The sequence below is a fragment of the Pinus tabuliformis genome, chromosome 3_2 (genome assembly GCF_031772625.1).
Source record: "Pinus tabuliformis cultivar Carrire ecotype Pingquan chromosome 3_2, CPIR1, whole genome shotgun sequence".
NCBI classification, from domain to species: Eukaryota; Viridiplantae; Streptophyta; class Pinopsida; order Pinales; family Pinaceae; genus Pinus; species Pinus tabuliformis.
In genome coordinates, this window is record NC_142302.1 from 661,672,735 (window position 1) to 661,744,823 (window position 72,089).

The window sequence follows — 72,089 nt, forward strand, 5'->3', positions numbered from 1 at the left end:
TCATGTTTGCATGAATGCTCACTTGCCTTACTTGATGACTTCACGCTCACTTGAAGGAATAGCCACGCTCGCTTGATGTCGATCTCAACTTGATTGATTGGTGTTAGAGTTGAACTTGTTTGGTTGCTTTGATGGTTGCTGCAATGAACTTCACGCTGGCTCGCTTGAAGGTTTGAACTTTGTACTATTTTGATGCAAATTGCTTGAATGAATACTCATGCTCGCTTGCAGGAGATGTGAACTTGTTGCTTGTTTGCTTTAGAGTTAAAATTCGTGGACTCACTTGAGTGTCGAACACTATCGAAAATGCACCCAAAAAGCTTACAATGATTTTAATGACTCACATAAAACAAGGAATTCACTTGGCTTAATTTGACTAAGTTGAAGAGAATTGATGCACTTGACTTCTGATCAAATCAAAACGTGGGTGTCAGTTTCAACTGAGAATGCACCCTTACAATTCAATGCAATTGGAATTTGATTTACAAGTTCTTAAATTTGTTTGCAAGAATGTTGATGTAGACTTTGCTTTGAAATGTTGAAGTTTATAGATTCATTAACTTGAATGTAGTGATGTAGACTTTTCTTTGAAATGTTGGAGTTTGCAGATTCATGAACTTGATTGTATTGAGTGAATTTGTTTGTTGAGGTAGAATGCCGATGTTGTGGTGACGCAAATGCATGTGTTGAGCTTAATTATCCTTCCTTGCAGCTATTTTGTTACATGTGTTGTGCTTGCTTGTATTGAACTTTATCAGTGGTTAGAAGATTAAATTCAGTAATGTAATTTAGTTTGCTACATTCACTGTTTTGCTAGTTTAAATTCTTAATTAGACTGATCAGTGCCATTTACTGTCTTTGCGATTTTTAAGTTTGCTAACTCATGGTGTTAATGAATGTTTCGGAAAAACCCTTCAAGTTGATAATTCATCCTAAACTAAGTGGTCGAGCATTTCATTTATGCAATGAGTCTTTGCTACATCTCTGTATTTTCTTTCTTTTAGATTAATGAAGTACGAAATTCCTCAAATGTCATCCCAAGGAGACTTTCTCCCAAAATTGAGAGGTAGAGTAACAAAGTATTTCATTTAGTTTTATTTCTGTAATTAGTCAGACATCAGTTGCAAATTTTACTTTTAGTTCTTAATTCATGATTTGGGAATAATGGAAAAAACAGGAATAGAAACTCTGTTTTCATTTCTTGCTTGAGCCTTGCTTCTAAGTCTTTCTCAGCTTTGTTTCCATTTCTTTCTTAAAAAAAATTTTTCCATTTTTTTTAGAGATTGAGCCCTTACAAAAGTTAGATTTAAGTCTTTGGATAATTACATTGTGAATCATTAGATATTAAAAGACCAAACCCCCCCCCAAAAAAACAACATAAAACACAAAAACAACGAAGTAAGAAGGGTTATCTAGCACAAACAGTGCACTACAATTCATCAGTTTACAATACCCGAATTGATAATTTATGTAGAGCAATTTAGGACACTAAATTAACCAGACATTTTGGTGTTGTTGCCGGGGAAGTGTAACTAGGTAGCCTTAACTTTTACATTCAAAAAGAAAAAAAATGTGACGTGCATAGAGAAAGAGACTCTAGGGGTAGATTTATAGCTAGGGGCAGAAGTTCAATTCCTACAACACCACATACTCCATCAAGAAAAAGAAAAGATATACCTCCATCCCAAACTCATACTCCCAGCCATAGGACTCCTGAAATTTCAGGGGCAAAAATCTAGTCAAAAGAATCTCCTACTACATCTACCAAGTTAGTCCTAGGGGAGAAAAATCTTGAATCTCCAACAATAGGGATAACCTTTTTCACCTCGATAGGAGAACACATTCTAGTTGAATAATTAGGAATACCTGGTGAGAAAGAAGAATTATAACCTCTCTCCCATATTCCATTAATAGAAGAACCAGAGGAGGAGGAAGTAACCTTGCAAGTTGAACCCTATATTGACTCTAAAGAAACTATAATTGCAGAGGAAGAACAAGATGGAGAATTCTCACTGTTTGGAGGAGGGGGTGGAGGGAGAGGTAGATGAAATAATGGAGGAGGTAGAGGAAATGGGGAAATAGGTAATTATTTTGGATTCCCTATAGTGGATGAAGAAACAAATGCCACAATGAAAAATATTTAACCTTTTGTCCTCCAAAACTTCTATGGGTTGAAGAGTGAGGATCCTGAAACATTTTTGTTTGAGTTTGAAGTCTTGTGTAGAACTTATGACTATCTAGAAGACTCTCAAAAACTTAAACTGTTTCCTTCAACACTGAAAGGAGCTGCTTTGAAATGGTTCATGGGGTTAGTTACTCAGTCCATTAGAACATGGAATGACATGAAAAAAACGTTTTTGGGTAGGTACTTGGATTGTTGTATGCCTACCAATCACAAAGATGAAGTGTTCAAAATGATGCAAAGGGAGGATGAAAACTTAGAAGATTTGATTGAGAGATTCAATTATAATTTGAAAAGAGTAAAGATGAACAATTTATATGAAGAAACCTTGAAATCTCTTTTATTAAAGGCCATCAGAGATGAGTGGATAGATATCCTTAACATGATGGGGAAGAGAAATATCTATCAACTTACATTAAATGATATAGGAGAATTGTGTGTTCATCTCTCAAGAGGGAAATCTAAAACAGGGAAAGGGCCAAGAGATTCTTCTCTTGTTAGAGTAAACAAATCTGCAACAGGATCTGTAAGTAGGCCAGAAATTGGTAATATGCTTGATGAATTTAAAATTTATATTTTAGGGAGCCTTAGTGAGAAATTAGACACCCTTAAAATACAAAACAAGTAGAAAACTGAGGTTGATGCTTTAGCCATTTTTGTCCAAAATGTAAAAAAAAACATGCTCTAAGGGAATGCCCTTTAAATGCAAAAATTGTAGGAACTTGTATGATTTGCTCAGAAAGCCATGAGACCAAGGGTTGTCCTTCAATCCTAGGTCTTAAGGCTGTCTTTTAAGAGGAAACATTCCCAAATTCTGTAGAATCTCTTTGTTTTCTTGCTAGAAGACCTTGGCAGGGGCCACAAAATCAGGGACTTAACAATCAAATGTACCTTTAGCCCCCACCAAACTGGAATTCTTGGAAGCAACCTTGGCCTCAACCTTAATCTCAATCTCAACCGTGGGCACAAGGAGTACAAAATCCTTATGGGAGATTTTCTTAATATTACCAATATCCTCCATCATATCAGAATTATCCTCCCCCACACATTCAACAACAAAATCAGCAGCCACAACTTCAAAATCAAAACCCTCAACTTTCATTTCCATTTCCACAACAACCTCCACAACAAAACTAAAATCTTCAACTCTTACTACCATTTCAGCAGAAACCAAATCAGTTACCTGCGCAACCATTACCAAACCCCAACAATAAAAACCCTCATAATTCTTACATGGTAGAAGGACAACAATTTCCAACTTACATGATTACTCCTCCAGATCTTAATGATGTTCAATTAAGGTATGGAAGGATATTAGAAAAGGAAAGACCTTCTGTAATTATTTAGGAACAAGACAGTTATGAGGAAGATTCTCTAAAGGTCAATAAAATTTTTGAGGGAACATCTCTCCAAAACCAAAACACTGAAAAAGAAAAACAAAAAGAATCAGTGAACACAACTCCTATCATTGAGCAACCAAAATCTACTTCTACACCTCCTTTTCCTGAAAGACTACAAATTGATAAAAGGGTAGAAAAACAGATCTTGCTACCCAACTATGATTATCTAGATTATTTGAAGAATGTTTGTATCAAAATTCGTTTACTACAAGCCATTAGAGAAATTTCAATTCTAGCTAAAACAATAAATGAGTTGAGCATAAAAAAACTAGGAAGAAAGGAAAAAGAAACAAAAATAATTCACCTAGTAGGAAAAATAGCAGACATAATGATGGGAAAAATGGCCATACAAAAATATGTAGATCCAGGAAGTCCAATTGTGAAAAAACATATCAATGGAATTGAAATTCCAAATACATTGATTGACTTAGGGGAAGCAATAAACATCATGAGAAAACAAACAATGGAGCAGCTCAAACTTTCTAATCTTCTTTACACACCTACCTTACTGCAACTAGCAAATAGATCAGTAATCAAACCAGATGGAGTGTTAGAAGATATTTTAGTATCCTTAGATTCTTGGGAATATCTTGTTGATTTCATGATCTTAACTCCCAAGAATAATCTAGGAGGACATCCACTCATATTAGGAAGACCTTGGCTGGCCACAGCTGATGCTTTTATTAGCTGTAGATCTAGTGACATGTATATTTTTTATGGTAATTCAACAAAGAAATTTACTCTATATCCTCCAACAAAAGCAATCACAGAAATAGATGACAAAGAATGGATTGATGATGAAGATGATATTCAACCTCTCTTTACTATTTCAGAAATTAATGAAGATAGTCAAATTTTAAAATACATTGGAAAATTTTGAATCATCTTCAGAATATGACCATGAGCAATTTCAAGAAAAATCAAATGGTGAATATTTGTCATCTAGGCAGATGTCTCTCTATTCCGTGGAAGAGTTTGGTAGCTCTACAACTGAAATATTTCTAGGTAGGACATTGAACATAAACAAAAACTTGGAGAAACTACAACAAAAAGAGCTAATCAAAACATTACAAAAACATTCTACTGCATTCGTATGGGAATACACCAACATGAAAGTCATTGATCCTAAGACTTGTATCCATCACATCTACATTGAGGAAAATAGTAGACCTATTAGACAACCTTAGAGAAGGATGAATCCAAATCTCAGGGAGATTGTGAATGAAGAGCTACAAAAATTACTAAATGTAAACTTCACTTACCCAATTTCAAATAGCCAATGGGTTTCTCCTTTGGTAATTGTGCCTAAAAAGAATGGTAACTGGAGGGTGTGCATTGACTATCGAGAATTGAGTAAAGCAAACCTTAAAGATCATTTTCCTTTGCCTTTTATAGATCATGTGTTAGATACATTAGCAGGTAAGAAGTATTTCTTATTCTTGGATGGTTTTAGTGGTTATAATCAAATTCAGGTAGCACCTAAAGATCAGGATAAGACCACATGTACTTTTCCATGGGGACTACTGAGTACTTCCTTTTGGGTTATATAATGCACCTACAACATTCCAAAGAGAAATACTAGGAATTTTTTTTGATCTAATAGATGATTGTGTAGAGGTATATATGGATGATTTTACAGTCTATGGAAATACATTTGAAGAAGCTTTGGAAAATTTGGAAAAAGTTCTTAAAAGATGTAAGGAAACAAACCTTTCACTAAGCCATGAAAAATGTTTTATGATGTTTACAGAAGGTATTGTTTTAGGACATCACATTTTAGGAGATGGGATTAAAGTTGACAAATCTAAAGTTGAAGTCATCTCTAAATTATCAATTCCAAATTGCCAAAAGGATGTTAGAATTTTTCTGGGATTTACAGGGTACTATAGAAGATTTATAGAAAACTTCACTAAAATAGCATCCCCACTCTTCAAATTGCTTACCAAAGATTGTGAATTCAATTGGAATTCTGATTGCCAGTTGGCATTTGAAACCTTGAAAACAAAAATTTCTGAAGCACCTATTTTAAGAGGTCCAAATTGGAAACTCCCTTTCCATATTTCAACATATGCTTCAGATACAACTTTGGGAGCTGTATTGGGACAAAAAGATTTAATTCCTTATGCCATTTACTATACAAGTAAGAATTTGACTCCAACTGAGTTGAATTATATTGTGACTGAAAAGGAATTTTTAGTTGTTGTTCATGCAATTAACAAGTTTATACACTATATAATAGGCTATGAAACCTTTGTTCATACAGATCACTCTGCAATTAGATATTTGATGAAAAAACCTATTACTAATGGCAGAGTTACAAGATGGATTTTACTTTCGCAGGAATTCAACATTACTGTGCTAGATAGACCTGGAAAACAAAACACAATTGTTGACTTCTTGTCCAGGATTCAGAATATCAAAGAAGATTATCTGGTTAAAGATAAGTTTCCTGATGAATACCTTTTTGCAGTAATTATTCAAACTCCTTGGTTTGCAGATATTGTTAACTACTTGGCCACAGGAAAGTTACCTTCACATTTGTTTCCTAGAGAGAAAAGAAAAATTATTCAAGAAAGTGAAATATATTCATGGATCACTAACGAATTGTACAAAACAGGGCCAGATCTTATGATCAGAATATGTGTCAGGGAAGATGAAATGCCTGAGATTCTTAAGGCATGTCATGATGAGCCATGTGGTGGACACTTTGTTGACAAGAGGGCATCCTATAAAATCCTTTCTTTAGGATATTATTGGCCATCCATCTTCAAAGATGCTAAAGAATATGTCAGGAGATGTGACAGCTGTCAAAGTAGGGAAACTTGCCCCCTCAAATGAAATGCCATTACAAACTTAGGTACTCATTGAACCTTTTGAAAACTGGGCCTCAGATTTTTTTGGACCAATTAATCCTCCATCTAAGAATAAAAAGTATATATTGGTATGAACTGATTATGTCACTAAATGGGTATAATCCAAAGCATCACCTTTTGCTAATGAAAAATCTGTAGTTAATTTTATTTTTGAGGACATATTCACTCTTTTTGGTGTTCCAAGAGAAATTGTGATAGATTAGGGATCTCAATTCACATCTAACCTAGTGGAAGGGCTTATGGAAGAATACGAGATCAAGCATAGGAAATCTACTCCCTATCATCCACGAGCAAATGGTCAAGTGGAATCTACAAATAAAGTGATTGAAGGAATCCTCACTAAGACTATGCATCTACATAGAAGAGATTGGACAGAAAGGCTTCCTAAAGCCTTATGGGTCTATAGAACTACATGGAGGAACACAACGGGACATACACCCTATGAACTTGTTTATGGGAAACAAGTCTTGTTCCTTATAGAGTTCCAAATCAGAACTTTCAAGATGGCAGTCCAACTAGGACTAGACTTATCAGAGGCACAAAAGCATAGGCTGGAGTAATTAAATGAACTTGATGAAATTAGGCAAGATGCAGTTCAAAGGACTAGTATAGTCCAACAATAGAGGGCTAAATGGCATGAAAAATATATCAAGGATAAGAAATTTCAAAAGAGAGATTGGGTGCTATTATTTGATTCGAAGTTTAAAGATTTTCAAGGGAAATTTCAAACCCATTGGCTTGGGCCATATGAGATTGAAAAAGTCTTTAGTAATGGAGTAGTGAGGATCAGAAAAATAGATGAACGTAAAACTACTCTTATTGTGAATGGTCGTAGATTAAAAATATATCAGAAACCCATTTTAAAAGAGGAGTTTATCAAGATTTTCCAAGAAAAATCTAAATTGAAGCTAGTGAAGTAGAATTCTTCTCCTCCGCTAACATAGTCTTTAATTTTCCTTAAAAAAAAAAAAATTGTATAAGGTTGAAAACCATCATTGATTGGCATACTTATACAAAAAATATAGAGTGAAAATCAGAGGTTTCTGACACTCTATATTTTCCATTTTCTTTCTAAATAAGTAGCAACAAAAAGCCACAATCACTTTGTAGTTTAGATTCTACAAAATTCATCATCTCACCGCACCTCAATCCATTTTATTTTACAGTCTCACTTCATCCCATTGTCATATTTCATCAACAAAGTTTTCCTTTTTTTTTTAGTATTCATTCCATCTCCATTTCATTTATCATCTTGTCTGACATCTCATTTCATTTCACTTACATAGTCATTTCCATTTCATTCATAATCCATAAGCCATATTTTACCTTTTGTTTCATGTTCTATAGTTGATTCTGTTTTGCAGCTACAATTTGTTTATCAGTTCAAGCACAAGTGTATAGTTCATAATAAAATCATGTATGTAGGGAATTGAAGAGAAATCAATTTTGAAGACCAATAATGCCCAAGATACCTGTGGATCAACATAAAAATTACCAAGCGAAAGATAAAGGTTCCAAAGGTAAATGAAAAAATTTATTTCAAAAAGAAATTTGAAAACATAAGTTTGTATAGTATGTATAATCACATGTCTCCTTAACCAACCATCATTTGATTTCACCACCACGATGTCTCTGCCATATCTTCCAGCTTTAATGACAAATGGTATTAATGACTCTTTCATAACAAATCTCCGCTTCAAACTCCATAACCTGTACTCAAACGGTCCTCCACAACTACACCTATTAACGGTCAAGATGACGATATGACCTACCTATCTACGACTCTCTAAACTCTTACTGTCTATTTATTACATGCCAACTCTTAAGTTTTTCTCTCATATCTACGCAACCATTTCATATATACACAGTCATTCCATTTCCATACACACAACACTCATTTCATAGACAGTGAGAGTAATTTTGAAGTATAACCAAAAACAAGGGATATGGGGCTTATTATCAAAATAGAGCCCATAGGGGTAAATTATATGGAGGGGTATCCATAGCTTAAATGATGCTACAGAAGGCCGAATGGTTAAATTTTATTGAAAATTTTGACAGCTACCACAAAGAAATTATGAAGTCTTTTGCAAGGTCATTTGATGGCACAGAAGTGGAGATAGGAGATATCGAATTTGCAGTCACAGAATCTTTCATAGCAGAAGCAACAGAGCTGCCAAGACAAGGATAAAGATGGTTTAAAAACAAGGAATTTCATGGTGAATCTTGGAAGGTGATCCTTAGAAACCTAGGTATGGATGTTACAATATTTAGAAAGGGAATTCGTATTTCACTCAAGAACAAATGTAGTAATATGTTGTTAATATTGCAAAAATTCATTACATGTGAAGGTAGATTTGGGTCTATGTATGTTTACCATATACTCTTATTAATGAATTTTTTAGAAAATGGAACCATCAACCTTCCCTTCTTCCTTCTAAACAGTCTGAGAAGGATGGCTACAAATGTTCAAAAGAAAATTGAATCCATAGAAACAACTATGTATCATCATGGATTAGTGAAAATACTATTTGAATTTCATTTGGAAAGTATAGGGGATACATGGGAAGATTTCTTGGTAAGAAATTTTTTCCAGGATGCTCCAGAGGAACCTGAGAAGAGTCATGGAAAGAAAAGTAGGATGTGAAAGATTAGAATTCAAACATCCTCACAAAAGAATGATGCAGAGACAACTTCTAAACTAGGGGATAGGAAGTAGAAAGGAAAAATGAAAGAGAGAGTTGAAGAAATAAATGAAGACATTCCTGAACCTTCATCACCACAAGAGGATGAACAATTACTCTCCAAAAGATTGACCAAGATTAAGGAGCAAATCAAGAAAAAATAAGGGGATAGGAAAGAGGAATAAGGACACAAAATAAGAAACCATAAGCTTCCAAAACCTGAGAAGGAGCTCTAGACTCCAAGGAAAGGTTAGGAAGGTAACATCAAAAGAAGCCCAGTTTATAATCTTAGAGGAAGAAACCCCAGTTCAGTCTCCTCACACTATTCCATCTGAACACAGTCCATACGACTCCCCTCCACAGAATTTTGAAGGTGGTCCAAGCAGAGCTTCTCTTGGCATAGATCCAGTACAAAAACACATCTATGACTACATAGAGTCATTAGAGAAAAGGAATACTTCAATGGATCCAAGTTCCTCAGCCAATCCAAAACAACCTGTCAATCCACAAGAACCTCTGACTAACTCACTCAAATAAGAAATCTACGAGTTGGAGATATTGAATAGGCATATTAAGAAAGAAAATGAAGCCCTAAAGGAACAAAGCAAATTGGATAAAGCCATTCATGACAATACCATACTACACTTGGGCTTATGGTACAAGAAAAATAGGAATTTAAAGAGGAAGAACATAAACTTGAATAAAACAGTGATCAACCTCAAGTATAGACTTATCATGAAAAAATCAAGGATGGCTATTACTTCAAAGAAAAGCAAGAGAAGAAAGTTAGATGCATTGGCAGAGGTATCTGAGCAGATGCAATAGGGAAAATTATTCACAGTTTTGGAAAAATTGCATGAGGATATGCAATGATTTTGCAGTGGGGGTATGTTGAGCCTTAAAGTTACTCTTTCCATAGCAACCTTTTCCATTCTTTTTCCTTGTTTTTCCATGAGAAAGATGCATTCTCATCACTAATGACCGGTATATATTGTCTTAAGGAGGACATTTAGTGATTTACATATTATGCTTTTATGTTTTGCTGTTTGAATAAGTTTTTGTATATTAGCTATGGAGCGTAGCCTATTCTGCAGCTAATCAACTATTTTGTAGCTACCTTCATGCTTTAACAGGTTCCAGGCGTCAGAAGGAGAAACTAGCTACATGGGCAGCTTGGAAATCATAGTGACATGGACCCTCTCCTATTCACTTAGTCCAGGTTGACAAAGAAGATGGCATAAGGCTATGGTCAATGGATAAGTCAAACATAGAGACCGAAGGTAACAGGACTCTGTTTCATGGTAATTAACACATTTCACAGTGATGGGAAGCGTTATTCGAAACAACTACCTGTATCTACAGACTCCAGTAGCCACCTATATAACAGAATCCAACAGCCACCATGTCTTGGATTTATGTCTCTAGTAGCCGAGGAAGAAATTCTGCATACCTGTTTTCTACGTGTTTGACTATAGCATGTTTTTCTCCACAAACAGTTATATGGTTTTTCTTATAAATACCTGTGTAAAGGACCGTAGAAGTTAGTAGCAATAGTGATAGTTTTACTGTGAAATCAAGTTCTAAACTTTGTAAATTTTGGGCATTTTGTGTCCTTGTTTTTAATATGAAGTCACCACATGTTTTATGAGAATTTGAAGGAGTTTTCTTGGAGTTAATTGAGAAAGCGTAGCCTGATTAGTTGCAGAGGGCCCCTGCACTAAAGAAGGTTTCATTTCATTTTATTTTCTTCTTCATGTTAATTGTACATTTATCATTTTCCTTCACAGTGTTTATAGTCATTTTCTTATTCACAATGTGTATAATGCCATTTCCATCATTTTCTTATTAGCAGTGTTAATAATTTAGAGTAGCTTCCATTTGCTTGATGTCTTTCTAGTTTTTATCAGTAGTTAGAAGATGAAATTCAGTAATGTAATTTAGTTTACTTCATTCACTGTTTTCCTAGTTTAAATTCTCAATTAGACTGATCAGTGCCATTTACTGTCTTTTCCATTTTTAAGTTTGCTAACTCATGGTGTTAATGAATGTTTCTAAAAAACCCTTCAAGTTGATAATTCATCCTAAACTAAGTGGTCGAGAATTTCATTTATGCAATGAGTCTTTGCTGCATCTTTGTATTTACTTCGTTTGAGATTAATGAAGTACATAATTCCTCAAATGTCATCCCAAGGAGACTTTTTCCCAAAATTGAGAGGTAGAGTAACTAAGTATTTCATTTATTTTTATTTTTGTAATTAGTCAGACATCAGTTGCAAATTTTACTTTCAGTTCTTAATTCATGATTTGGAAATAATGGTAAAACAGGAATAGAAACTCTGTTTTCATTTCCTGCTTGAGCCTTGCTTCTAAGTCTTTCTTAGCTCTATTTCCATTTCTTTCTTAAAAGCTTTATTTTCATTTTTTAAGATTTTGAGCCCTTACAAAAGTTAGATTTAAGTCTTTTGATAATTACATTGTAAATTATTAGGTATTAAAAGACCAAAACCCCCCAAAAACAACATAAAACAGAAAAACGATGAAGTAAGAAGGGTTATCTAGCACAAACAATGTACAACACTTCATCAGTTTACAATACCCGGATTGATAATTTATGTAGAGCAATTTAGGACACTAAATTGACCAGACACAAACATCGTGCAACACTTGCATGACAGACATGTTGGATTAGTGCAATCGCGGTCATAGTGTCCTGGTCCTCCGTAATTGTAGCAAATCAACTGTCCTCAACCTCTACCAGGTCCTCCTCTGCCTCGGCCTCATTCGTGCCCCTGAAATCCTGTCCACGCCATCCCTGTATTCTAGTCAAGGGGTCGCGTTTCGAACTGAACCTTGTAGGCATGAATTCTATCCATCATCATTTCATAGCTCCGCAAGTACTCTCATCATGTCCTACCGACCTACAAAAGTTACAGAACAACTGTTGCGGTGTGTGTACATACTTCTGTAGCAAGTGACAGTTATCTGTGGCATGTTTTCCAGCTACCTGACAGATAGCACACCATAAGGCAGGCCCCACGCTAGGTCCTCCTTGAGCTTCTGGCCTTAAAGGCATCAGTCCTCCTCCTATAAGGTAATTTTCAAAGACTGGGAAATGGTCTTTTTCATGACCCTGACTCTTGCATTTCAAACACCATACCTTCTCGCGTACCTCTGGCCAAACTGTCTTGTCCTACTTCAAACTTTGCATCTCAAGGCACAGGTTTTTGAACTGTGCATGGATCTACTAAACTCCTAGATTAGGATCTTGCATCAGAGTCTCATGTAGTCTCATGGCAATCTCCAAGGCCTCTGCTTGAGTTGTTATCTTCTGCTATGACAACAAACTCCTTAAGTGTGGTAGTAGCGAAGCCACAAACCACTCGCAATGTTGTCCATCTTTCAAATTCATGTTGGCTTCACAAATTGTACATTTCAGCCTCTAATCTAGTTCCCAAAGCATCTCATCTAGTTGCATTGAGATCTCTTTGAATCCCACAATCGACTGTGCCTCAAATTTAGGCCTACTAAAGTCCCTATTTAGTGCTATCTGGATGTATACTACTCCAGCATTCGGGTTATCGTTAGAGTACGTAATATACTAGGTTAGCGTGCGATATTATAGAGCACTAACCAATGTTGCCTTATTTATGTGATCATCTGTAACACCTTGAGCTTTCCATACAACGCTCACAATGAACCAGAATTGGTCCACGTCCTCATTTCCCAAGCCTTTGAACAAAGGCAGCTTCTCCGTATTTGCCATACTGAACCACAGTGGAGGTGGAGGTGGTATGGGTGAAGCTGGAGGTGATGGCAGTGAAGTCAGAGGTGGTGTGGGCAGAGGTGGTATTTGTGGGAATCCTTGTCTTATTAACTGAATAGTGCTTCATGGAGAAACCTTCATTATCGCTTATTTATCCCTTCGCAGAGGTGAAATCAAGGGGATATACTCTGGACCCTTATTTCCTTCATTTTTGTAAATTTTTCCGCTTCGCATAGTCCCGAATATCAAGCTAGCTACATAACCCATTTTTCGCACAACAACATTTTAATCCAAGTATTCAAAGATTTTACGTACTTACCTCGTGGTCCTTTGCAAAGGCGTTGCTTTGCCTCGCTATAGCTGACTGAGGTGTCGACCTCGAATCTAGTAACAAATCCTCCTATGACACGATCGAGCCAATGATCAACAGCGTAGGTGATCTTATCCTCTGATGCTTCCAACCTTCGCACTAGCTCTATGGTCCAAACAATAGGACCATCAAGTTTCCACCGTCCTTGGCTATCTGCTAGCTTCGCGATCCACTTGTATAGCTCAATAGGGAAAGAGCAGAAAAATATCTCGTCGACCTTTGTATACAGGTACTGGTCCAACCATTGGTCCTCTATCAGTCACCGGTTTTTGTTCTCCTGTGACGGGCATTTGTGGATTTTTCTATCCAACCACTCTCCAATCTCCTTCTTAGTTAGATTCCAGTGATGCAACATCACACATCTATTATGTAGATGTCCCAGAAACGAAACTACTTTTGGGCTTGAGGGGGCCTGACCTAGGTTCAACATTAATTAGCCAAACAAATCCCTACACTACTGCCCCGTTCGGCATCAGCCCATGGAACGTGGACTGAAGTCTCACCCAAAGCAGTATGGGGGGATGCTGGAACCAAGCTTTTTCACCCAAATATGGTTGTGATGTTGATTTGTTCCAGCTATACCTGCCTTTAGGTAGGTTTCTTAGCCCTCTATTCCACCCTTCAGTACCTTCACAAAAGGGTACAATTGGATTTCAAGCAGCCCTAACCTGCAGCTCAGGGACTTTCATGCTACTATGGCAGCTAACTGTGATATCTCCCAAACTAGGCTAAGTTTCTTACTTATCTTACTAACTGATCTTAGTTAGCTTTGTGTAAACATATGTTCTTACTTGCATTCACTTAACCAACACATTTACATACATTCATGCATCATATAAGAATTATAAGTGAAATTCATAACCAACATAAAAGGATGCATAAACAAGAAATAAAGACGCAGAAATTGTAGAATACTTCTCTTTATTGATAATTCTGGATGATTACAGACTTAACCCGCCCTGTGCACTCAGCTGCAAAGGTCTGTGCACTCAGCTGTGGACTTCTACCCTAGGACTCTGCGCACTTAGCTGCAAAGCCTCTACCTACGCTACGACCCAAACTTAGACTTCTACCTCAGAGCTATCTCTCATACATTATATCTTCGTGTGTCTATCTTCTATTTTTTTCTATAAAACTACTTAGAGCTTAGCTCTATTTATATAATCCCATGGTACGTGGACCATGGGTAGATCTTTTACAGCCAACATTACATTTCCAAAATAAGGGCGGAAAACCCTATGAATCTTTAACACCTATTCACCCCGTGACCACAAAATGTGGAGCCTTTATACTTGGATTACAAAATTTGACCAAAATATAGGCTTTTAGCCCCAAAACTACCCTTGGGGGATCCCGTGCCCAATAATGATCCTGTAGGAATTACAGTGAACCTACAGGATATAGCTAAGAGAAAAATGTCAGGTGTTGGAGGTGATGGGAGACCTAGGAAAGGTGTGTGATGGGTGGAATGGAGTGGGAAAATTCCTAGGATCACTCAGAACTCAAAACCAAAGTTGGGAGATGGATGGATTTGCTCAAAAATATTGGAGAAGTTTCCTTGTGAAATGATAAAATTGGTGAGGTTTTAATGACGAATAAAATCAAATATAAATTGGATGGGACAAATTTTGGTATTAACTAGGATGTCTTAGGTCCCCATTTCAAGTGGAATCACTCAAAAGGACCTCTATTAACCCATGCAAAAAAAAATAAAAAACATTACTAGTCGAAAATCTAGAAATTCGAGAACTATTGAGCTAGTAAATATAAAAAATGGCTAACCAAATCAAGTGAAAATGAAATGGGATTATTTTTTTTATGAACTAGAATGTCTTTTTGAACTATTGCAAGTGGAATCAATTCGATTGAAGCTCGTTAGCATGCTCTAAAAATAGCATAAAATTTACTGTAATTTGCTAAAAAGGAGGTCCAACAATCTATATTTGAGAATAAGAAGACTAATCCAAGCAACTCAATGATTATTATGAACATCCAAAGCTTTTACAAGGATAAAATAATTCTTGTGATCCTGTAAAAGAACCTACATCAACCATTTAACTCAATCCTACAATAAGAAATCATTAATACTAAATACAGAAATAGAAAGAAATAAAAACTAGAGATGCATGTGAATAAGCAATGAAAAGAAGGAAATAAAATGATACAAAAGGGCTCTGAGGTTCCTAGGATGTCCAAGCCAAAGGAATATCAAAGACCTATGGAAGAGAACAAGATTTAGAAGCTGGACATGACACCAATCTTCATTATTTTCATCAATAGAATTACATCCTTGCAAGAAAATACAATGGAGTTGCAAAAATACAAGCTCTCTCCACAATAACACTAATGAATATCTCCCCTCTAGAGAAAATTCGACTTGGTACTTATCCAAAATTATTAGGAATCATTCCCCATGAATGTAGGAAGCTTCCCCCAGCAAAATCCCTTGATTAGTGGATCTATTCCCCAATACTAGGAATTTGCATTAAATGGCAGGGAACACATTCTTAGGTTTTCTCAATCATTCCATAGAGGAAAATTCGACTTGGTACTCACAAAAATTGACTAAGAATCATTCCCCATGGATGGAGGAAGCTTTCCCCACTGAAATCCCTTGATTAGTGGATCTTCTCCCTTGATTGGTCGATCTGCTCCCTTGATTAGTGGAACACATTCCTAGATTTGCTCAATCATTGGAGTTCCACAATTTGTGCCATAATTCCATAATATAGTGTTGACTTATTATTTATTATTGATCCTCAAGTAGTAGAGAACAAGTCCCCAAAATTATCTCCTCCTCCAACGCTTCATAATCTGCCCAATATTCTCATAATATTCCACAAAAATAAATAATATTAGGCACAAATATCCAATTATTCATAAACATTCCTAATGAATATATTAAAGTTAAAAATAAATTATCTAATGCAAAAAGAGAGGTTTAATGTGTTGAAAGATGGTCATAGGCCTTAATTTATGTTTTAAATTAGAGGCACGAGCCTTAATTTATGTCTAATTTAGGGGCCCATCATATTATATGCTCGTTGCATATGCATAGTGTTGGTCATGGTTGTAGTTATGTGGCCATGTGAAAGAGGATGTTGTTATTGTGAAGTGTGTCATCGTGAGTGTATGATTGGTTACATGTTGTTTATGCTTGCGTATTGCCAATGTACAGTTGTATGGTTGTTTTTGTCATGCATGAGGTCATGATATGTGTGGTTGATATGGTCATGCATTGATGAATGGACTCTAGCTAGAATGATGGCTTGCGTATTGTCAATGTACATTGGTATTGTTGTTGTTTTCATGCATGAGGTCATGATATGTGTGGTTGATATGGTCATGCATTGATGAATGGACTCTAGCTAGAATGATAGTTATATGTTGTTATGATTATGCTTGTACATGTATTATGGTTATTTGGTTGATCACGCAGATGAGGTATCCTCCTTGAATTATGCTAAGGTAGATTGGTTTATTGTGATTTGGTTTCACTGGCATAGTATGTCTTGCAGGAAAGAGATCAAAATGACTAGTAGGATAGAAGGCTACCAATATTCTCCTTATGAATTAGATGAGCAAAGTGATGTTGGGGACTCTTCTGATTTAGCAGACACATTGAGAAGCTTGAAGGAAGAAATAAGGAGTTGTAAGGTGGACAATGAAAGAATCATGCAGGCATAAGAGAAACAAGCAGAGGTTAATGCAATAATCCTTTAGAGTTTGTCAGAATTGCAGTGACAGGGGCCACCTCAGATCAACCATGGAAAGGAGGATAGAACTAATGGGGCATATGAAAGTAGGTCTCATGATGGTCATAAGTTAGATAGAGACGACATGGTTAGAGATGGAAGATTGTTGGATACTCTAGATAGGGGAGTTGATGGATACATGTATTATTATAGTTCTGGTTCTGAAAGGCATCATGATTATCATCGTTATGATCCTTACAGGAGGAGTAATAGGGGATACTTGCCATATTAATATAAAAAAGTAAATCCACCTACTTTTGAATGAGACTTGATGAAACCAGAAGATGAAGAGGCTTGGATAGTTGGGATGAACAAGTTCTTTGAGTTGCATGAGTACACAGAAAACATGAAGGCCAAAATTTCTATCTTCAACCTAAAAGGTAAAGCAGATATTTGGTGGGAAGATGTGAAGTAGGTCAGAGACATTAGGATGGAGGACTTGAGTTGGCATGAGTTTGAGAGGCTTTTCAGGAAGCAGTACTTGTCAGAAAGTTACTACGACAATAAGGTCAAAGAATTGTATGAGCTAAAGATGGGATTGATGACAGATGAGGAGTATATGACCAAGTTCTTGGAGCTATTGAGGTATGTACCATATCTTAATGATGAGAAGGCTAAAGCTCAGTGATTTGACAATGGTTTTTTGTTAGCATTTAGAGAATAGATTGAATATGATGAGTCTCAGTCACCTGAGGAGGTCATTGGAAAATTGAAACATTTCTATGAACAGTCAAAGCGTAAGAACCAATATCATTAATGATGGAAAGGGAAAGATAAATGTAAATGGAAGCCCAAAAAAACAAGGCCTCAGAATGCAAAAGAGAAATAAAATGTGGCACCACCAAAGAATTTCAATGTAGCTAGATATGGAAATGAATTTTAGATTTAAGATTTTCAGGATTCTTAGCTTGTGCTAATATATTTTCTAGATTCATCCCATCCATATTGGTTTGAAGATCGATTTTTAGAACCTTCAACTGAGGCTCATAGAGGTGATGGTACTGGAAGGTTGGTGTGTTGGACATGTGGTGAGGAGCACCTTAAGAGAGTTTTTCCATAGAATCATGGTGGTAGGCCTCAGATCTATAGTGCACATGAGGCGCAGACTGTTGGGGATGTTGGACAGAGAAGTCCTCGTATCTATGCAACACTAGACAACAGATAGGTAGACCATGAGGAATCTATCATTGAGATGGACACTAAGCTTTGTGATCAAGTTGTTTCTATTTCGATTGACCCTGGATCTGATTATATTCATGTTAGTCCTGACTTGGTGGATAAGTGTGGTTTGAATAAAGAAGTGCATGCATAATCTTGGTTAGTGCAGTTGGATATAGGTATAAAGAAAAGAGTTCATCATTGGGTAAGAGCTTGTGCATTTGAGTTGAATGGCATGTCTACAACAGCGCACTTGAACATATTGTCATTGGGATCATATAATATGCTATTGGGTATGGACTAGATATACCTTCATAGGACCAAGGTGGATTGTTATGAAAAATCCATTAAGTGCATGGATGACAGTGGGGAACCAAGAGTCTTATAGGGATAGAAGAAATCCACACCAATTAGGATGGTGGCAACTATGCAGGCTAAGCATAGTCACAAGAAAGGGTGTGTATTATTTGTAGTACATATCACTAGTGACAAAGATAAGCATGCTGAGGATGCAGATGTTTTCAAAAGGGACCTAGTTCTACAACAACTTCAGAATGTATTTCCTGCAGATATTTCAGAGTTTCCACCTCACAGGGAAGTAAATGTTTCTGTTGAGTTGGTCCCAGGGCCAGCTCAAGCATTAAAAGCACCTTATAGGATGAGAAATCCAGAGTTGGTAGAGTTAAAGTTACAGTTGAAGGAAATGTTGGACAACAAATACATTAGGCCAAGTGTATCACCTTGGGGCTCACTGTTATTGTTTGTAAAGAAGAATGACAGTACTCTTAGATTGTGAATTGACTACAGGCGTTGAACAAAGTGACCATCAAGAACAAGAATCCATTGTCGAGGATTGATGACTTGTTTGATCAACTGAAGGGAGAAACAATGCTCTTGAAGATTGATATGAGATTTGGATATTATCAGGTACACATTAAAGAGGAGGACATTTACAAGACAAATTTCCAAACCAGGTATGGGCATTATGAGTTTGTTGTAGTTCCATTCAGTTTGACTAATGATCCAGCTACATTTATGTGTTTGATGAATAGTGTGTTGTGTCTGTATTTGGACAAGTTTGTTATTGTCACATAGTTACCGATCAAACGTGAATTATTACCTCAAAATGGGTACTCGAGGCCAAAAACCCCAAAAAAACATGAAAAAACAACCCAAAAATAAAAAGTGTTGATTTTGCACCATCATTTCTTTTCAGAGTAAATGTTCAATATTTTTTTTAAAATAATTGTAAAAAACAATAAAATTCATTTTCTTTGGTGCAAAAAACACCTTGAAATCAAAAAGTGTTGACGTCGGAATAACGTCTTTTTTTTCATGGTACATTTTCAACATTATTTAATAATGACGTTAAAAATAAAATATCATGACTTTGAAAAACTTTAAATTTCCAACAATTTTCAAGCATGGCATTAAAGATAAAATATCACGTCTTTGAAAAGCCTTAAAATTCCAACGATTTTTAAACATGACATTAAATTTAAAATATCACTTCTTTGAAAAACCTTAAAATTCCAACAATTTTCAGGCATGGTGCTAAGAAAAAATACTTATAATTGTGTTCAGCCATAGCATTAAAGATAAAGTATCACAACTTAGAAAAACATAAACCTTAAAATTCCAACAATTTTCAGGCATGGTGCTAAGAAAAAATACTTATAATTGTTTTCAACCATAGCATTAAAGATAAAATGTCACAACTTAGAAAAACATTAAAATCTTTGACAATCTTTCAACCATGGAATTAAAACCAAAGATTATGACTAAAACACAATCTTAAGATTTCAAAATATTTCAAGCATGACATTATGGAAAAAATTTATGACTAAAAAACCTTTAAAAATGAACACCTCAATGAACGAGTTATTATACCAAGAGTAATTTTTTTTAAATGTATAGCGATTTTAAAATCTTAGTCTAAGACAACTTGATACATTGCAATTTTTTTTTTTTTTTAATCAACTATCAAATTGACACACAGTGTAAGTGAGCTCAACCCATTGTAATGAAAACTTAAAGACCAACCATGAAATTAACACATTGTGGGGATGCTAAATGTATAGCGATTTTAAAATCTTAGCCTAAGACAACTTGATACATTGCAAAAGAAAAAAAAATCAACTATCAAATTGACACATAGTGTAGGTGAGCTCCATCCACTGTAAAGAAAACTTAAAGACCAACCATGAAATTAACACATTGTAGGGCAGAGTCTATTCATTATAATGAAAATTTTAAAATCAACTATCAAATTGCACATAATGGGATCGGGTTGCTAGACAATCATCGACACAAGCGCTACAAAATATGTATATAAGAAAGATACATAAGAAAACGAAAATTCAAATATTGAATAAAACAAAAATAATTAAGAAATAATAACAAGTAATAAAAAAAAAAATGACAAAAAAAATCAAACATACAAAATATATAGAAATGACATAAAAAAAAACTATAAAATATAAAAAAAATAACCATACCATGTAAAATTTAATAAAAAAAGAAAAAAAAAAGAGTAGAATAAAATAAAAACCAAATAAAAAAATAAAATAAAATAAAGTTAAAAAAATAAAAATAAATAAATAAATAAATTTCCCTGGTCACCCCAAGGCCCAATCATCCAGGGGTGGCAAGGGGTCGATTCATGACAAAAAATAAATAAAATATAAAAATATATATATAAGAAATTAAAAAAACAATAAAAACAATAAAAATGTAAATAAAAATCAAAATTAAGATGTAAAAATGAAGAATTTAAATAATAAATAAATAAAACAAACAAAAAATAAAGATTTAGAGAAAGATTCTTCGGCGAAAATCACATGGAATCTCATTTGTCGACGCGTTTCGAACCAACTAGTGTGGTTCATCGTCAGGACAAGTTGAAGAAACAGATCTAGCTCATCATGCTTAAATAGTCTGAGCGGAGCCTCCAACAGCTATCTTCCCTAACGGCTAGTTTGACTCTAAGACAGGGGTCAAAATTATTATAATAGTTTAATTCGAAAAAATAACTTATTATTGATGGTATATGGTACGAGACCTAATAATTAACAATTATAAGTTAATTTAAAAAAGAAAATTAGTTAAATAAATGACCTTGAAATGCCTAAAAAATATAAAAATCATTTTATTTAAAAATATTATTAAAAATTGTATAAAAAATAAAGAAAATCAAAGTTAATAACTAAAAATTATAATTTAATTAATAATTTTTTTTTAAATAATGACCTTATGAAAAATGCCTAGATATATAGAGTAATAAATTAAATATTATTATTGAGGGTATTTGGTAATAATAAAAATTATAAGTTCAATAAAAAAGAAAAATGGTTAAATAAATGACCTTAAAATAAGTTAAATGCCTAAGAAATATAAAAATAATTTCATTTAAAAGTATTATTAAAATTGAATGTTAATTAAAGAAAATCAAAGTAATAAAAATTATAAGTTAGTTAATAATTAAAAAGGCAAATTAGTTAATTAGAAGACCTTATCATAAAGGATCTAGATCTAGGCTTTGAACTTATCCTTTATGATAAGGTCTTCTAATTAACTAATTTGCCTTTTTAATTATTAACTAACTTATAATTTTTATTACTTTGATTTTCTTTAATTAACATTCAATTTTGATAATACTTTTAAATGAAATTATTTTTATATTTCTTAGGCATTTAACTTATTTTAAGGTCATTTATTTAACCATTTTTCTTTTTTATTGAACTTATAATTTTTGTTATTACCAAATACCCTCAATAATAATATTTAATTTATTACTCTATATATCTAGGCATTTTTCATAAGGTCATTATTTTTTTTAAAAAATTATTAATTAAATTATAATTTTTATCGTTCGTCTCTCAGATCGGTGAAGGATCCCATCGACCCTAAAGATATGAAAGGTGTTTATTTGATCCCTTGTTCTTGTGGGACCCCCTATATTGGGGAGGCTGGTCGTTCCATTAATCAGAGGATTAGTGAGCACGCAGCGGATCTGAAGCATAGGAGATTTAAGTCTTCTGCTTTGGCTGAGCATGCGGAGAAAACCAAGCATCATGTTTGTATCGAAGAAGCCAGTGTTATTGCTAAGGTTCCGCATTTCCATCATCGAAAATTCAGGGAAGCTCTGGAGATTGAAAAGAGACCTAGCAATCTCAATAGAGATGATGGTTGGAAAATCAGTAGATGCTGGGTCCCTGCCCTCTCCTCCTAGTCATTTTTCCGTCCTCTTTGGTTTTTATTGTTTTTTCACGTATTTATTTATGTCATTGTCATTTTTCTAATCGCCTTTCCTATATGTTTTTGATTATTTAAGGGCCTCAGGGTAACTTATTTCCTTATATTGTTACTATTTAACTCGCAATTTAGCTGTATTCATGACTCTATTCATCTATTTTCCCTTTTTTAGTTATCTTATTCATTATTATTAATTTATTTTATTTATTTTGTTATTTTTTGATTTTTATTATTTTTATTTATTTTATTCATTTATTTATTTATTATTATTATTATTATTATTGTTATTCTTTCAGTTATGTTTTAGTCCCTTTTAGTTATTCAATTCTATTTGTTCATTATTATTTTATTTCATTTTTATTTTTACTAATATTTCGTGTTTTGTTTAGTTAGATATTTTATTATTATTATTATTATTAGTTTTTATTAATTAATTAATTTAATTAATTTATTATTTTTTAAGCTTATTATTTTATTTTATTCCCTCTTAGTTATTCAATTTTATTTATTTATTATTATTTTATTTTTTCGTGTTTTATTAGTATTTTTCGTTTATTTAGTTAGTTATTTTTATTATTAATTTTTAATTTTATTAATTAATTAATTTAATTAATTTATTATCGCTTGATTTATTATTTTATTTTATTTTTACTTTTGTTTTGCTTTTTATTTTATTTATTTATTTTTATTTTTATTCACGTTTAACACCTAGTCATATCTAGTGGTTTTTTTTTATTTGATTTCTCTTTTTTTTTTCTTTTTTTTTTTTGTGTTTGTGTATTTGTTTTATTTTTACTATTTTATTTCGGGTTTTTATATCTATTTATTTATTTAATTTGTTATTTTAGTGTTTTATTTAGCTATTCTCACTTAATTTTTTCTTAGAAGCGGTCCTTTGCAACTAATTTTCTTTTATTAGTAATTTGACCTTTGATTTTTGATTATTTATTGATTATCTTTTATTTTGATCCTGGTCCTTTGGTCAATATTAGCGGTTGGGTCAAACTAGCCGTTGGAGGCTCTGCTCGGTCTATATAGCATGCTAAGCTAGATCTGTTTTCTTCATCTTGTCCTGACGATGAACGACACTGGTTGGTTCGAAACGCGTCGACAAATGACTTTCCATGTGATTTACGCCGAAATCTTTCTCTAATTTTATACATTTTTTAATAATATTTTTAAATAAAATGATTTTTATATTTTTTAGGCATTTCAAGGTCATTTATTTAACTAATTTTATTTTTTAAATTAACTTATAATTGTTAATTATTAGGTCTCGTACCATATACCATCAATAATAAGTTATTTTTTCGAATTAAACTATTATAATAATTTTGACCCCTGTCTTAGAGTCAAACTAGCCGTTAGGGAAGATAGCTGTTGGAGGCTCCGCTCAGACTATTTAAGCATGATGAGCTAGATCTGTTTCTTCAACTTGTCCTGACGATGAACCACACTAGTTGGTTCGAAACGCGTCGACAAATGAGATTCCATGTGATTTTCGCCGAAGAATCTTTCTCTAAATTGATATGGATCACAGAAGCCTTAACTCTATTAAAAAATAAAGATATATATATATATATATATATATATATATATATATATATATATATATATATATATATATATATATATATATATATATATATATATATATATATATATATATATAATTAATTTAAGAAAAAGATAAAAAAAAATTAAAACAAAAAAAAAAAACCATTTTTTTAAGTTAAAAAAAAAAAACATCATTTAAATTTTTTTTATATAATTACCAAAAAAAAATTAAATAAAAAAAGTTCAGAAAAATAAAAATTTAAAAAGTTAAAATTTAAAAATAAAAAAAATTTAAAAATTTAAATTAGAATGTTAAAAAAATTAAATTAAACTATATATATATATATATATATATATATATATATATATATATATCTATATATATATATATATATATATATATATATATATATATTAAAAAAAATTTCCCTCCTCACTCGGCCCCACCCCACCGCCGCTTTCCCTCCCCCCATCTCATCGGCACTCTCCCCTACCCGGCCGACCCCACTCCGTAGCCTCCCCTTCCCACCCCACCCCTCATGCTCCCCTTCCCACCCCACCCCTCCTCCTCTCCCCCACCAGCCCCTCCCTCCCCTCCCCTCGCCTCCCCACTGCTGCTTATCCCTTCCCTCCCACTCCTCCCCACCTTACACGGCCCTCCCTGCCTGCCCGGGCCCCCATCCAGCAGCCAAAGGGCCACAGGCCATTTTTGGGAATCGACCTAGGAGGGGAGGGCCACGTGGGGAGGGGGGGAGGACTAGGGAGGGCCGCGTGGGGAGGGGAGGCGGGAGGGAAGGGGTGGACATGGGTGGGAATGGGAGGGGGGGCGAGGGAAGGGGTGGGTGGGGGGCGAGGGAGAGGAGCGAGGAGAGAGGGGTGGCACTGGGGTCAGCCATCTAGAGGAGGGGCGAGGGAGGCGTGAGGGGAGAGATAGGGGAGTGAGGAGGGGTGGTGAGGGGGATTGAGGGAGGGTGGCAGTGGGGTGGGGCCGAGAGAGGGAGCGAGAAGGGAAATTTTTTTTTTTTTTATTTAATCTAATTTTTTGTTTTAATTTTAGTTTTTTTTTATATTTTTTAAATATTTTTTTTTTTTTTTATAATTTTCTTTTCATTTAATTTAATTTAATTTAATTTTTAAATTATTATAATTTTAATTTAAAAAAAAAATCCTTAATTTTAATTAAAAAAAAAATTCTAAAATTTTATTTTATTTTATTTTTCTTTTATTTTTATTTTTTTCCTAAACTTTTATTTTATTTTATTTTTTTTATAATTATTTTAATTTTTTTTAAATGATTTTTTTTTTATTTTCTTTTTTAACTTAAAAAAATGGTTTTTTTTTTTTTTTTTCAATTTGTTTTTCTTTAAATTATTATATATATATATATATATATATATTTTGAAAAATATATTTTTTTGTTTATTCTTTTTATTATTATTTTTTTTTTCCGTTAATTCTTTATTCAAAATTTTTTATTTTAAAAAGTTAGTTTTGGTTTTTTTTTTTTTTTTAGGTTTTGTTTTTGTGTTTTTATATATATATATAATTTTTTTATTTGATTTTTTTGTCATGTTTTTTTTTTTTTTTTAATTATTATTATTATTTTTATGTTTTATTACGAGTATGAAAATCACCAACATTTAAAAAAAGTTATCCACACTTAATACATTATATAATTTAAAGTGTAAGAAAAAAGCCCTCTAAATAAAAAGGGTTGATGCTCATCAACACTTTTCAAAATCAAGATGAAATTGCTAACAAATAAAAATGTTCACACTTGATACATAAAAAATTTTAAAGTGTCAAAAATAAGCCCTCTAAAAAAGTGTGTTGATGTTGCGTCAACACTTTTCAAAATCAACATGAAAATCACTAACATTTAAAAAAAAATGTTCATACTTGATACATAAAAAAATTTAAAGTACCAAAAATATGCTCCAAAAAAAAGGTGTATTCTGAATTGCTATTTTTCAAAATCGAGTGACTTTCTGCTACTTCAAAAAAAAGGTACTAGGTAATTTTCTCATTTGAGCGGTAACTATTTTTTGTGTTCATTGATGACATATTGGTATATTCTAAAAATGAGGAAGATCATGTTGAGCATTTAGCAACAGTGTTGAGGTTGTTGAGAGAACATCGGTTGTATGTTAAGCTCACAAGTGTAGTTTATTTCAGACTAGGGTACATTACTTGGGGCATGTTGTCTCCAAGGAGAGCATAACAGTGGATCTAGAAAAGGTAAGAGCTATTATGGAGTGGGCAACTCCCAGGAATGTGGATGGGGTGAGATCCTCCATGGGTTGGCAGGTTATTACAAGAGGTTCATCAGGAACTTCTCACAGATTTCTTATCCTATTACATCATTATAGAGGAAAGGTGAGTAGTTTGAACGGATGGAGGAGTGTGAGGCCAGTTTTGAGCAACTCAAGCAGTTGTTGACACATGCACTAGTGTTAAAGATTGCAGATCTAGACAAAGAGTTTGTAGTATGTATAGATGCTTGCAAGAGAGGACTTGGAGGAGTCCTTATGCAAGATGGATAGGTGGTATGCTATGAGTCACGGAAGCTATAAGAGCACGAGTATAACTATTCTACGAGTGATCTTAAGCTAGCAACCATAATACATGCATTGAAGATATCGAGGCACTATCTTCTTGGAAGGAGGTTTGTATTGATGAGTGATCACAGTGGATTGAGGTATCTATTTGACTAGTTGAATCTTAATGCTAGGAAAGCTAGATGATTGGCCACGATCAGTGAGTTTGATTTTGATATCAGATACATCAAAGGAAAGGAGAACAAGGTCATAGATGCTCTTAGCAGGCGGATACAAGTAAATCATATAGCAACTATGAGTTCCTATGGGATAGATCTACGAGATAGGATTTTCCAAGAAGGTCAGTGGGATGACAGGTATATGGAGATTGGGCACAAGTTACAACAAAGTACAGGTACGGGTACAAGTAGTGGTAGTGGTACAGGTATAGGTACAGATGCAAGTGCACAGGATGTGGACTATCATCTCATGTCAAATGGATTGGTTAGATTTAGGGATAGAATATATGTGTCAGACAACAGTGAGCTTAAGAAGGTGATCTTGAAGGAGTTTCACACGAAACCATATTTAGGTCACCTAGGCTATCAAAAGGCATTGACCATAGTGAAGAGTTTTTATTATTGGTTAAATATAAAGAAGGACGTAGTAGATTTTGTGGCTAGGTTCTTGGATTGTTAATAGGCAGAGTGTAAGCATACAGGTGGATTTCTACAGTCGATTGTGATTCTAGAATGGAAATGGTAGGTCATTTCCATAGATTTCATCACAGGTTTTCCCAAGACATCTAGACAACACGACTCCATCATGGTTGTTGTGGTCAGGTTGATAAAGGTTACACACTTCATTCCAATGAAGACTACGTATTCAACGAGTGATGTAGCACGGGTCTTCATCAGGGGACGTGGTCAGATTGCATGGAGTTCTAAAGAATATTGTGTCAGACAAGGATGCAAATTTCACTTCCAATTTTTGGAAGGAGTTGTTTGTACAATTAGGTATAGAGTTAGCCTTTAGTACAACTAATCATCCACAGACATATGTATAGACTGAGAGGGTTAGTAGGATATTAGAAGACATGTTGAGGAGTGATGCATCAACAATGGAAGTGGAAGTGTACTTTCCACCGGTAGAGCTCGCTTACAATAACGAGTATCATGAATCTTTGAATATGAGTCTGTTTGAGGAATTGTATGGGTGGAGTTGTAATACTCCCATCAGTTGAGTGATCTAGTTAACAGGGTGTTGATTGGACATGACATGTTGGAAGACATGGAGTGGAAAATACAGGTAATCAAGAACAATTTGAAAGCAACACAGGATAGGTAGAAGAGACATGCATATCGGAATAGGTTGTCTAAGGAGTTCCAAGTTAGGGAACATGTGTACTTGTGCATCAATCTGAAGAAGAGCTCCTTGCATATTGGATCATGTGCCAAGTTGGCACCCCAGTTTTGTGGACCTTTCAGGATTATTGAGAGGATTGGATCAGTAGCCTATCGACTAGCACTGCTTCTGACAGTGAAAGTCCATGATGTTTTCCATGTGTCATTGCTTAAGAAGTATTTTAAGGATCTTGATCATGTGATTGACTGGTCTATATTGCAGGTGGATCCAAATGGAGAATTCCAACTAAAACCTTAGTGTATATTGCAGAGAAAGGTGCTCATGCTCTGGAATCGAGAAATCGAGCAGGTTAGAATGTAGTGGAAGCACTTTGGGCCCGATGAAGCTACACAAGAGATGACAGATTAGATGCAGACTATGTATCATTCATTGTTTTCAAGTCGAGGCAAATCAAATTTGGTATGATGTTTGGGATATGTTTTGGCATATGTTTTGGTGTGATGTTTCATATATTTACATATGTATATGGATGTAAATACTGCCATGAGATATGTTATAAACCTCCAATAAGCGGTATGGGTGTCATGTCATTGTAGTTTTCATGTTGTTATGTTGTTATGTTGGTTTTGTTTTTAGCAGGGTAATCATTGTAAATACTACATTGAGCTATGTTATAAAGATTCATGGGAAGTGAAATGCCTAGTGAAGTTCATGATTTGAAAATCAAGGATCGTAAAGGACTTTCTGGTCAATCGAAAACAATGTATCCAAACACACCGCACATTTTCATGAATGATTGGTGTTTGGTGGTTCCAAACTAACTGAGTTCCGGTGAGATGTCCGATGTAGGAGGAGAGTATGTATTATTTTCAATGTTTTTGGTGAGGTATAGGTGTGGTTGAACACCCAGTATGATGTCGCCCAAGGGGAGGGTTCTGTAACAACCCTCGTGAAAATTCCATGTAATAAAACTTAATAAAGGAAAAAATAATAACCATGGTTGATGGGACACTTATTCCAAGCTAATTGTTGGGTAAGAGATCCTAGTGTGGGTGTTCATTTGGTTTATTATGCCTAAGGAAATTGGCAAAGGCAATGGCTAAGGCTTTGGAAAGGGAAAATTGAATTTTTGGCACATTTATTTATGAAAATAATTGAAATTAGGAGGAAAGGAAGGTGAAAGGTCACAGTTTGCAGGTGAGGAGGAAAATGAAGGAAAATAATGGAAAATGAAGAAAATAGAGGCCTAATTGATAAAAAGGCTTCTTAGGATCAGTTGGTACCTTTTTTATCAGTTGATTTTTAGAGCTCTCTCATTATTATTTCCCTCTCTCTCACTCTTGGACACTTAGATTTTTCTTGGATCACTTTGGCATTGGATCAAGAAAGGAAAAGAAGGTAAGAGGAAGGAAGGATCAAACAAGGAAGAGTAGGATTAAGCAACTACAACAAGATTCTTGGCATGTATCGATTTGTATGTGTGTTTTACTTGCTATATTTGGCATGAATGGTATTGCATCTAGTTCTCTGCTTTCATGGAATGGGTTGTGCCAGGTGCGACAATGTTTTCAACCTATCCTTGCCATTTCTGGATAGCCATGGTGTGATGGGGTTCTCATGTTCTGGTTGAGATGGATTGCCAGATGTATTTGAAGATGAGTGAGGTGGACCTTCGAAAGAAATAATAGATGGCCTAGTGATCCCTGAACCAAACTGTGGATTGCGGTAAAGCCCCTAGAATAGTGACCACTGAATCAGACTATCGGTTGCAGTAAATCTAGGTATTGTGTGCCTTGGTGGGCCTAGGAATCCTTGACTAGTTAATGGTGGGATATAGTATAAAGACTAGAGGTTATTTCCCTTGATTAGGCCTAGGAATTATTTCTAGTGAATGACACGATACACGGTAATTCCTAGAGGGAGGAGTCTCGATTTAGGGCCTAGTGATCCCTGGATCAGACTATGGATTATGGTAAATCCTGAGGGACTAAGAGACAGGAAAATTCCTCATGGTGTAGGTGGATAAATATGGTGGCATCCATGCTTGTTTTGGCCTAGTGATCTGGTGGATATCATGGTAAAGCCTGATATTACATGTTTATTGTGTTGGCCTAGTGATCTAGTGTGGATTGCAGTAAAGCCTGGTTTCTATTGATGAGGGTGAGTTGGTTTAGCTTCAGAATGCCCTGGTTAGTTCTTTTGGTTTTAGTCCCACATTCATGCTTGGAATATGGCATGGGTGTGATTGGATGAAGAGAGATTTGGCTCAACCAATCTATGGTCAGGAGGAACGTGGAAGTCCCATCCCAGGTTGGCTTTTGCATTCATTAATAAGAGGTTCTTTCCTTGGAATATTATGTGTAAATATTTTGGTTTATATGTGGATTCTATGGCTGATGTATCCTTAGTATTTCTATTGTTATTATGTTGGTTATGAATATGTATTATGACAGTGATGATGTATGTCTCTCCTCATGTTTTGGTTTGTGAATGAATGAACAATGTAACTATGACCTAATAGACGATAATGCAGCTAATGATATAAGGGAAAAATGCTTCTTAGAGACTCTCAAATATGTATGAGACCCCTATGCTCAAATTTGTTGTTTAAACTTGTAGATTACATATTTGTGACATGTTTGACGAAATTCGTGTCGTGGCTAGTACGGGTCCAATCTAGACCTTGTCAATGTTTTTGCAAATGCATCATTGTTCTATTGAGTAAATCATTATTGAACCTTTCATTGAGTTATGGAAGTGACTTGGGCTCCGGGCCTAAAAAAGTGGTACAAATCCTGGATTCACAGGCACAAGTTTGAGGAGAAAAGTCCCTAGATGCATGCATACCCATGTTGTGTGAGCATCTAGATCCTCCCAAATGGACCCTTATCCATATCAAGGGAGCGTCCTAGGGTTTGATGGTCTAAAAACTGAGTGGGACCCAAGGGCTGGTTACCTGAGTGGTTGGAATGGCTCCTCAAAGTTTTGTTTCTAATGTGGAAGGTCTGTATGGTGTGTTTTCGTCGATTTCACTTCCTTAAGGTGACTTAGGAGGTTTAATCGCATTATAGTAGCCTCTCATCGCATATTTACGATGGTTGGCCGATTACTTGGGTAGATGTGGGATGAGGGTGTTACAACGAGTATGATTGGGCTCCCACATTATGAGGAACTTAGAAAGATGTGACCCTTTTGTAGCATCCTCTATATCTACTACTTGATTTCCTTATTTTCCAGAAGAGAGTGGTGGTAGATTGGTCCATTAGGCAGAGGTGTATTAGGGGTTGGGTTGATTGAATGCTTGATCTGACAATGCAATGGTTCTCATATGCGTGAGAGGAAGATGTCCATATACTCTTCCACGACCTTCTCCACTTTCCTCTACTACACAGAGGATCCCTTTCTAGAGGCTATGGATGTGGCCATGATCTTCCCCTTTGAAGAAGAATCAATAAGAAAACAAATTTCCATGTCAAGGAGATGATCTTACTCTGTTTAGTAGAGATGAAATAAATGGAATTAGGCAGGGTTACCTTGGTATCCTTTATAATTTTCTACCCAAATTAATAATAATAATATGATATATGGACTTATACACAACATGATTCTTCAACAAGTATGGGAACAACATCACAAAATTCATGGGGAGAAACATCACATAATATCTCATCTATAAAAGGCTTGATGTTGTAGGGTAGGAAAAATTGTCTGTTAATGCGGAGATCTCACCCTTAGTGGAGCCACCTGATGGTGTATGGTTGCATGTTTGGTGTTGTTGTTATTACTAACTTCTTAACAACCTCTACTAAGATAAGGTTCATTTGACTCCCACTATCGACAATGAAGCACAATAGTGCACCCTTCACCCACATTTGGCAGTGGAATATACATTTTCCTTCCTTTCGATCTCCAGGCTCACTTTGCAACACCTTGGTGGTGGCAATAGTGGCATTGAGTTCTACATCAATTATAGTTTTTTTGCCAAGTTCTAATTCAAAGTTGGAACCTAAATTTTACTCTAAAACTTTTAGCTCGGCCACTAGTGACCGCTTTGCATGACATTCATTTGTGTTATGAGTGGGACTATGCGCCTTTGGGAACCTGATTCATTAGAGAAGGCATTCAGGTTAGCAAGAAAAATGGAAAGCAAAATTATGGCAACTAGGAAGCATACCCTTCACAACTATAAAGACGGAAGTGTTGTTGCCCATAGTCTTCCACAACCTACAAGGTTGACACCACAACAATTGGAAGAAAAAGAGCAAAAGGGCTTTGTTACAATTGTGATAGCAAATACACAAAAGGTCATAAGTGTGCTGAGAAGAAATTATTCTACATATATTGTGAAGAGGAAGAAGAAAAGGAGCAAGAAAGGTCAAAAGAAGAGGATATATTCCAGGAACAAAGCCTAGATGAAGAACAAATAAATCCGACCATATCTTGTAATGCATTGGCGGGAATTACCACTCCTCAAACCATCAAGATAGAAAGACAAATCAAGAAGAAAAAGGTAATAGTGTTGATTGATTCAGGAAGCACCCACAATTTTATTCATTGTAGGGTAGCAAAATAATTGAATTGCTTCCTATATCCAGCACCAGAGTGTCAAGTGATGATTGCAAATGGAGGAACAATAAATTGTTCCGGAAAGTGCCATAATATCAAGCTATCCATGGGAGAATATGTATTGACTAGCCCAATGCTTTCCATTCCAATGGGAGGTGCTGATGTTGTACTAGGATTCCAATGGCTACAATCCTTGGGTATAATAGCTTTTAATTTTCAAGAACTTTTCATGAAATTTTCTGTGGAAGGAAAGGAAGTTGAATTAAGGGGTATTGCAGGGAAACCAGGAAAGATAATCAGCTCTAATGGCATGACAAAGCTTCTAAAAAAGGAGCAAAGAGGTGTAATTGCACAATTATGTTCGCTAGATGTTTCCACATTGGAATCATCTATTTCTCCAGATCTCCAAAAAGTCCTGGACAATCATTCCAAGGTATTTGAGACTCCCAAAGGTCTCCCACCTATGCGTGATCATGATCATGCTATTCATCTGATTCCAGGAAGTGTTCCTCCAAACATCAGGCCGTACAAATATCCATATGTCCAAAAAAGTGAAATTGAACGTATGGTTGTAGAAATGCTAGAGGCTGGTATAATTCAACCGAGTCAAAGTTCTTTCTCAGCTCCAGTAGTATTGGTGCACAAGAAGGATGGATCATGGCGCATGTGTCCAGATTATAGGGAGCTCAACAAGCTCACTACTAAAGATAAGTTCCCCATTCCTGTCATTGATGAATTACTGGATGAATTGCATGGATAAATTTACTTCACCAAGTTGGATCTTCGTTCGGGATATCATCAAATCAGAATGAAGATTGAAGACATTCCAAAAACGGTATTTAGAACTCATGAGGGTCATTATGAATTTTTGGTCATGCCTTTTGGCCTTACCAATGCACCTTCAACATTTCAAGGTTTGATGAATTCAATTTTCAAACCATTCCTTAGAAAATTTGTGTTGGTATTTTTTGATGATATACTAATCTACAACAAGTCTTGGAAGGATCATGTTGAACATGTTGACAAGGTGCTACAACTATTGGAGGAGAAACAATTATATGCAAAAAGATCCAAATGTTTCTTTGGAGTCCAGGAGGTGGAATATTTGGGTCATATTGTATCTCATGAAGGAGTTAAGGTAGACCCTAGCAAAATTAAAGCCATTAAGGAATGGAAAATCCCCACATCCATAAAGCATCTGCGAGAATTTCTTGGGTTGACAGGGTATTATCACAAGTTCGTTAAGAATTATGGGAGAATAGCAGCACCTCTAACAACATTATTGAAGAAAGATTCATTTTCTTGGACTCCGGAAGCAACAAAGGCCTTTAAACATCTTAAAGAGGCAATGTGCCAAGCACCGGTCTTAGCTACACCGGACTTCACAAAAACCTTTATTGTGGAATGTGATGCTTCAGGAAATGGAATTGGTGTTGTTCTAATGCAAGATGAAAGACCCATTGCTTTTGAAATTCGTCCAATCAAGGGAAAGTTTTTAAGCAAAGCTATTTATGAGAAGGAAATGTTGGCAATACTCCATGCACTTAAGAAATGGCGACCCTATCTAATGGGAAGACACTTCAAGGTAAGAACGGATCATGATAGCCTTAAATACTTTTTAGAACAAAGATTATCCTCTGAAGAGCAACAAAAGTGGGTCACAAAGATGTTGGGTTATGACTTTGAAATCATCTACAAAAAGGGGAAGCAAAATGTGGTGGCAGATGCACTCTCAAGAAAGGATGAGGATATGGAAGCATTGTTGTTTGCCATTTCTATTATCCAACCAGATTGGATAAACGAAGCAAAGGAGGAATGGAAGAATGACGAAGAAGTGTGGGCACTTATTCAAAAGCTACAACAAGATTCCAGTACTTCTGATACATTTAGCTGGCAAAATGATTTGTTATGGTACAAAGATCGCTTATACCTCTGTAAGAATTCCCAGCTAAAACAAAAGATTCTTATGGAATTGCACACTTCTCCCTTAGGAGGGCACTCAGGATTTTTAAAAACTTACCACAGGGTAAAGAAGGAATTTTTTTGGGATGGCCTTAAATCAGATATTCAAAAGTTTGTGGCGGAATGTTTGGTTTGCCAACAAAATAAAGTTGAAACAATTAAGACACCGGGTCTATTACAACCTTTATCCATTCCAAGCCAACATTGGGAGGAGGTTTCAATGGATTTTATCACAGGTTTACCCAAGTCTGAGGGAAAGAGTGTCATCATGGTGGTAGTTGACAGACTTACCAATTATGCACACTTTTGTGCATTATCACATCCATTTAAAGCCAGTACAGTTTCTTCTGCATTTATGGAAATAGTTCAAAAGCTACATGGAAACCCAAAGATTATTGTAAGTGACAGAGATCCCATTTTCACTGGAAATTTTTGGACATAATTGTTTTCTTGTCTTGGTACTCAGTTAGCTCATAGCTCATCTTATCATCCTCAATCTGATGGGAAAACTGAGATAGTAAACAAATGTTTGGAAGGATATCTTCATTGCTTTGTATATGATAAACATACACAATGGGTCAAATGGTTGCCTCTGGCTGAGTGGTGGTATAACACTTCCTTCCATACAGCAACAAAAATGACCCCATTTATGGCACTTTATGGGTACCAACCACCATCAATCACATCATATTTAAGAGAAAATTCTAAGGTTCAGGCAGTGGAACATCACATCGAACATCAACAACAAGTCCTCCAACTCTTAAAGGATAACCTCGTGTTGGCACAAAATAGAATGAAACAACAGGCAGATCAACATCGCAGTGAAAGAAGTTTTGATGTAGGTGATTGGCTATTCCTACGGCTACAACCATATAAGAAAATGTCCCTAAAGCAAGCTAAGAAGGATAATAAATTATCACCAAAGTATTATGGCCCGTACAAGGTGTTGGAAAAGATTGGTACTATGGCATACAAATTGGAGCTTCCTGCAACTTCTCGATTGCACCCAGTTTTCCATGTTTCATGTTTAAAGAACGTTATAGGCGACAAGCTCCCAGTTCAAACAATATTGCCAGAACTTGACGAGGAAGGAAAAATTATATTGGAACCGGAAGTAGTCACAGAAACAAGAACTCGACAACTACGAAATCGATCAATTTCAGAGTATCTTATCAAGTGGAAGAACTTATCCGCTGAAGATTCCACATGGGAGGATGAGAATTTTATGCAGAATTATCCAGAACTTCTCAAGCGTTGAGGACAACACTTTTTTTGAAGGAGAGGAGCATGTTGGGTCCCTATAATACTAGTGATTACCCCATTACTATTGTAGTTATACCCCTTATTTATATTGTTGTGCCCCTATTACCCCCATATTGTTATTTATGTGCCCCATAGAATCCCTCTATTGTTATTTTTGTGGCTTTATATTATTATTGTTAGGTCGGCTAGATTATATTGTGACTCCTTAGACTCCTATATATAGAAAGGACGTTTTGTCATTTGTATCATCCAAGAATTGTTCATTTATGTAATGTAAAGGAGGTTTCCCCCTCGAAGAGGCTGAATTCTAAGGCGTTGATCTTTCTTTTCTATCTTTTCTTGAGCTGGTTTCATAACAATTCCTCCCTAGATCTATCCTTTGTTCTATGATTTGGTGCAAACCTTTCCGTACTTTAGATTCGTAGATCCAAAGTCTCGCTTCTTATGTTTAAATTTTTTCTTGATTTTGATATCATATTGATATGATGTTCCAAGCGAGGAGATGTATAGGAACTCCATTTCTGCATGGACGTATTTGTGAAAAATCCATGACTCATGAGCACTAGATGTCACTTATAGTCCTTGATACCCAGCTTCGTGCTCAAGGTATGAAAGATATTCATGAACTCTGACACTTCTTGGTCCCTTTCCTATCGTATTGTGGTCCATTTTATGTACTTGTATTCATAGCTTCCAACAAGGTGGTATTGTTCCTTAATATCATCCCTAAAAGAGTTGCAATAGGTTGTGACTACAAATGGGGGGGTTTCTTCATGACCGTTTTCTCATGGTAAGTTTCTCACTAGTCCTATACATGGGGGGTAACATTTAGGAGTGAAAAATTACTCTTTTCTCTATCAAAGAAATTATAGACTGAAAAATATCCTTCTAACATATTTAACCATTTATCTAGACCATCTACATCAAATTAGGCTTGAAATATAGGAATATCAAAGCTAACTTGTACCTTGAAGGTGGTAGCACCTCCAAAGTTTTTGTTGGATGAAGACGCATCACCTGTTGGCATTTGTTGAAGGATATGGGAAAAAATATCCATCATCTTATTCCTTTGTCACTCAAGGGCTTCTTCAAGCGACAATTTGATAGGATCTCATGGTCCCTTGTATTTCTTTCATTCCACCATGCGAGTACATCATGGTCAATGAGGGTGGTCTTGCAAGTCTCAAGTAGTTTGATTCCCAACTCCTTATACCCTGACCTCATTGGGGACATGCACAAAAAAATGGAGAAAGAGCAGACTAATCTAATACTACTTATCTAGATTTAAGAGGGGAATGAAATGAAATACATATTTAAAATCAAAATATAGAGATACAGTTAAACTAAACTTCAATTAATAAATAGAAATGTTGAATCTGTTTACATCCATAATGAAAGAAAACTAGATCAAACAACGGTATCTTATCTATGAGAAGAGAAGTAACAACTACACACCTTTTGAATTGTGTTACAATGAGGCTCAAAATCCTTTTTATCATGAATAAACAATGAGAATCCCTAAACATCCAAAACCATAACCTTGGGAGATGAAGTGCCAAAGGCTTATGGGGCTTGATGGGGTAAGTTGGAATTTCTACTTCTTGGGGATGTGCTGGAAAAAAATAGTGTAGAGACCAAGGTTTTGCTTTAGGGGCCAACAAAGGGGTTCCACTATAATCTATCCTGCATTGGGATTTTCAATATACCATAAGGGAAGAAGGTCTCAGCCAAAGCACTAACATGATTTTAATTATGTTGATGGGGTTTTATGAATGTGAGTGACTTCATTTAGTATTGACATAAATAATCAACTATTACAATAAATTAAGCCATTACCCATGAACTTAATAATTTTTTTATTTATTTTTTAAATAAAGAATAGATCATACACATTACGCTAGAGATATATTTGCAAATTGTCTCCTCTCATTAATATCAGACTATAACATAGATTACACTTCACTTCCACGAATCCATAGAGTTAGAAGTATGCTTGACACATCAAATATTATCAAAGCCACAATTATAGATGCAATGAGCATTATCATAACATAAATATAATTCTAGATTTCATGTCAATTCTCTCTTTCGGTTTCTCCTCTTTTTGCCTCTGTGTATATCCAACAAATTTCCTTACAACTTATTTTTATATATTTTTCTTATTGACACCATAAATCAATCCAATTCTTTGATATTTTGAGACTTAACCCCCATGCTTTGAAAAAATCAATCTAACTGTGCTTTGACAAAATCGATCTAACTCTCGCTTGCTTGATGTTTTCATTTCTGTTTTCACACTCACTTGTTGACATTGTCAATTCTATTTCCATGCTTGCTTGACAATTTCCAATGGCTCTATCTTTTTTCTTGTTCTCACATTCTTCTTTGTACAACCACTTTCCAATCAAAATTGATCAATAAAAAATGAAGGACCCAACAGGCCTGGACCATAGCTCATTGACTCACCCCTGAGTCAATCATTTTCTTATGTAGATGTTTCTTTATCCAATGGAGGACCCAAGTCAAGAACAATTTGAATAATTTACTGGTGAAAGGAGTTATATGCACCCAAGCGGCCATGCCACTTTTGCAACAAAGTGTTTTCCTAGTCAAAAAAATTTTGAGTGGTGGTGACATCTGGGGCTTTTGGTTGGGCCATAATTAAGCCATTCCATTAAGTGTTGGCAATCAAATTAAGTTGATGCAACTGGAGATATTGGTCCTGAGCACTAGGTTTAAGATCTTGAATGGTCCATTTAAATTGGTGAGACTCATCCTCCAATGCATTAATTTGAGCATTGTTTTTTCTAATATGATAAAAAAAAGTTATTGCTCAGAGGGATCAATGAGAGGGTTAGAATTATCCATTAATTTCTTGATCTAATCCCACAGGCCATAAATTGGTAGGTTGTACTTTGATAAGATCCTGGCAAATCTTTCACTTATAATAAATATGTCAAGAGTCTTATGTCTAATGCTAGAGATTAGACTGAAGAGTGAGACCTTGCTCAACTACAAGGTTCATTTGTTGAAATAATTCCTATGTAGAATTAGGTACTTTATTCTGCAACTTGAAAATAATAGCTTGAACAAATTTATTGGAAGAAGCTAAAACTGTCTAGGTATCATTAAGTAAATCAATGCGTTTAAGTGATTCATACAATAAGATGTACTCAAGTAACTTAGGACTTGTTTCCACCAAAATAGGCCACATTTGGATGAGTTTAATGTTGAAATCAACTAATTCCTACTCAACTTTATCTTTCTCCTATTGGAACAGATCTCGCTCCTTTGTGACTTGAATAAGTTATCATTGCAACTACTTATGGGCCTGTGTAAGATTGATCTATGCTTTATCTGTGGAAGCCATACATTTTTCCAATTGTTTTGAGGAAGCCTTTATAAATTGAAACAATTTGGAAGATGACCATTGTTGAAGATCTTCAACTAAAATAGTATAATAGGTGGAGACCTTGACTACAAGGGTGACCACTAGCAATAGATTTTTTATATTATCCCTACATTGAAGTCTCTAGAGCCTCTCCTTGTTCTTTCAAATTCCATGTCAATAAAAATCATATATCTTAGAAGGGAGTTGTGAAACTATATCAAGTGACTAATCACACATATGCAATAATTATTTACAGTTGTCTGGGTTATGAATAAACTGGGGAATTTCATCATTGAAAGGTTCATTACTATCTACAAGCTTGTTGTATCTTGCATAATATGTGTAGCCTACTCATGAATATAGTTAGTGGATGGCATGTATAAATCAATATCAAAAATATTATTCTCCTGTGGAGAGGGTAGTCAGTGGGATTGAATTTTAGGAGGAATAGTAGAAGGTCCTAACTCTTCCACTATTGGAGTCGATTTTGTCTGTATCCTATATTATAGTAGTCAAAAACAATTTTTGTCTTTTCAATTCATTTTGGAAAATGTGTAAAGGTTTTGTTATGATCTCTTAGAGATAAAGATATTGGTATTTGTAAAAAATTTTATATTTCATTATTGATGTATTTATGTTTTGGTGTGTGAAAGATGATGCAAAAATATTTATGGATTCCCTAAAGATTGGGTCAAGTAAGACTAGGGTTGATGTCTCATACAAGATAATGAGTGAGGTCATAGTGAGTCATGTCTTCTCATCATTGGAACCAAGTAGTGGGGCCAGTTCATTCAGTTAGGTTGTCAACATCACCATCTAGCTATTTTCCTCGGTCAGAGACCCCAACATCCATTCAAACATATGCAAGTGGAAATTCATTGTTCTTCCACTTTGAGGGGTAGCTTTCAATGACTGAGGTATGTAGCTTGAGCACGTCTTTAAAAAGGTTCCTAACGTTGTAGAGGATGTCTTCTACCTGTTTAACACTTTCATAAATCTAGGGAATGGCTAGAAGTATTAGAACCATGGAGTTGTTGTTCTTTTGGAGAAACATAGCGCATTTGTTGTGCTTTCACACAGTCAAAGGGAGTTCCTACATTTTTTTATTGTTTTTGTCATTATTTTTAAAATCTATTTTTGACGAAATGGAGATGAATTTTCAAAACATGAAAGATGTTTTTTTCAAACATGAGCTAAATTACAATAACCTCCTCAATTTTTGTAACAGGTATCATATATTGTAATATTGGAATGAATCATTACAACTCATTTTTCTGATTTCGTTATTTCTTGTTTTAGTCATGATAATTGGGTGTGGATTTTGAGGATATGGAGAATACTTTTCGCAAAATGAGAGAGGTTTCTCTTAAGAACAATCTATTATACGAAAACCTATTTCATTTTTGTAACCTCTATCATTATTCTAAATATATGATCTAATATTTGACCCCTATTTTCTAGAAATCCGGTCTCTATTTCATAGCAGGTGGTTTCTAAATCTAATGTAACTGACTTTGTCTTTAGAAAATGGTTGAGATGGACCCTCTAAGTCCAAGGGTGATACAATTGTATATATTTAATTAATTTTAGTGTGTAAAACATTGGTTTGTCAGGTTCAGAGAAGAGACTTTCTGTATTGCACTCTTTTGATATATTTTTCAGTGAATGAAAAGACAGAGGCCTAATTTTATAGGGATTCCTGTGTTGGTTTATTTGGAGATTTATTTCTTTGTTTTGTAAGCTATATTATGTTATCAATCATGCTTTTAAATGTGTCTTCTTGTTTATTTGAACAAATATTTGTCTCGAAATTCGCTTCAAAAAGTGATTTGTTTTAGTTTACTAAACATTTATGTTTTCCACTTAAATGATATTTAGAATTCATCTTGTTGTTTGATGGTCTGCATGTCATTTTCCATTTCTTGTTCAGTCACCATTCTACAATGATTTTGACTAATAAATCCAAAAAGACTAGCTACCTTTCCCCTATAAAAGATCCCTCTTTCCCTTATCCTCTCACTGGAAACCATTAACTTTATTGATTGTATTTCCCAATGGATTTCTTTTCTTTTCTGCCAAAAGATCTTTAAACCTCATACCCACTGAGAATCATATCTATCCTAACATCTAAGTGATGAAACAAAGAGAGCCCTCTCTGAAGTTGCAAGGCCTAGATTCCAACTTCCAAGTGGTTTATGGTTACCTTTGAATTTCTCTCCTAAGCCTAAGGAAATTACAGAGTGGTAACAGGTTGAAAGGTCTCAGTGAGATCGTCATCATAGACATGGAATACTTTAGAGACATCCACAATAGAAGGATTTTGTTGAGCGACTAGAGTAGAAGCAACAAACACAATTGGAACCACATATGATATCACCAAGGAAGCCATAGAAAGAGGAGTTTGATGAAATTTTGGAGCCTGAAGAGGAACAAAAATAGGAACAAAGGAACTTCCAACTTGTGCAACTCCACTAGGGCTAGAATTATAGATAGGGGTTTGGAAAAAAGTGTAATGAGATTGAAGCCATTTAATTAGAGGATAAAAATCTTTTGGATCTGAAGTAGAAGGTGTTGACATAGTCGGATGTTTGTGGGAAGATGAAGTAGCAGGTGTAGGTGACTCTTGTGGGGTTAAATTACCAAGAGAATAGAAATTTCCATCAGGTTTGTAGATTTTTTGTACATCAGGCCAACTCATGACTTCCTAGTGCAATATCTTCTATCAAAGATGAAAAGGAAACGATTTAGTGTAAAATTCGTCTCTCTTAATGGATTTATGGTGGACATAGGAGTGGTGTTGATCAATACCAAACCCAATGTGGTAGGAATTCTTGTAAAGGAGGGATTGTGGGATTCTCATGATCTAGGTAGATACAAAAACTTGGTTGTACTAGGCACCAAAAACATTTTCATTCAGAGAAACAATAGGGGCATTAGGACAAAGCTTCCAAGGGTCGAATGTACATGATAGTTCCTATCTATCTAATGGGGCATACAAAGAACAACCATTAAGGAAATTCCAATTAATCATGGTGAAAGAAAGTAGCATCTACCTATAGATGAAATAACCCTCCTTTTGGTAAACATCTTCATAGGCTTAGAAAAATTCATTGAGGAGATATTTGCACCAATTTAGTTGAATGCCCTATGCGCAAAATTTAGCAACACAAATGGTGTCGACTATGCACTCACGTTTTATATAATGGAAGGTGACTTTAACTACATTGAGATGGAAGGAAAATTTGATCTAGCCATTGTTTATGAGATTTACGGCTGGTTCATGTCCTCGACACTTAGTATCATTTTTGGCATACATATTGGAAAATATCGTTTTCCTACCATGCTACGATGCCCCTTCGAATGTAGTAGAAATGTATTCTCTCTTCATTGATAACCCTATAAATTTATGGATATTGTGGAAATGGATAGAGTATTCCTTATCCATCCATAGAAAAGAATGGTGAATTCTGCTTATTAAGAATTGCATACACTAACTAACCTCTCTGGTAGTTCCAAACACTAGCAATTTTCAAAGTATGGGGAGGGTAGATTGTTACAATAACTAGAACGAAGGTTTTAGTTCTAGAATAAATTAACCTAACATCAATGGGGTGTAATCCATGTAAACTTTTAGTCTCAAGGTTGGAAAAAGAGCAGCATCAGTGAAGTCATTGTTGACGTGAATAGCTTTCCAATACTTTCCCTGCAAATCATCAAGATGTTCTTCTCGAGGGTTAGACAATTCAAGAAGAATAAAACCCTTGATATGATGACCCATACTAAGAATCTTGAACAATAAACATGGGTAATAAGTGGATAATGGCATGGAATTAGAACCAAATAATTAGACTTAGATGTTACGAAAAAAAACTCGATTAAGAATTTGAAAACAAATGAATGATATGGATGCAGCTCACAATACTTATAAATAACTACCATCAAATCCCAATGACCAATTTCCCAATTAGGTATTTAATAAGTAGGTAAGTAAGGTATTGACCAAATCAAACCTCAATTTTGAAAATCTATTTTGACAGAAACCCATATCCCAAGTTGTCATATCAACGACCAAAAAAATAAACAAATAGACTAAAAAAGGTGACATTATGGTGGATGGAAACAAAAGTGATTGGCAACTCAACAGATCCAACTATTATAGTGGGGATGTATCAAAATAATGTACATTTAAAAAAGGGGAAAATATTGACAACTAAGGGACATAGGCTATACCTCCTTAACCAAAATCGATTTCGGTATAACACAACAGAAAAAGACTATGAACACTAGAAGAAACTAGAAGTAGATTAGCATGATTGGAAATACCGATAAAACCCTAATCTAAGACCTAATCTATGCTCTCATATAAAGAACAACAAAAAATATGTGAATTAAGGGGCATAGTAGGGTTTCAAGTTAGTGTCATTCACCCAACTAGGCCAAAGAATACCATCAAGGTGTGCAAGTCTGACAACTCATGAATATTTGATTTATGTAATTATGAATGGCCCAAACCAATGCATTTGAGTTTACCTGGATGTTTCATGTACTTACTATCATAAAGAAGAACTCAATCCATAACATAAAAATATTTCTTCTTGATGTGGCGATCATGCCAAGCCTTCCACCTATTCTTTTCCACACTTCGTTGAAAATATGCTAAAAATCTCTATTCATCTAGTTCCCATTATTCATAGAGTCTTTCCTTGATTGAATCATCATCTGTCAGCCTAGTAGCTTGTGTAATGTATAAGTTACGACTGAGGAATTTTGTAGGGACTACATCATCCGTTCCATATACCGACTTAAATGGAGTGTACTTGTGTAACCTCTTGGTGGTATTCCTACAAGCTCAAAGCGTTGCAAAAAATCACTCATCCTAATAATCTCTATTAAATGTACATACTTTGATAGGACCTTTCTCCAAAATTTTGTTAAAGGCCTCCAATGTACCATTGTGCTGCGAATAGTATTGACCACTCTTATGGTGTTGAATAAGAAATTGTTGAGGAAAATTTGTGATAGTATCATTAACAAAATGGGCCCCTTTATCACTAGTTAGACTCTTTGCAGCCAAACTTGGTAATAATATTTTCAAGGATGAACAAGTTGTAGTATTGGAAGTACAACATTTCACTCAAGCAACCTCCATCCATCTGAGATACTCTGTTGCGGTAATAATGCATCCTACTTGAGAATATCATGGAGGAGGGTTGATAGATCCAACGAAGTTAATAACCCACTTCTCAAAATATTATAATGATCAAATTGGATGTAATGGAAGCTCATTGATCCGAATTGGATCCTAAAAAACTCTCTAAGTTTTCATGACTATTTCAAATTATGCTAAAAATAGATTCAAGTCTTAGAACAATCGATCTATCAAAAGGAATCCTCGTGACAGTTGCAATTGTGGCCAAAGCAGAGCAATGAGGACCCTCGGTCGAGCGCACAGACTGTTGGCCCATGGTAAATGTGATGGCACAAATTGGCAAAACCAGAGGCTAAAGCACTAATCGCGTATCGTAGGGCATCCCCCTCAGTGAAGGAAAGCCCCGAAGTGCCCGGACCCAAAAACACTATGAAATGCGGAAAAGTAATTGTTTCGGTTCAGTAACGCGGGATTCCCCAAACCAGCAGGATATCGGAAGGCTTCGAGGCGGTAAGCAGTTTTAGCTGAGTCCTGCCCGATGCCATACACCGAGTGACACGCATCCAGTGAATGAGAGAGAAAATTGCCCGCATCGGACAAGTAGACATCATGCAACTTACCCGCTTGATATGAGCGACGATCGTAGGATCTGGGGGGCCCAGATCAACGATGGAGGTGCATCCCGATAAATGACCAGATTTGACAGGTGACAAAGAAATATTACAGGGGATTTGAAGTCTGCCGGGGACGGTGAGTTGGCAAAAGAGTCATGATTCACAAGGAATCTTGAAGCAAACGGAATTAACGGCCATTCAATATGATTCAAGGAATCTGACACTTAGTTTGTTAGGAAACAGGTGGCCACCTCCCCGTGAGGTGTTACCCAGTGATGATGACGTAGAGCAGAGGAAATCGAATGGACAGAGGTAGGGAAATTAGAAGGCAGGGAAGCAGAAACGAACAGTCAAAGGGTAGACTTGCTTTAAAGCCATGAACTGACAGAATCAGAGACACAGAAGGTAGTGAAAAAGAGAGAGTTAGTTATCTAAAGGAAGCTAAGAGCGGAGAACAGAGAGTAGAAGCCAAGCTGACCTGAAGGCAGCATCGAGCTAGATAGAGCCAGAGAGAGTCAGAGAGTCTATGTACTCCAAAGAAGGCTTGAGAGGTTCAAGCAAACTCCTCGACATAGGCTTGTCATACTACTGTGACCCTTAGAGGTTGAATTTCAGTAAGGAGAGTCTATGTCCTCCAGTCCTATTGACTTATATATGTTAGGTGAGACTCAATTTGAGTTCACTATTGTAAAACTCTACTCGAAAACATAATAGAGAGGCCACCACTGAAGGCTGGACCAGGAGATGTAGCCCAGGAGCATTGGGTCAACTCCTTATTAAACTTGTTGTGTTTACATGTTTGTCTGTTATGTTTTCTCTAACTGCCTCAATGTCTGTGTATTTCGCAATCTTATTGATCCGTTGCATAAAATAACATAGACACATCCATGCACATGAGTCTATAATACCTTTAATTTTCTTTTCCTGGATAAATTCCAAATCAAGTGGTATCAGAGCTCTAGGTTGTTAAGGTTAGACAAGCTTGTGTTGGATTTTATTGTTGAATGCTAACTAGATCAAAGCTTAAATTAGGAGGAGGAGAATTGGCTGAAGCTAACCCTGAAATTGGAAGAGTCTATCCTAAGAGGAAAATGGCAGAAGAAAGTCCCTTGGAAACAGACTCCCAGTTCATGGATAGTTTCATGACCATGAGAGCCATGGTAGAAGAAATGTATAGAGAATTTAAGAAAGGTAGAGATGAAGATTCATCAAGCTCCAGACAAGATAAAGGAGCAGAAGAATCTCTTCTCCATGACCATTCTAAAGGCAAAGGGAAAGAAGAAAAGCTTTCCACACCTCCTAATAGCCCTGAGAATAAAAATAAAATATCTTTGATTAAATTAGATGTTAAATTTGAGTTGTCGATATATGATGGAGAGTTGAATGCAGAGAAGCTGGATAATTGGATTAGACATATCGATGTATGTTGCAAAGTGCAGAACATTGATTTAGACAAAATTAAGATTTAGTTGGCTAGCCTATGCCTTGGAGGCACTACCTTGGTATGGTGGGAAGGCAGAACGCAAGCTGACATGAAGAAGCATCGTAAAATTCTTTCTGTCTGGAGTGAATTTGTTTCTGTAATTAAAAAAAAAATATATCCACTAGCTTATATGCAACAAGCCATGATGAGTTGGAAAACTATTCACCAACTAAAAGGGAAAAGTGTACAAGGCTACACCCAAGAATTTAGAAAGAGAGCTTTGATTCTAGGAATTTCGTTAGATTCACCTGAAACTCTACTAAAGTATATAGGTGGTCTACACATCTATTTGAAGCACACCATTCTCATGTTTAATCCCACTAGAATAGATGAGGTATCTGTTCAAGCTACACATCTAGAGGCTAGAGGTAAGAATGTGAACCCAGAAGTTGGGGGATCATCAAAACCCATTGCAAGCAAAAACAAGGAAAAGAAAAGGCAGAAATGGAAAGAGAGGAAGGCAAATACTGTACAAAATACCAAGCCTTCATGCACTCACTGCAAGAAGGATGGGCATGATGATGAACACTGTTGGATCCTGCATCCGGAGCTAAGACCCAAGAAGTTCAAGGGAAAAAAGAAGAAGACTGTTGCAGCTATTCAAAAGGATTTAGGGTCAAACTCAAGAGATGAAACAACAACTGCAGCCACAGGTATAAAAGGTAAAAATTCTGAAGCATCTACTAGTAATTCTGCACAATCTATTGATAATGAATAAAATGAGAGGAAAAGATGTGAGCTTTTTCATATTCGAGTTATTTCCAAGCATCAAAAGATTGATACTATTTGATAGTGGCTCACAAGTAAATTTAATTTCTGAAGCAATTGTAAAGAAGTTGGGATTACTAACCACACCTCACAAAAAGCCATATCCATTAGGTTGGTTATGTGATAAAGCACAACTACAAGTGACTAGACAATGCAAACTTAGGTTTTCTTTTGGGTCAGAATTTGTAGATGAGGTTGAGTTAGATATAATTCCTTTGTATATATGTGGAATTGTTTTAGGAAGTCCTTACTTGTATGATAGGAAAGCTATTTTCTATAGAGCTGAGAACAAGTATCAACTCGTTAAAGATGGAATCGAATATATTGTAAGAGCTCATAAACTCATGAATAATTATACTCTCATAAAGTCAAGGCAGATGAAAAGAATTGTAAACTCATGCAAGCAATTTTTACTGATGGTTGTAAAGGAAAAGAAACCTGATAAAACCAATGTATTTGATGGTTGTGATGCTAAACAACAAACTGATTTAGAAAAAGTTGTTTCAGAATATGATATACTATTTCAAGAACCTAAAGGTCTGCCACCCAAAAAGGAAATAGTACATGATATTAATTTGCAGCAAGATCCTCCATTGCCTAACATAGGAATGTACAGGTTGTCCACTTTAGAGAATGCAAAAATCAAGAGGCATGTAAAGAAGTTGCTCGAAAAAGGGTTCATCAAACCTAGCACATCACCATGTGGGTCTCCGATTGTCTTGGTGAGAAAGAAAGATGGCTCATGGAGAGTGTGCATTGATTACCGAGCACTGAACAAGATAATGATCAATAATCGTTATCCCCTTCCTCGCATAGATGATCTATTATATTAGTTAAAAGAAGCTATTTATTTTTCCAAGTTGGACTTGCATAGTGGCTACCATCAGGTCATAGTTGCAGAGCAAGATGCATGGAAGACTGCTTTCAAAAGAAAGCAGGGATTATATGAGTGGTTAGTAATGCCTTTTGGCTTAACTAATGCTCCTGCTACTTTCATGAGAGTAATGAATGATGTACTCAGACATTTTCTTGATGATTTTGTCATTGTATATTTGGGTGACATTCTTATATTCAATAAAAAATGGGAAGAACATTTAAAGCATGTCAAGTAGACTCTAGATGTTTTGAAAAGGGAAAATCTTTATGTTAAGCTCTCAAAATGTGAATTTGCCAAAACATCTTTAAATGTTTTGGGTCTTATAGTAGGGGGTGGTGAATTGAAGATAGATCCCTCTAAAGTTGCAGTCATTGTGAACTGGCCTAAACCCAAATCTGCTACAGAAGTTAGAAGCTTCTTAGGAGTAGTACAATATTGGATAAAGTTTATTACTAACTTTTCCTTAATTGCAGCTCCCTTACATGCTTTAACAGGATTGAACAAGGTGGTTCAGTGGGGAGGCAAACAACAGAAAGCCTTCGACACCTTGAAAGAAAAGATTAGTACAACACCAGTACTAGCACTGCCCGATCTTTGAAGACCCTTTGAAATTGAAATAGATGCTAGTGACTATGCCATGGGAGTAGTGTTGATGCGGCATGGTAAACCCATATGTTATCATTATGAGACATTTAATTCTGCAGTAATTAACTATCCCACATATGATAAAGAATTTTACGCATTACTACAGAGTGTGAAAAAGTGGAAACATTATTTAATGGGCAAAGAGACAGTTATACATACTAATCATCAACCAATTCAATATTTACACTCCCAAACTAAGTTGCAACAATCAAGACACTATAGATGGATGGGTTTTGTACAACAGTTTCATCTAGTCATCAGATATAAAAAGGGCATACACAATAAAGTTGTAGATATGTTGTCTAGGCCAATCATAAATGCATCCACTATCCTTAAGCATAATTTAGTATTGCATGAAAGCTACATTGAACAGTATGCTCAAGAAATAGATTTTAAATATGTATATGCAACTTTAAGTCATGTAAAACAAGTAGAAGAATTGGATTATCATTTTAAGGACCAACTCTTGTATCATTTTGGAAAGTTATGCATTCCTCAAATGGAAAGGGTAAAGATAATTCAAGAAGCACACACTTCTCTAATATCCGGTCACTTTGGTGTAAGTAAAACAATTGCACAGCTACAGAGATTTTGTTATTGGCCAAAAATGCAGGAGACAATTTCTAGATATGTAAGAGGGTGTACCATGTGTGCTAAAAGCAATCCCAGCAATAGAAAACTAGGCTTGTACACTCCACTACCAGTTCCTTCTCATCCTTGGGAAACTGTTTCCATGGACTTTGTTGGGGGACTGCCTAAATCTAAGAAAGGTCATGACTATTTATATTTTGTTATGGATAGATTCAGCAAAATGTGTATTTTAATACCTTGTAACAAACAGATTACAGCTGAACAAACTGCAAAGTTGTTCTTTCAGCATGTATGGTTTCATTTTGGATTACCCACTTCCATTATATTTGATTGAGATACCCAATTTGTTGGGAAATTTTGGTCGAGCTTGTGGGAATCGATGGACACTAGACTAAAAAAGAGCACAGCTTTTCATCCACAAACAGATGGCCAAACAGAAGTGGTCAACAAGACAGTGATCCAGTTGCTTAGAGGCTATTGTAGCAAGCATCCCAATCTTTGGGATGAACATTTATGTTATGTGTAGCATGCTTACAACCAAGCTAAACATTCTTCTACACAAAGATCTCCTTTTGAGACATGTTTTGGTTTCACACCAAGGTCGCCCTTGGATTTTGTCTTTGGAAAAGACATAGCAGTTGATGGACATAGTGATGTGGACAAGGTAACTAAGTTCATTGAACAAATCCAGGAGATTCACCAAGTAGTACAAGAACAGTTGGAAAAGAGCCAAGCCAAGTACAAGGCAAGGCATGATAAGCATCAGATTGAGCATAGTTTCCAAGTTGGTGATCCAGTTTGGCTGTATATCAGCAAAGATAGAATGCAAGGTGAAGGTAAGAAGCTGAAGCCAATAAGGTATGGACCTTTCAAAATACTTGAGAAAATTGGTGAGAATGCTTTTCACCTTGATTTACTAGCTTACATGCATATCTACTCAGTTGTTAATGCAAACAACTTGAGACTATTTGAACATTCATTAATTGAAGATCCTGAAGAGCAGAGTCAATTGCCTTCTATTGATGATCTATTGCCTAACATCTTAATGAATTGCAGGAAGATACAGTTCTAGTTAGAAAGGTGAGAACCACACGTAGAGGGAATGTTGAGTACCTCCGGATTGGACTCAAAGTTTCAAAACCAGGCAGTGCGAAATGGATAGAAATTGAGCAAGCAAGGAAGCTATGCCCTCACTTGATTGATGCTTAAAAGGAAACCAACTTTTGGTGGTCCAAAAGCCTTTTCAGTGGGAAGGCTATGATCCGAATTGGATCCTAAAGAGCTCTCTAAGTTTTCATGACTATTTCAAATTATGCTAAAAAGATATTCAAGTCTTAGAACAATCAAGTTATCAGAAGGAATGCTCATGATAGTTGCAGTTGTGGCTAGAGCGGAGCAACGAGGACCCTTGGTTGAGTGCACAAAACGTTGGTCCATGGTAAAGCACGATGGCACAAATTGGAAAAACTGGAGGCTAAAATGAGAAATGGAAGTAGATTCTGATACGCGATTAGCACTAATTGTGTATCACAGGGTATCCCCCTTAGTGAAGGAAAGCCCTGAAGCACCCAGACTCGAAAACACTGTGAAATGCAAAAAATTAACCGTTTCAGTTCCGTAGCACGGGATTCCCCAAACCGATAGGATATCAGAAGGCTTCGAGGTGGTAAGCAGTTTTGGCTAAGTCCTGCCCAATGCCATACCCTGAGCGACACGCGTCTGGCAGATGAGAGAGAAAACCCTCTGCATCGGACGAGTAAACATCATGCAACTTACCCACCCGATACGAGTGACGACCGTAGGATCTGGGGGGCCCAGATCAACGGTGGAGGCGCATCCCGATAAATGACCAGATTTGACAAGTGATAAAACAAGATTACAAGGGATTTGAAGTCTAACGGGGATGATGAGTTGGCAAAAGAGTCATGATTCGCGGGAAATCTTGAAGCAAATGAAATTAACGGCCATTCAAATATGATTCAAGGAATGTGACACTCAGTTCATTAGGAAACAGGTGGCCACCTCCCTGTGAGGCATTACCTAGTGATGATGACATAGAGCAGAGGAAATCGAATGGATAGAGGTAGGGAAACCAAAAGGCAGGGAAGCGGAAACAAACAATCAAAGGGTAGACTGGCTTTAAAGCCATGAACTGATAGAAGCAGAGACACAGAAGGCAATGAAAAAGAGAGAGTTAGTTAGCCAAAGGAAGCTAAGAGTAGAGAACAGAGAGTAGAAGCTGAGCTAACCTAAAGGCAACATCGAGCCAGACAGAGCCAGAGAGAGTCAAAGAGTCTGCGTACTCCAAAGAAGGCTTGAGAGGTTCACGCAAACTCCTTGACATAGGCCTGTCATACTACTGTGACCCTTAGAAGTCGAGTTTCAATAAGGAGAGCCTGTGTACTCTAGTCCTACTGACTTATATCTGTTAAATGAGACTCAATTTGAGTTCACTGTTGTAAAAATCTGCTGGAAAACATAATAGAGAGGCCACCACTAAAGGCTGGACCAGGAGATGTAGCCCAGGAGCATTTGGTGAACTCCTTATTAAACTTGTTGTGTTTACATGTTTTTCTGTTATGTTTTCTCTAACTGCCTCAATGTATTTGTATTTCAAAATCTTATTGATCCGTTGCATAAAATAACATAGACACATCCATGCACATGAGTCTGTAATACCTTTAATTTTCTTGTCCTAGATAAATTCCGGATCACTCATCTCGATGGGAAGGTCTCCCAACCCTTTGACAAACATCACAAGTTTTGGCGAACTCTTTGGTGTCATTAAACAAAGTTGTACACCATAATACTACTTGTAGTACTTTACGAGGGGTAGATTTTCCTTCAATGATCCATAAACTGTCATGGATATTCCACTGGACAATTCCTCACAACAAATATGATAATATTATATTAAAAATTTGAGATTCTACACTATTAAAGTTTTATTTAATTTCTAGATCTGTAGATCTTAATGTAATTAGTGAATGCGTGTAAAAATAAATTATGTACAAAAGAAGAGAATGAAAAAATAATCTCATGCACACATAAGACACAAGATATGCTCTCTAAGAAACCCTTTCAGGAGAAAACTCGACTGGAAAGTGAGGCTGCTTCGCTTTCTTTCTCATGTCTGGAAATATGGTTGCAGATATAAAGAAGTAATGCATGTCGCCTGTGGGCTGCTATAGTGCACAAATCCTCTCTGTGTGCTCTACCTCCTATCTCTCCTGGCTATCTTTGGTCAACTATGGAACAAAATTCTCTCAAAAATATGGAATGCCTCTTCCTCCTAGTGGCCCAGTTATATCACAGCTCGATAGCTTACTAATGGTTAAGTTTGACTACATAATCTCTTAACTAGAGTTACAAAATAGAATCTTCTAGAGTCTTATACATTAAAAACACGTTCCTAGCCCATTTTCCATGAATAATTTTAGTTGACGCAACATCCTCCCGAACTATAGGTGTGAAAATAGGAAGGTCAACTTCTTAGTGGCATAACTTTTGAATACAGACTTTGATTGATACAATTCTTGCATTTTTGGAAAGATTTCTATGTGTAGAATAGCATGAGAAGGTGTTTCACTTAAGAGATAAATTTTTACTCCAAGAAAATGTGGTTTGATGCCTCAAAACTCTCCCGGAAGGTTTTGGACCCTGTTTTGCCAAACTGGGTCTCGCTAGTAAAAATGGTCTAGTGAGCTAATTCCTCCACTTTTTCCACTCCAAATGCATCGATATGGATGAAAAATAATATAATGAGCCAATTCATATCACACCTCCCCATTTTGGGATGATTTTGATTCCCAAAAGCTTTTACTGAATGAGGTGAGGAAATTTTTCCTCCACCTTCTCTCTAGTGTACCATTAAGCTTTGCTTGTAAGTTGTCCCTTCAACTCAATTTGCCAAAGGTCTTATTTCCCTTTTCTTGTAGTTCTGGACCTCTTATGCAAAACTATATCTTCTGTCAACTCTACTTGAGCATTTGGTGCCAAATCCTCCATAGAAGGTAGGACCTAATCCTCTTCCTGATCTAGCATGGAAGGGTCATAGAGTTTCAAATTCTCTACATTTACAACTAAGTAAATGTGCATATATGGTGGTAAACTGAGTGAATAGGCATTATCACCCACCTTTTCCAGTATCTCAAAGGGACTATACCTTAGAGCCTTGATTTTCTTACTAGACCCCTGCAGCTTCTCCTTGTTCAATTGTAGCTATACTTTGTCTCCTACCTTGAATGATTTCTCTGTTCTATGTTGATCATGTTTGGCCTTATACTTCTCCTACAACTTTTGCAGTGTTTCTTGTACCTGTATATGGATCTTTCCTGATCTTCTCTATAAATTTTTCAGCCCTCAAATCATCTCCTGTAACATCTTCCCTCACTCCTCCTTGTCCATATGCAATATCCAAAGGTGAAGGTGGAAAATATCAAAAACAAGTTACAAATGGGGAATTTCTTGTAGAAGTTTGGACTGCTCTATTATAAGAATGTTGTATGTATACCAGATTTTCATCCCAAATCTTTGGATGCTTCTAGTTGTAACCGCTCAGAGGTTGCACCAAATTCCTATTGAATACTTCTGTCTGCCCATCTGTTTGTGGATGGAATGTTGTAGATCTCTTCAAATTCGTGTACATCTTCTCCCACATTGTAGTCCAGAATGCAATGAGAAATATTGTATCCCTGTCTTAAATGATGCTCCTTGGTATCCTAAAGTGTACCCAGACCTGTCCAAAGAAAAAATTTGTTGCTTCTTGTTCGTTGATGGTTTTTTAACAGGGCATCGGAACACACATCTTGCTGAAACTGTCAACTACCACAAACAGGTAGTCATGTCCCTTCCGCATTTTTGATAAACCTCCCACAAAGTCCATCAAAATTCCTTCCCAAGGACTAGTAGGTATAGGTATGGGATTATAAAAACCATGTTTCCTATTTTTGTGCTTGCTGGTACAACAAATAATACTTCCTCTTATGAACCTAACTACTTGTTCTTGTGTCTTGGGCCAATACACATACCTCTGCAAGTTAGCCACGGTCTTCCCTACACCAAGTGCAACCTTGGAGGTGTGAGCCTCTCTAATCAACTACAATAACTCACCTTTAGGAACACATAGCTTATCCATCTTGTAGAGTAACCCATCCTGGAGATGGTGGTCAACGGTGTTGTCGCCATCGTGCACATGACTCTAACTCTACAACTACCGATACACCTCCTTGAAGTCCTCATCTTCTAAATATGCCTCTCTATATGAATTATGGGTGAATGTCTCCATGTGCATGTGGTTGGCCTTGAAAGCATATTGGCCAACTTATTTAGGCTGCCCTTCTTATACTTGATCACCAAATGAAACTATTGTAAAACCCCATTCACTTGTAATGCTTGGTTTGTTGTAGCTTATTATGGGCCTGCAAGTACTGTAACAACTGGTGATCTGTGTGGATTATTGCCTCCTTTCCCATCAGATAGTGCTTCCACTTCTTCACATCTTGCACCATGGCATAGAACTCCTTATCATAGGTAGGGTAGTTAAGAACTGCCCCATGAAATACTTTAGAATGGTAGCAAATGGGCCTTCCTCCTTGCATCAAGGCAACTCCCATAGCATATTACCCACTCACATATGTCTCTACTTCAAAGGGTCATTTCAAGTTTGGTAATTCCAGAACTTGTGCTTAACTGAACTTCTTCTTTAACTCATCGAAGGCCTTCTCCTGTGCCTTTTCCCACTAAAAACTCTTGCCACTTGTTGTTATGGAATGGAGCGGTGCTGCTACCACTGAAAACGAGGCTATACATTTCCACAAGTACTATGCTGCCCCAATGAAATTCCTAACCTTAGTAACATTAGTAGGCACTGACCATTTCATGATGGCCTCCATATTGGAAGTATTTATCTTCAATTCTCCTCCACTAAGCACAGATCCCAATACACCAAGGACTGTTGTGTAAATTCACACTTCTTGAGATTTTCTAGTAGCTGGTGCTTCTTCAATGTTTCCAACGCCTTCTCCAAATGTGAAATATGCTCCTCCTAGGTAGCACTATATACTAGTATATTATCCAAATAGACAATAACAAACGAATCTATAAAAGGGTGCAGTACATCATTCATTAATATCATAAATGTAGATGGTGCATTACATAGGCCAAAAGGCATAACTAACCACTCATACAAACCTTTCTTGGTTTTGAAGGCGGTCTTCCATGTATATTCTTCTTTGATTCTAACTTGGTGATATTAAGACTTCAAGTCTAGCTTGGTGAAATAATTTTCTTGCTGCAACTAATCTAGCAGATCATCTATCCTGGGCAGGGGGTATCTATTCTTCAGCGTGATTTTATTCAATTCCCTGTAATCTATACACATATTCCAAGTCCCATCCTTCTTTGGCACAATGATAATGGGTGACCCACATGGTGATGTATTCGGTCGAATGACACCACGTTCTAGCAGTTTCTATCACTGTTTCTTCATCTCACTTGCTTTTATAACAGACTGCATTTACAACCCAATATTTGGCAATGGGGAGTCTAGCAATAGCTGGATCTCATGCTCCACTTCTCTCTTAGGGGTAGCCCTTTAGGCTCTCATAACACATTCTTATATTCTTGTAAAAACTCCTCTAATTTCTATTTTTGTTTCTTAGTACACCCTTCTAGGGATGCCTTACCTCTTATTGACTCCTCTACGAACTTATTTTCTCTTAATAGAAATAAAACATACTTCTTGCTGGAACTGGTCATTTTATTGGATTGGTTGGCACTTACTAGTGAATTTTTTTACTTTTCTTTGTGCGCATTGATGATGAATGATTTTCCATCCTTGATGAGCCAGTACTGGTTAGCTCTCCTCATGAATATTGCATCACACATGTACATGTATGGACTCCTAAACACAACCCCGAATACATTAAGGGGAACCACATCTAGATCTACTTCATCAATATAATCAACATTGATAGAAAATCTAATTTTGTACTGTTTCATTACCTTAAGCTCTACATCCTTATGTACACATCCTAGTGGATATGGGATTGGATGATCACGAACTTCTAACCCCAAATTATTGACCAGATCCGCTGCAATGAGATTTTCCTGCGATCCTGAGCAAACAGAGCATCAATCTTCGTCTTCTTGACCTATATCTTTACATGGAAGTGTTTGGTGATTTCTTTCTCTTCGTATTGCTGAAGGCTACTAAAATTCACCTCCTTATGCACTAATGTATAGACGATCTTCTCATCCAAGTCTGAGCTACTTTCAACTTGGTTTCTTGAGTTAGTGGCCATGAGATTCTTCTTCTTATTATCTTTCTTCTTGTTCTTTAGATTTAGCATTGGATGCAACTTCCATCACTTCTTCTCTATATGGCCATCAATGTTGCAGTGGTTTCTAGGATCTTTGCACTGGTGTGTTGTGGCTTCTATCTTTTTATCTTCCCCCCTTTTGATTCTTCTTCCCCTCCTTAGAAGCATCTTGTTCCTCCTTTTTCTTCAATCCACTTGATTGCGCTCTTTTCAGGTCTATGTTCTCAAGGTACAGTGCCTATACACAAGCCTCGTCCACTGTTTTGGGCTTGAACAACATCACTTGCTCACGTAGATGGTGGTGTAGACCCCCCAAATCCTTGAGGAGTACATATAGGTTCTTTGGAGAGATACCCAACATTATATCCATCTTTCTGAATTTCGTGGTGTACTCTTACACGCTTTGGCCTAGCTTTTTCCTGAAGTAATGCCATCGGATCCACTGGTCTTCCACACACCCAATGCGATAAAACCATGAATTAATGAGGGTTTTGAAATCCTCCCACTTAGTCACTGGAGGCTCTCCCTCTAACCTCAGGGTTTCCATGTGGCTCTCCCACCAAGTCAGTGCATTGCCCTCTAATTTCAGCCACGTTAATTAGATCTTCTGCCCTTCCTCGATCTAATGGACACTGAAATAAACTTCCAATTGCTGCAACTAGTGGTTCAGCTTCAGAGTGTCAATATCATCATGGTATGGCTTTAAATCTACTTTTGCTTCCACTTTAAATAGTGATTGGTTCACGACACTCGAATTGGGTTGATCTTTTCCAAGTTCTTTCTTCGACTGGTTATCTGCATCTTCCCGATCTCTTGATACCCCTTCTGATTTGTCATCTACATTCGAACCCCCTTCTTCTCCAAATATAACCAGCTTATTTATTAGGGCCTCCATGAGGAGGTTTACATTGCGGTTTATATCCGCGACTTGTTCTTCGAGCCACGAAAACCACACCTTTGCAGGATCACGAGGTTCATTTACAAATTTGTTTCCCATGATTAAGGTTTTATGATTTTCGGCCTCATCAATCTAGATCCCTGCAATCTCCACAAAATGCCCAAAGAAACCTGATCTAATACCAAATGATTCGTAAACTTCCATGGATATTCCACTGGACAATTCATCACAACAGATCTGATAATATTATATTAAAAATATGAGATTCTACACTATTATAGTTTTATTTAATTTCTAGATCTGTATATCTTACTATAGTTAGTGCATTCATGTAAAACTAAATTATGCAGAAAAGAAGAGAATGACAAAATAAGCTCACACACACATAAGACATGAGATATTCTCTCTAGGAAACCCTTTCGGGAGAAAACCCAGTTGGAAGGTGAGACCGCTTCACTCTCTTTCTCTGTCTAGAAATATGGATGCAGATACAAAGAAGTAATTTTTCCGAGCTTAGACTTCTATGATCCATAATGTTTAGAGAAAAATTTTCAGATAAATCACATCAAATAATTTATTGGATCCAACATTTCGAACCCTCCACTATGGCTCATCATTAGTGCAAAGGTGGAGCATCTGATCTAACATTAACAATATATATAGGTGGAGATGCTTCAAAAAATATAAATTGATCCGTTAGAAAGTCAAAAATAAAAATTAATTAAATAAAAATTAAACGTTATAAAGTCAAAGTAGTTACAAATGTTTAAAAACATCCTCATATATAAAAAATAAAAAATAAATAAATAAATAGATAATAACAAATAAATTATAAAATAAATAAATAAGCATTAAAAATGAATAATTAAGAATCATACAAATTTTCAAAAAATAAAAATAAAAATAAGCATAAGAAATCGAGAATTAAACATCCTCATATATAAAAAATAATAAATAAATAGATAATAACAACTAAATTATAAAATAAATAAATAAGCATTAAAAATGAATAATTAAGAATCATACAAATTCTATTTTTTTTTTTCATAAATAAAAATAAGCATAAGAAATCAAGAATTAAGAATTATACATTTTTTCAAAAAAAATATATAAATAAATAAATAACTAATAGAAAAATAAATAAATGTAAATTAAATAAATAATAATATTAAATCAATAAAAATTAAGAATGATAATCTGTGTGTGTGTGTGAAAAATCAAAATCCAGAAAACGAAGAAATTCAAGAAACGAAACACCAGATATGTATTGAGGATTCCTAAGTTTTAGCCAAAATTGATCACTTCCATCATAGGAAGTTCAGAGAGGCATTAGAAATTGAGAAGCATGGTAACAATCTGAATAGGGATGAAGGTTGGAAAATTAGCAGCAACTCAATCCCTGCTCTCCATTCCTAGTTTTTGTTTATTCCTTGAATTTCTCTGTTTATCTGGATTTTGATTTTTCCCTCAAAACACACACGCACACACACATTTATATCATTCTTAATTTTTATTGATTTAATATTATTATTTATTTAATTTACATTTTACATTTATTTATTTTTCTATTAGTTATTTATTTTTTTATATTTTTTTTGAAAAAATGTATAATTCTTAATTTTTGATTTCTTATGCATATTTTTATTTATTTTTTTGAAATTTGTATGATTCTTAATTATTCGTTTTAACGCTTATTTATTTATTTTATAATTTATTTGTTATTATCTATTTATTTACTTATTTATTATTTTTTATATATGAGGATGTTTTTAAACATTTGTAACTACTTTGACTTTACAACGTTTAATTTTTATTTAATTAATTTTTATTTTTGACTTTCTAACAAATCAATTTATATTTTTTGAAGCATCTCCACGTATATTTGTTAATGTTAGATCAGATGCTCCAACTTTTCCCTGATGATAAACCATAGTGGAGGGTTCGAAACGTTGGCTCCAATAAATTATTTGTGATTTCTCCAAAAAAATTTCTCTCTAAACAAAGAAGTAATGTTTGTGGCCTATGGGATGATACAATGCACAAATCCTCTCTGTGTGTTCTACCTCCTAACTCTCCTAGCTATCTTTGCTCAAATATGGAACAAAATGCTCTTGAAAGAATGGAATGCCTCTTCCCCCTAGTGGCCCGATTATAACACAGCCCGATAGCCTACTAGTGGTTAAGTTTAACTACATCAACTCTTAACTATAGTTACAAAATAGACTCTTCTAGCATATTCTACATCAAAAACATGTGGCTAGCTCCTTTTCCATGAATAATGGGGGCTGATGCGACATCCTCCTGAACTATAGGTGTGAAAACAGGAAGGTCAATTTCTGAGTGGCATAACTTTTGCATACAGACTTAGATTTATGCGATTCTTATGCTATTGGAAATATTTCTATGTGTAGAATAGCATGTAAAGGTGTGGCTCATAAGGGATAAATTTTTACCCCCCAAAAACATTGTTTGATGCCTCAAAAATCTCCCGGAAGGTTTCAGACCTCGTTTTGCCAAAATAGGTCCCGCTAGTAAAAACGGTTCTGTGAGCTGATTCCTCCACTTTTTCCACTCCAAATGCATCAATATGGATGAAAAATAATATAATGATCCAATTCGGATCATCCAAAATGTCCTGCTACAACTCCATTATGACACTCCCACCGAATATCCCTTTCCCGACTAAAGACACAACTATGAATGATATTGTCGATTCCCAATTTGTATAAGTGGTATGCAATAAGATTATAGTTAGTTTCTCCAACTACAAGATGCTTGTTTTGTGTTGTGGAAAAAACCTCAGGGAAAGTACTAGTAGTCAGAAAAAGTGCAATATCCTCTAAGTATTTAGGAACAACTTCAATTCAAAATAAGTTAGCACTGAGAAGTTGGTCATCAATAGAACCCCATGATTCTCCTAAATCCAATAAAGAAAGATGATCATGTCCCATATTACATCACCTTGGTTTCACAATGACTTCAAAAGAGAAATCTAGAAACAACAAAAATTAGTGATAGATCCTTCCCTCTAACATAAGCTTATTCACCAGTTACTTCAAAGTTGAATGGTCTATGAAAATATTTAAATGGCCTCCCAAAATATAGTGGCAGAACTTCTAAAGAGAATAAACGATCGCCAAATCTTCTCATTCAGTTTTAGTAGAATTGTGCTCCACAACAGACAAATTCCTACTAGAAAAATATATCATATGATCTAGGTTCCTGTACCCTAGTTGTATAAGAACAATACCAAGAGAAATCTCAAAAGCATTAATATGCACATGAAACTCCTTACTTTAGTCAAGTTAAACTACCATAGGAGCACTAGCCATTTTCTCTTTTAATGTTTCAAACACAATTTCACAATGAGGATTCCATTCAAAAGATTTGGATTTCTTCAGTGGTTTCTCAAATTTCAAGTGGAGCAGTGATGAAAGTGTAATTACATATAAACCTGCAGTAATAGCCTATATGTCCTAGAGTATATATGAGTTGCTTAATGTTTGTTGGTAGTGGAATGTTAATAATTACTTTAACTTTAGCTGGATCAACTGACACAAGGTATTTACAAATAGCATGTCCCAACAAATTCCAAAATGGAACACATAAATTACATTTCTTTAAATTAAGGGAAATTTAAAGTTGTCTACATCGGTCAAACATTACCCTGAGAAGAATTGCATTTATACAACTGTTTACATCAGTCAAACATTACCTTGAGAAAAATTTCATGTTTATTCAATAAAATATATATACTCCATTCATCCATATACATTTCCAGAAATTTATGTATGTATTCTCTAAAAGTTGCAATGACAATCCTTAAGAAAAATACAGGCCACATTCTTGAGTCCAAATGGCATTACATGGTATGCATAATATCCTTGTTCCATAGTAAAATTGGTCCTCTTATCTTCTTCTACGATACTAACCTGATGGTAGCTTAAAAATCCATCTGTAAACGAATAGGCCTCATGTCCTTCGACCTTGCCTAAGACCTCATCATTAAAGGGAGTAGGGAACGGGTCATGAACACATGCATTATTCAAACTGTGATAATATACACAAACCCCAATATCATCATAATCCTTCTTATCTTAGATAACTATAGGAGTCATCCAATCAACCTCATCTATAGGAAAAATAAGCCCCACTTCTATCATTTTGTCAATCTCTCTCTCAACCTTCTCCTTAGTTGTAGGGTTCAGTTGATATGGATGATGTTTCAGTGGTTACACATCTAGTTTCACAACTATCTTCATTTCATCTAAATCTCCTTTGATCCTTTTTAGTTCCATAACAGATGTGGTAAATGAGTCTTCATACTCCTTGATTGGATCAAATATCTCTTTGGTTGTTTTATCTTCCCAATAATCTCCTATGGATGTTAATTTAGGCTTCTTATTAGAACCAATATTAAATATCCACAACTTAAGGAGCTATAAATGAGTATCATCTTGAAGAGAATCATCTTTGATACTCCATTCTCCTTCAGATTCCTTAAAAGACAAATTTATGAGAACATCAAAACCATCATCATCTAGTTCTTTATCAATCTTCCCACAAGTAATGACCATCTGAAAACCGGAATCAGATAGAGTATCAGGACCTATATTTTTAAAGGACTCTAAAAGAGGATTTCCAATAGGAAATGGAACTCACTTAGAAACTTCCAGGACTTCTATGATACGAGAATCTTCATTTGAAAATTTGAAATCAATAAAAAACTAGAAAAGTAACTCTTCCCAATCATATGTGTGTTTTTTTCATTTCCTCTTTCAAAAACCAATCCTTAGGGATAGCTCCTAGAGTGTGAATAAAATGATGCACCCATAATTCATAAGGTTTTGTTCTTTTTGAGGATGTGACATAGGACTAAACATGATTTTTAGGACTAATGTGACCTTTATATAAAGGAATTGAATTTACTACTTTCACTGGTTCAAAAAATCTACATAGAAGGGCAGACTTGGCCATCTCCCATGATAAACGATTGTTGTGATGGGTTACCCACCGGGTAGGAGTAGCTTCCAATGAAACATCTATTAAAGGAAATATTGGTTCTTCCACCATAATAAGTTCAATATCATCCATTGTTAGGATATTCCGACACATAGGAAATAGTTAAGTTCAACTTGGTCTAGTATAGAGTTAGGTATAGAGTTAGGTAAAGTGTGTTTCTTTACCGTTGTACATTTTGTAACTTACAATCTGACGGTCACGATATGTAGTGATCCGACGGTTCACTCTCTCCTCGGTATTACCGACACTTGATCCGTGGCTTGACACCCGATTGGTCCATGAGTTGTATTTAAAGCGCATCGAGGGTCATTGTTCGGGTAATCCGTGCATGAGAGAAGCTTATGTAAATTTTCATTCTTTGATTAATAAATTGCCTGAAGTGGCCGTGTTGGCTCAGGCCCTGGACTGTTTCCCTCTTTGAGGGTTTTAACCACGTAAAAAATACTGGTGTATTGATCCGTGATCTGGTTGTGAGCGGTGTCCTTTTGGTGTTCTTTCTGAGGAACTTACCCTGTAAATTCCTACATGGTATCGGAGCTATTTGAGTGGCCACGTTGGCTCAGGACGTGGACTGTTTCCCTCTTTGAGGGTTTTAACAACGTCAAAAATACTGGTGTATTGATCTGTGATCTGGTATCAGAGCTATTTGAGGGCCGCGTCCGTTGGTGATCCAAATCTGAAGCCAGTAGAACTGCATTCGACTACCGTTTCCTAGATCTGCTGTTTCTGACTGCTTTAGGGCCGAGAAGACTACTTTGTTGTGTTCGGAGCATCTGTTCCAGTGAGGAACCCCTTTTGTTTCACACGAAAAGGTTTCTGGTAGCCCTAGCTGTGTCATTTTTAAGATCTGGAGGTATACAGTGTTTATTTGCAGTTTACTGTTATATTCTCTCTGCTTATTTCGGTTTTGGTTTATTTAGCTTTTTTTTTAACCAGATCTATACCTTTCATTTCTGCGTATGCTTTTTTCCCTACGACTCTGTGCGATCTGGGAAAATCAGAAATAGAAAGGAAGGATTTTTCTCATGCGTATGCTCTTTTCCCTGAACCTTAGTGTGATCTCGGAAAATCAGAAACATTGAGAAAAATATTTAGTTTTTCGGCTAAAGATAACTTTGAGCCATAAGGTTCAATTTTTGAAAATATTTAGTTTTTTGGGTAAAGCTAATTTCGAGCCGTAAGGTTCGTTTTCTTTGCATGTCCGTGTTGGGTTTTGTGTTTTTTGTTTTGTAGGAAAAAAGAGCTTTCTCAAAGCAAGCACGCAACCCAAAGCCCCCCCCCCTCTCTCTCTCTCTCTCTCTCTCAAATTTTTTGTATAGATCAATTGGTTCAAAGCTATTTTAAGAGAGTAGAGGTCTTGGGTTCAAATCTCCATTTTGTGGGGGCGTTTTTTTTTCATTCCCGCACATTCGCGCACTTTGCCGGCAACTTCAACAAATTTTTTTCAAAAAGCCATAACTTCTTCATCCGGAAGCCTTTTTCAGAGCCGTTTTTTTTAAAACAACCTAATTTTTTGAGATCTATCCATTGGAACACTTACTTTCAGCATCTTTAGCTTCAGTTTTTTTTAAAATGGAAAGTCCATGCCAAGTCATTCTTGATAGCACTAACTACTTCCAATGGATATCCTACATGGAAGATTTACTTAGAAGTAAAGGTCTCTACAGAATAGCCACAAGCCAAGAGAAGAAACCAAAAGATGAAGGAAAGGCTGCAAAATGGGAAAATAGACAAGATCAAGCATGTGGTTTGATAGGGATGTCTATCTCTGCTGATCTTAGATTCCATATTGCAGAACTTGATACTCCTCATGAAGCATTGGAACAAATCACTAAAGTTTTTGGGATTAAAAATGAAATTAGAGCCCATCAACTTGAAAATGAGTTGCTTACATTGAATCCTAATAATTTTTCTTGCATTGAAGATTTCTTGTCCAAATTCAAGACCCTTAGATATCTCTTGGAAGGTGTTAAGGTTAAGAAAGAAGATAGTAACCTTATTTATTCCATCCTTACTAAGTTGGGACCAGCCTACTCTGTATTTGTTTCCACCTTCCATTCTACCAGGGAAGCTTTCATTTGTCAAGGAAAAGACTACAAGGCCCCTTCCTTTGACTGTTTTTGTGATTCTTTAATAAGAGAACAAGAAAAACTCTTACACCTTGGTCTTCTTAATCTTGGAAACTCTTCCAAGAAAGCGTTAGCCGCCCAGTAGCAACCAAATTCAAAGAATCCTAAGAAGTCATATCCTAAAAAGAATGGTCATAAACCAAACAAGGGTCCTAAGCAAACTCAGCCTCAAAATGAAAGATCATTTCAGCAAAATGATAAGACCAATAAAAACAAATGGAAGAAGACTGATAGACATTGCAATTTTTGTAATCGAGATGGCCACTTAGAATCAAAATGCTTTAAAAAGATGGAAGCCTTGGAAGCAGCAATGAAGAAGCATAACATCCATTTGGGGCAATCTTCAACTTCAACTTCATCTTCAGGAATGGCACTTTCTGCATGTCATTGTCAATCATCTCGGTCTGGTTATGCATTAAATGTATCTTCTTCTTCTCATTCTCATGAGTGGCTCATTGATTCTGGAGCTTCCTATCACATGGCCAAAAACAAAGCCATGTTTTCTTCTTTAAATGATTGTAACACCAAAAATATATATGTTGGTGATGATAGATCTCTTAATGTTGTAGGGACTGGAACTGTTCATCTAGACAATGGTCAGTTTAAAGATGTATTATGTGTTCCAACCTTATCCTGCAACCTTCTATCTGTATATCAGATAACTCATTCAGGTGAAGGTAAAATTGTTGAACTTTCACCTCATGATGTTGTAATCAAGGATCTAAGAGATCCTAAACAGATTCTAGCTACTGGTATTGCTGATGATTCCACAAGGTTGTATAAGTTTCACAACTTTGGGTCATCAAATCTTCCCTCAGTATTTGTTGCTCATAATGATGAAGTGAGCAAACTTTGGCATGAGCGATTTGGTCACTTAAACTATCGCTCCCTTCAGCATCTATGTAAAGAAAATATGGTGACAGGTCTTCCTATGGTATCTTGTAGAGATGGTGTTTGTTCCGGATGTGTACTCGGAAAACATCATTGGGACAGTTTTGAAAAATGTGCCTCTTGGCACGCCTCATCCCCTTTACAGCTTGTGCACAGTGATTTATGTGGTCCACTTCCTGTTGCTTCATTCTCTGGCTGCAAGTGTTTCTTAACTTTCATTGATGATTTCTCCAGACGCACTTGGGTATACTTCTTAAAACTCAAGAGCGAAGTATTTAACACTTTTTTGGCCTTCAAAGCCTTTGTTGAAAAACAATCTGGACATCAAATTCTTAAGCTAAGAACTGATAATGGTGGAGAATATGTTAAAAACACATTCATCAACTTTTGCACCGAAATGGAATTCAAATGCAACATACTGTTCCATACACTCCACAACAAAATGGTGTAGCTGAAAGGAAAAATCGCACCTTAAAGGAAATGGCTAATTGTATGCTGCAATCTAAAGGACTCAGTCTTAGTTTTTGGGCCGAAGCAATTAATTGTGCAAATTATATAATCAATCGCACTCCTACTAAGGTTCTAAAGAATATCACTCCAGAAGAAGCTTGGAGTTCCATTAAACCAGATGTAAGTCACTTTCGTGTTTTTGGAAGTGAAGCATGGGCCCATATTCCAGATGAAAAGCATAAAGCTTTAGAACCTAAGAGTGAGAAATGTACTTTTGTTGGATATTCTGAAGATGTAAAAGGTTATAGACTTATTCCATTTAAGTCCAAAAATGTTATCATTAGAAGAGATGTAAAATTTGATGAAAATAAATTGACCTGCGAGCCTAGTCCGACGGATGTGCCACCTCTTCCTATCTCTTCTACTTTTGAAAACATTTCTTCTTCAGATGATGAAAGTGAGGATGACAATCCTCCCCCACCTTCTAAGGATCCTCAACTTCCAAGATGGGTCCGTGCTACTCGGGATGCAGCAGGTGATCTTGCCGGTGATCCTACAGATCAGCGACGTACACGTTCTCAGTTTGAAAGAGCCTCTTCTTTGCTGGCTCAAGCTCCAGTAAATCATGATCCTGACACTTTTGCAGAAGCTTCAGGCCATACACATTGGGAAGCAGCTATGAATGAAGAATATCATTCACTGTTGGCAAATGATACATGGGATCTTGTTCCTCTACCACAGGGACGCAAACTTGTTAGATGTAAATGGGTTTACAGAACCAAGTATGGACCAGATGGGAAAGTTGATAAACATAAAGCTCGTCTTGTTGCTAAGGGCTTTTCACAGGTTGAAGGCATTGACTACACTGAAACCTTCTCCCCTGTTGCCAAAATGAACTCTATCAGCCTTGTTCTTTCCCTTGCTGCCTCCTTAAAATGGGAAGTCCATCAGATGGATGTTAAATCTGCCTTCTTGCATGGGGACTTGCATGAAGAAATATATATGGAAAAACCCATTGGATTCATCCAAACAGACTCCAGCCTTGTATGTTGACTTAAGAAATCTCTTTATGGTCTCAAGCAAGCTCCTCGGGCTTGGTATGCCAAAATGGATAGCTTTCTTTTAGAATCTGGCTTTTCTAGGTGTTATTCTGACAATGCTGTCTACACCAAGAAAGTGGGAAACTCTCTTATCATCCTTGTTCTTTATGTTGATGATCTTATTCTTACTGGTAGTGATCCAAACCTTATAAACCATGTGAAGTCCAGCCTTAAAAAGAAATTTGAAATGACAGACTTAGGACACTTACACTATTTTCTCGGTCTTCAAGTCTTGCAATCCAAGGAGGGTATTTCCCTTTCCCAGTCCAAGTATGCTTGTGATATTCTTCGTCATTTTCACATGGAAGACTGTAAGCCAGCCCCTTCTCCCTTTCAGTCTAGAGTCAAACTTTCAGTCTCTTGTACTTCTCTTGAAGTTGATGCTACCTTATACTGTCAACTTGTAGGAAAACTCTTGTATTTAACCCATACTCGTCCTGACCTTTCCTTTGTTGTTGGCCTTGTTGCTCGTTTTATGCAAAACCCCCGTGACAGTCATTGGAAAGCAGCTAAAAGAATACTTCGTTATGTTCGAGGTACAGTACAGTTTGGGATTCATTACAGTGCCAAAGCAACTCCTCTATTAGTTGGTTTCACTGATTCTGATTGGGCTGGTGACCCTGATGATCGGAAGTCTACTGCCGGTTATGTCTTCACTCTTGGTTCATGACCTATTACATGGGCCTGTAAGAAACAGGTTGCCATTTCTCTTTCGTCAGTAGAAGCAGAGTATCGTGGTGTCGTGGAAGCTAGTAAGGAAGCCTTGTGGCTTCGTTAGATCCTATCAGAGTTTGGCTTTGAGCAGCAGCATCCAACCACACTTTGGTGTGATAATCAAAGTGCCATTCAGCTATGCAAAGATCCAGTCCAACATCAGCGCAGCAAACACATTGAACTACACATGCACTTCATCAGAAAGCACATTCATGACCATGTTCTTGAAGTGCAATATTTTTCAACAGATGATCAGGTTGCAGACATCTTCACAAAGGCTCTCACAGAGGCGAAGTTCACTAAACTTCGATATATGCTTGGAGTTCAAGAAGTTGTCACTAAGGGGGGATAGGCTCTAGTGCCTCCTTCCTTCTCCTATTGTGTCATATTTGTAAATCCTTCAATCCTATACCAAGTTGTTCTTAAGGGGGGATGTTAGGATATTCCGACACATAGGAAATAGTTAAGTTCAACTTGGTCTAGTATAGAGTTAGGTATAGAGTTAGGTAAAGTGTGTTTCTTTACCATTGTACATTTTTTAACTTACAATCCGACGGTCACGATATGTAGTGATCCGACGGTTCACTCTCTCCTCGGTATTACCGACACTTGATCCGTGGCTTGACACCCAATTGGTCCATGAGTTCTATTTAAAGCGCATGGAGAGTCATTGTTCAGGTAATCCGTGCATGAGAGAAGCTTATGTAAATTTTCATTCTTTGATTAATAAATTGCCTGAAGTGGCTGCGTTGGCTCAGGCCGTGGACTGTTTCCCCCTTTGAGGGTTTTAACCACGTCAAAAATACTGGTGTATTGATCTGTGATCTGGTTGTGAGCGGTGTCCTTTTGGTGTTCTTTCTGAGGAACTTACCCTGTAAATTCCTACATCCATGAGGTATTGGATATATTGTGATCGGGTGCCCTGCTAAGGCACTCCTAGATGTGAATTCACCAATTCAATTCCCCATCCTATTTGGGTGTTATTCTTGGATATGACCACAATGTAGCCTTACCATTTCCAAACTTACAAAGGAAAAAAACTAAGTTCAATATCTCTTACAAAAATGTCTATAGGGATAAGATCATCAAAATTGGGATAGTTTCTTACCTCCGTCCCAATCCATCGAGTAGATCAGATAGTTGTGCATCTTCATGAATATAGTTTATGATCTCCTTGTTGCCACTCTTTTAGCGCAACATTAGAACCTACTTATATCTTCTAGAGACTTAGTTAGCTGATAAATTGATTATCTATAGGGTTGACTTAATATTCCTTTTTTCCTATAGTAATTTGATACAATTAATCAAGGAAATTAGGGTCTTTTGCATCATAAACATGTTCTTTGAATTTGGGACCTTGATAAGGGTCCAAGAGCTTAATAAATCTAGTCAAATCAACTTCAAAGGTCATAGTTTCCCTTTTCAAATCAATAACAACATAATTTTAAAAGGTGAAATAAACCCCTAACAAAGTAGGATATAGATTCTTGTGTCTGATAAAGTCAATGACCTCAAAAAATGCATAGGTTTTGAGACCTGCAATATCCACTTCTACATCTTCCAATTGACCAGTAGGAAAAATGCAATACTTATTTTCTATTTGAAACTGAATTAGAGAAATACTAACATAGGATATCCTACCACCTCCTAGGTTTCATTCAGAAAAATATAGACATTAGATCCAAGGTACAACATGGTGTCCTTAATATGATAACCTAAAATCTGAGCATCTATCCTAAAATATTTCCCAATTCTCCTTGTATTACGCTTGACCCTTCGACTATGGAATTCTGGTAGGCTTACACAGTTAGGTCATTCAAACGTGTATTCATCTCTCGCTATGACATTAACCTTATTACACAACTAATTAGAAAAATGGGGACTAGTTGTTAATCTCTTGTCAAGGAATAAAGTCTATCCTTTCTCTTGTTTTGCAACTCTAGGATCTTAAGAAGAAGCTATTTCCTTGAAAATATCAATGGCATCTTTAAAGTACCCCATTTATTGATTAGGATCATACTTAGCTCGTGAGGGTTTAGCTTTCCAAATTATGCATCGTTCAAAAGTGCCATTATCAACACCAGTCTTAGTGCCTCCTCTAGTAACAACATAGATGACTAGTTGTTGGGATTTTTATGGTTTCTATGTCTTTGAATTAATAAAATTGACCCCTCTTTTTCAATTTCACCCCTCCCATCGAGAAATAAATTTAGGAAAATCCTATGTTGAGTGGGTATTAACACGATAATGTGACACCATGGTATCTTTGGTATCAAAAAATCCCTGGATGTATGTCTTTTTTCATCACAATTGTAACATATGGTTGGCCATATTCTTCCAATTAGTCCTCCTTTATACCATACACCTCCCCTACTATGAGTGGATTCATTCACTTGGAAGATGGAACGATCCAAATGATCAGCCATAGCATCCAAATCTCTACATTGGTTAGTACCATGTGTAGGAGATCCATAAAACGCGCAAAAATATAGAATGAGAATGAAAAATTTCACAATATTCATTGGAGGATGTACCTTGTTGATTTGGGAAGGTATGATATTGTGTTTGACCTTAAAAAATAATAGTTGAAGAAACTTGTGAAACTCCTCTTGAAGGTCTTGTCTATGGAGAGGGGGTCCTAATAAAACATTGGATTATCCTACACCCCACAACCTTGGACACTCTGTAACATGATTTCCCTCGATGTAGAAACCTATGAACCAAACCTAATTATGACTAGATTTCATAGCATTCATCTCCTTCAACTTCTCAGTCAAACAACAATTTGGTTATGCACATTAGTTAAGAAAGTTCATTGGAAGTGGAACTTGATTTGAAGTGGCTAGGATATCCTGCCACATACTCAATTTTCATAGCTTTCTCTAGGGCTTCTACTAAAGTGTTAACCTTTTTTGGCGTCAAGGGTTTTCTTTTTAAGGGTAGCAAAGACTAAATGAACCACTATTTCTTATCGTCTGGATGGATGGGATGGGTCATTTTCCCTACAACATATTTAAATTTTTGCATGCTCGCCCATGAAAATTATCCTTCCTTTTTCTTGATGTCCTACAAATCAGTCAAATCCTGCACCTTAGACTAAGGTAGTTTAAATTATTTAATGAAATCTTCTTTCAATATATCCATAGTCAAATTTTGAAAGGTTTGTATAGACTTGATGTACCACCAAAGGGCTCTTCCCCTAAACACATTCTAGAACTCAACAAAATTATTTCATTTGGAGTTCCTTTGGACCTGTTGGCTTAGTGGGGCCTGACCCAGGTTCGAAAGTGATTTAGCCAAGCAAATCCCGGTACTACTAGCCCTTTCGGCAATAGTCTGTGGAGTGCGGATTGAGGTTTCACCTGAAGTAGTATGGGAGCGTGTAGGAACTAGGTTTCCACACCCTGGGGATGTCTGATATGTGGTGATATGTACGTGATCCAAACTTCACACTTACTGTGTTACACGCCCCAACGAGCACCCTGCACCCTGCGATATTGTCTTCACACAGTTCTAGCCGCAGTGTGACCCGTGTTATTTACCCAGGTCTTCCTTAGTTAGGATCTGTTAGCTGATTACTTAGATTATTTTCATATATAAGCATTGATATAAGCATTTATTATTTGCGCGGAGTAAATAATGAAGTAAAAGTAATGCATAACATCAAAATATAGATTCAAGAATAGATGCACAGAGTAAACTTCTCTTTATTAACTTGCAATCCCAATTACAGACCCAACTTCGCCCTGTGCACTCAATTGTAGGGGTTTGTACACTCAGCTGCAGACTCTACTAGGCCTCGGAGCACTTAGCTATAGAGCCTCTTCCTACTACTATGACCCAGCACACTTTGGATCCAACTCTACGCTCTAACCATGCCTTCGCATCTCTATTTATTCTTACTTTTCTTTACACTTAGAGCCTTGCTCTATTTATACAATCCCATGGTCCACGAACCATGGGTAGGCTGACACATATTTACATTAAATTACAATATTTTAGGGCAGACAGCCCTATGACTCATCTTAGACTTCACGCTCTATGCCTATACTTTGCAGAGTCTTTACATTACATTGACCAAAACTTGGGCTTTGATCCCTAAAAACATGTTGTGGGGGATCCCATGCCCAACAGGCCCCCAACACAATCATCGTGACTTGTCTTGAGTCACTATGTGGCAATCTTGGCATGGAGCCCTTCCACCTGTGCCTGCACTGCACGAAGGTCCATAGTGCACTATTCTATCGTCTACTGGATCTGCTCTACTCTTTCGGCCAAATTATCATTGTCAAGGGTAGATTCTTGACTTACGACATGCATCACCTTCATCTTTGCGAGCTTCCCTTCGATGTCGGC